Genomic DNA, 72,089 nt, shown 5'->3' with positions numbered 1-72,089 from the left:
TGAACTTGACACAAATTGGTCAAATTTGGTAATTCCTTACTCATTGATGACTCTAGCATTCTTAGAAAGAGATTACAATCATTTTCCTCTTTTTTTGAATATAGCTCTGATGGGTTGATGAGCTTTAGAGATATGTGCTGTTTAGATTTAACTCAAATAAAGCTCAAGTTGGTAGAGCTGTTTCTTTCTAGGATTGGGATAGCGACATCATTATGCATTTAATGCACAAGCCACTTGCCCTCACCTTAGATCTCTTCCTTATATTGGAAGAGTAACTTTTGTTGAAAGGGAATTTTCCACTTTGAGGCTATCAATTGCAATTTCCTTTCACTTAGTGTCTTTTTGCATATGCTATGTTTCCTATCAGGATGAAACTAAACAAGTGGCTTTTGAGTTTTTTCTTCTTCCAGTTTCAATTCTTAATTTAGCAAGAAATAAAAGGTTAAAGGACATGTAAATAGAAAAAAGAGCAATTAATGAGAAAATTAGACGAGAGCATTTAATTGGAAGTTTTAAAAAAAGTTGATATGCTTAAATGCTAACAACTAAAGTCCATGAACCCAATTGAAAAAAAATGTAAAGTTGATGTATCGATAGTGGAATTATCTCTTAAAAAAACCCTATAAATACACCTTTTGGGTGTTATTGGCTACCATTTTTTGTGCAAAAACCTTAAATTATTCTTTCCTCTTTCTAAAAGAAAATAATAAGTAACTTTCTAAAAAAAAATCCCACACCATTTTTCTTTTCCTTTTCCTTTCATTTCCTTTTCTTCTTCTTATTTTCTCCCTTTTTTTCTCTCTTTAACAACCTAAAACCTTCATTATCTCATTCGAATCTGACCCTATCATGATCAATAATGCCCTTAATGTTCCTCCTCTCTATCTATAAAAATAAAAATCAATGACAATAGCATAGAAAATTGACCTAGTCACTTTTTTCTCTCTCCAATCAATAACTAGTAAAAACAATAAGGCAATAATAATGTCGAAGAAGATGAAATACGGAACATCAAAATTTTTCCAGCCTTGATATCATCCTCTTGCCAGTTGAGCTTCATTCCTATGGAAAAAAAAAATAGAAGGTTAATTAAGAGCTAGTCCTGTTATTGTGCATACCCTACAACCAATTGATTGGTTTCACTTAACACTAACACTATATATATATATACATACATACATATACACACACACACACTGTGTGTGTGCGCGTGCGCGTGTGTGTGTGTGTGCGTGTGCGCGTGAATATAAAAGTTTCATTAATGAATTTAGATTAAAGATGAAGTTTTTAGAACAAAAATTATTTATAAATAAAATTATAAAGTTGTTATAACATTGAGGGTTTTTATTGCATTAAAGTCAATGCTTCATTAAAACTAGATATTAATTACAACTATTAAGGCCAATACATATTATGTTTCGTTCTTTATAAAAGATAACAATTATTCTTATATGCCAAGTTATAAGGGACACATGAAACTAATATGTAGGTGCTTGTTTAACGATAAGTTCAATAAATTGACTTGTATAAGGATTTCATATAAAATGTTACTTTTATTTATGAAAAGACTCATGTGCAGTTGTGAAATGTTCTTATACTTGAGATAATCAAGTTATTTTATATAGGGACTGCTATATTGTGATCTTGATTACACATTGCTTTAATTAAAGGTATCAAATGAGCAGATATTGAATATAACAAAAAAAATATGAATGTATTTGAGTGATCAAAAAAGGATTCATCATTATAGAAAAATTACAGAAAATGTTCCATTTGTTATCGAATAACATTTTATGAAATCCTTGCACAATGTGGAATGAGATTTAAAAGAATGACAATATTCTCTAACAAATATAGAACATACTTATAAATGTAAGAATATAAAACAAAGATATATCTAAAAAAGAAAACAAAGCCTGAAATTGGAAGAAATCTTACTTAAACTTGTATCAAAGCAAATACATAAGGTATGGATTTGGATATAAGTAATACAAAGATAAAGAAAATGAGGGTTTTTCCCTTAGAGATATTGGTTTTCTCCACTAAAGAGTTGTTTAAAGAAAATTGTATGCCTTCAACAAAAGAGAAAGCTATCTATATATTGGAAAAAATGATAGCAAATTTGAAATTTTACAAAGTCTTGTAATTATTTTGCGTTTGGAAGTTTGTATGATGTAACTGTCTATCTTGTCTTCCAACACTAAAAGTTTTTTTTGTTGTATTTGCAAGTGGAGGAGAACGTGTCTTCTTGTGCCGATATAAATCTTTAGATTAAGAGTATGAAAGGCCAGGAGAAGACGGGCCGAGATGGACCTACCATAAAGGCTTGTGAAGATAAGCCCAATAAAAACAAAACAAAATTAAAAATGAGCCATAAATATTTTTGGCCTTAAAATCTCTTTTTTTACACAAACATACACATATGTACAGAAATGCCTAGGGTTTTTGTATAGGAGGGAGCATACCAAAACAATTATCTTCATTTTCATCTTCTAGGCTAATTATGGATTCTGAAGATGAAGAGGAAATGAAGTCATTTGATTTGAAGTCATTTTATAGGAGCTGCTTCATAATTTCAAAATACTCTTATTTGGATTTTGTTGCAGCAAGAAGGGTTGAAGCATGAGAGTTTTGGGCTAAGAACTTAGATTAAGGGTTTAAGTCCTTAATCTCATCTTTTTTATCTTCTTTTAACCATTGTAAGGCTACAGGTTTGGAAGTCTTGGATTCTGCTGCAAAAGAGTTCTATCATTTGACTTTAAATCTTCTTATGAGAATGAGGGGATCCATGTTGAGTATTGTAATCAAAGTACCTTAAGCAGATCCAAGGAACAAAGAATTTTGAGCAAAAAAGAAGAAGTGCTGAAAATATTTTTTTCACTTTCTATGGATTTGTAATTTTATTTGAAGATGGTGTAACCATTTTCAACCATAGGATGGGGTTGAAGAAGGTCATATAACGCACCAAAATAGTCCCACCATTAACGAAACCAGTTTGGTAATTTTGAAGTGTTCATGGAGTTGTTAAAGTAGAATAGATAAGAATGACTACCCTTGAAGTTTTGGAGAATAAATGTATTAAAAGCATGCTTGGTAATCCTAATAGGTGTAGGAGCGGTAATGGTTATGTAGTGTCACTTGAAAACTTACTAGAAAAGAAATTTCTTTGTGAAAAGCTTGTTTCTAGTCAGAAGGGTAAAGGATTTTTTGGATAATGCAAGTAAAAGATGCGGGTTCAAGATGATTTTATTGAAGTTTGAAGTGTTTAAATCCGACTGATCTTGTTATTTCAAGGACTTCCATATAATATGGCTAGTTTTGTAAAATCCCATGGTTTAAAATTCTAGTCTGAAGAAAAAATCTATAAAGGTGTTATTGATGGATTAGGATGAAAATATCCATCTTCAATAGACAAAACATTTTGGAAAATTGTTTTTTTTTGTAATATATTCAGATTTTTCTTTTGAAATGTTTTTGTTTTGAGATAAATCAATTTGAGAGTTTTGTAAAGATTAAAGCAAGGGTTTTTGAGAGGAAGATCTTTTTTAGTTTTGGAAATCGGTTAATAAGAGTTACCTTCCTTAAATGATTTATGGCTTATAGTTTGTAAAGCCAGAAGTAGTTATGAAGAATTTGAAAAAGAATCTACCTATGTTGGTACCTAAAAAGAATGATTTGTTTCTTTTTTTTCTTCGGTAACCATATCAATCCATGATTTGATTGGTTTTGCAAAAGAAATTGCTAAAGAAAGGAGTTTTGAATGGTATAAGGGGTTTTGAAGATTCAAGTTTTTATTATGGGGTTTTGCCTTTATCTCTAGATTTTGGTGGTATCAAAACCTGTTTTGAAAAAATCAGGTATAAAATTAGTATTTCCTTTTATATATTCTATATCAAAATAAAAATACTAAGCATAGCTTGTCATTAGGAAAAAATTTGTTTCGATGCAATGTTTTGAACATCTTTTTTTTTAAACCACTTTAGATGATTTGTAATCAATACACAAAAGAAAATTTTGGTTTAGTAAATCAATTTGAAATTTTGTAATGCACATGACAATCGAAAGAATTTGTTTTTTGATGGTTGAATAATTCTGACAATCATTTCAACGTGCAAATGTAAATTGAAGAATATGTTTTTTGAAATTTTGAACTTGCTTAAGGATACCACCATAACATAACTCTAAAGCATCTGTTTCAACTATTTTAGGAGCTAGGGAATTGGCTATATGGAAGTAAGGGATTTATTATACCTATTTCTTGATCTTTTTAACAATGCTAGAATGTTCATTAGACCATGGTATGATATTTTTTCTTAACCTATCATGCAATGGTTTGGCTAGATGGCTAATGTTTTAATAGAAGTCTAAGACAAAGTTAAGACTCCATAAAAATCTTTACATCTAGTTTTTATCAAGGATTTTGTTAAGAAATTAACTAGCAAAGGTGAGAGATCTCTCTATAAGTGTGATTGTGCCTTGGAAATGATAGTGACAAAGAAAATAAATATGAGTTTGGAAAAAAGAATTCTTAGTTTTTAAAACAACTAATCCATTTTTCTTTGCAAGATAAAAGAACGTTTGTAAATGTTTAAAATGTTTTGAAGAGTTTGAAAAAATAAGAACATCATCAATGTAAATTATGCAAAATCTTGAATATGGATTAAAAATATAATTCAAGATTCTTTGAAAATTCTAAGAAAGAATTTTTAAATCCAAATGGCATTACATTTCATTCATATTAACCAAAAAGAATTGTAAATGCAGTTTTATAATGATCTTTTGGATGAATCTTTATTTGCTAAAAACCTGATTTCATATAAAATTTTAAAAATACAAATGTAGAATGTAATTTTTACAATAAATCTTTCTTGTTTGGAATATGATATATAATCTATTTCAAAGCTTTATTCAAAAGTTTGTAGTGTATGACGAGTCATGGTGTGCCTCTTCTATTTTAAATTTTTTATCCACATAAAAAGTCACACATGACCAAGGCGATCTAGATTTTTGTATAAAACATTTATATTGTAAATCTTGGATTTCAAGTCTAAAATGATATTCTAGCTCTCTATTCATCTGGATAAGTCTAGCTTTTATAGGTATTTGGTTTTCCATTAAAATTGTCATCATAGGGTAGATCAACCACATGCTATTTTCTTTTCCAAAAAGTATTTGGTAAATTAGAATAAATCTTTGATTTTATTTTGTTTTGGAAATCTAAAGTTCCCTTTTGTAATATAGGATTTTGTAATTGTTGTTCTATTTAAAAAAAAAAATATATCTTGTTTGAGATGCATGAACTGAGTTTTCTTTTCAGAAATCAAAGCGTTTATTTGATGAATATAAATAGAATATGCTTTGATTATATTAAGATTTCTAGTTTTTGGTTTTTCTAGTAAAGGAAAAACAAGTTTTAAATCATTAATTTTTGAAGTAATATTTCCATGGCTAGTTTTATAAGGAGTGATCATATCACTGAAAATAGTGCCCAGAATAATAATATGATTAATATCATTTGTAACAACAAAAAAAGTTTTTAAGATAAAAACCATTGTTTAAAATGGATGCTTAAGTTTTATTTTTTATTACTAATTTAGTATTGTTTGTTGTAGAAAGTTTTTTAGAAGTACTTTGTAAGAATCATTTTGGAACTATTTCTTCTTTGATACAATTTAAATATGCACCTATATCAAATAAGACAATAGTATCTATTTGAAAAAACCAAGGAAATTCTTATGAAATGCTTTTTTTGAAGTAATTTGAGTTAAAATATGGAGAAAAACTTCAAGAACATACTCAATGTTTGTCAATGTATGAACTTTTAGGTCATGTTCTATATCATAATTAGACTCTGATTCCCTATTAGAATCTAATTCATTTCCTAATTTTGTAAAAAAAAAAACTGTAATATGGCAAAATCTTTTTGTTGTGCTTGTTTAAGGTTGCTAAACTCAGTTTTGATTTTAGATTGTAATTCTGGGATAATAGCTAGAGGTTTAAATAATTTTTTTGTTGAGGATTTTTGTAAGATCATAAGTATTTGTATTAGTTATAGGTAGAATGGAATGACTTTGAACAAGTTATGGTGGTTCTAGTTTATCAAAAGTATTTAAGAGTTTGTTTAGGTAAGTTTTTTATAGTTGGGGATCATCAAGATGTTTAATCGCTTTAAGGATGAATTCTTGATCTCTGGTAAGGACATTGATTTGTCTGGAAATATGGTCAAAAAAATCTTCTAAGTCATAACTATATGTTACCAACTTATCAATTAATAGAGGTTCTTAGAAGTGTGTTAAGGGTTTGTTTCAGTTTCAAAGACTTCAAGTAAAAGAGATTGAATATGATGAATAACTTCTTCTTCTAATTGAAGTTCATGTAGTTTGGTGTTTACATGATAAAAATTGAAAGTATGACCTTTTTAGCCATATTTGTGACAAGGAATGGTTTTGAGGTTAAATCTAGGTTTGGATTGAGAAATTTTTGTTGGTTTTTTATAGGAGATTTTGTAGTAAGGTTTAGATTTGGTATGAAAACATTTTTTGTATTTATTAGTTAATTGTTTATGAGGTGGTTTAGAAGGTTTTGGGTGCGTCTTGGAACAAGTACCATCACATGTTGACTTTTCAATGGATAAGTAAAACCATTAACAAAGACTTTTTAACTCCTGTTTGGTTCGTTTTATTTCTCACTTAAGATGTTTTTGGAGTTTAAGATCTTGACAGATCTTGAGACCTTTCTTTTGGGTGAAGCTAAAAAGTTCACCATATATTAGTTGGTCATAGTGGATAGTTTTGTTGCTAGAGGTGTCTTTGATTTTGTTTCTAACTCTCTCTCCTAGAAGGGTAGGTAATCTAGCAAGAAATTTTTCTTTCCAGAAAGGATTGTTAGAGTTTTCTTAGAGCATAAAACGAGTGAGAAATGTGTTTTTGTACCATTAAAAGTCACTAAGTTTTTTGCACTTAATATTTGAAAGAACAACATTTTTATCCTTTAGATGTGATGGATCACCTATGAAATGTAGAGAAATAGTTAGCATCAGGGTTGATACTATATCTTGGATGGTGTTGCCAGATGGGTTAAGGATTGGTGTTTGGTCTTTATATGTTTGAATGTATTATAGAATCTCCAATCATTGGGCATTAATAAGATAGTAATCCCACCATTCTTTTAGTTGACCAAAAAAATCATACAATTAAAACTTCATTTATGGCTTCGTCTAATAACCAATATGAGTTTTGTAAGCATTGATAACTATGATCATTTGTTGTAAGGTATTTTAGATGTTGTATTCTGTCATTCCATCAATGTTCCATTCATATAGAGAAGAGGCATTGAACTTATGTTGGTTAATAATGCCTAGTTCATTTTTGCATTCCTATATCTAGTGTAATAGGAGTTGTTCTAGGTGTATGGTTTCTCCAATAAAGTTTGTTTATTTCATAAATCTCTTATTGAAAGGCTTTTTCTTCAGCAAAAGTTTGAGTTTTGTCATGTTGTATGGTGTTTACATGGCTTATAGAGGTTTAAGGGTGGTTACTGATTTGGGGTGTGTTAGGGGCAATTAAGGTGGAAGAGGAAACTTCAAGGTGGTTGAGATTTTTCATACAAATTCGCATGTTACTCGTGAAATTGTAATCGTAGTTTTGTTTTTATTTATTTTCATATTTTTCTTACTTCTTGAGTCATATACACATATTTGGATACATTGCTAAAGTTGTTATATTTGGTGTTGATTTAAGTTCTGTAAGAATCAAAGAAAGGTGAGATGATAGGAAAAAGGCGTAACGAGCATATTTGAGTGAAAAGAATATATTTAAGTGAAACACAAGAAGAGTGTAAACACTTGAGAGAGTGAGTGAGGAATACATATTTCTTATCAACTAACCAATTTTTAGATTAAAAAATGTCAAAGGCAAGTAACAACATGTCACCACAAAGAGGAGACAATAAAATTGTAACTCAGTTACGCATTATAAATCAACAGATGGATTCATTGACCAATAAATTTGGAGATAGGTTGGAGAGAAAACATGTTAATAATCATGGTAGGGTTCAAATTAGGTCTGAGCGAAGAGAATTAATGCAAGGAGGGTTGTTAGGCGAGTTGATACTAATATGGATGAGTTTATAGTTAATAATGTGAATATAAGTGATGTTGATTTTGAAAATATGTTCGTAGGACATTGGGAACCTTTTTGACAATAGCATAATTGTTAGTTTATAAGGAAAATATATGGTGATAATTTTGGATAGAGGGTAATTATAGGTATCGGGACCATAATGCTGAGTTAGGTGGAAATTTAGGTATAATTAAGCTGAAAATACTAGCTTTTCAAGAAAAGCCTGATCAATAAGTTTATTTAGAATGAAAGAAGAAGGTAGAATGGATTTTTTAGTGTCATAATTATTCAAAGCCCAAGAAAGTCAAGCTTGTTGCTTTTATTGATTATGGCATTGTGTGGTGAGGTCAGTTAGTGACAAACCATATGAAGAATTATGAGAGGCAAGTTGATACTTGAGATGAGATGAAATCCCTTATAAGGTGGAGATTTATACGTAGCCACTACTATAGAGAATTGTATCGAAGGTTGCAGAGTTTGAGTTAAGGTATAAAGAGTGTTGATGAGTGCTTCAAGAAGATGAAACTTGTTGATGAGTGCTTTAAGAAGATAAAACTCGCTATGATTCGAGCTAATGTTGAGGAGAGTAGGAAGGTTATTATGGCTAGATTCATGAATGCCTTAATCATGATATATCTCATATCGTGTAGTTGGAGGAGATGGTGCATATGACCATGAAAATGGAGAAACAACTTAAATAAAATAGTACTATTTGGCAAAGCCAACCATTAGGTCCTTCGAAACCTTGGAAAGCCAATTGAAAGGCTAACACTAGAGGTGGTCCATCATATTAGAATGAGGGCAAGATTGAATACCCTAAAGAGAAGAAAGACACCTTGGCTTTTGTTAAAGGTAACAATGTTACTCCTACTTCTCGTATCTGTGACATTAAATGCTTTTGTTATTTGGGTTTTAGTCATGTTACTTCACAGTGTCCAAATAAAAGAGTCATGGTTATGAAAGCTAATAATGAGGTTGAGATCGATGAGGAGGATGAAGATGAGAAGATGCCACCATTGGAGGATGTTAATGATGTTTGTGTTAAGAATATGATTGAGGTAGATGCACTTGTGATAAGGAGAGCACTGAATATGCATTTCAATATGGCTATTTGGAAGGTTAAACAGAGAACATATTCCATACGAGATGTCATGTTCATAATAAGGTATGTAACTTAATTATAGATGGTGGTAGTTACATTAATGTAGTTAGTACTGAATTGGTGAGAAAGTTGAATTTGCACATTACCAGACATCACATACCTTATAAATTATAGTGGTTGAATGATGGTGGTGAAGTGAAAGTGAATAAGTAGGTTTTAATTGTTATTTCTATTGGTAAATATTGTGACGAGGTATTATATGATGTTGTGCCAATACAAGCCAATAACTTGTTGTTTGGTAGACCATGACAGTATGATAAAATGGTTATGCATGATGTGATGACAAATATGTATTCCTTTAAAATGAATGGAAGACCTATAACTCTTGTATATTTGACACCTATGCAAATATATGAGGAGCAAATGAAATTGAAGAAAAAGAATATGGTTGAAAAAGAGAGCTTGTATATCAAGGGATTTTCTTTGTTAACAAGATTCTTCTTGATTTTGATGATGATGTTATTCTTCAGTTTGGTACTGATTTGTTAACCTTATAAGATGTTTTTCATGATATAGATTTAAGGTTGAATTTTTTTAAAGAAGGAGAGGATAATATGAACCAAGTCAGGTCCGAATTTGGCCTTAAAATGTCTACTGACCTGTTTTGCGAGATCAGACATATCTCTCAAACTATGGATCAGTGTGAGCTGGAATTTTACAGGGAAATACTATACACATGGAAATATATTTTAGAAAATTTTCAGATCAAATTGAGTTCAAAAACATATTATTTCAAAGGGTCAAAGTTACTAGACAAATCTTGTCAAACCTACCACTCTGGACCTTTGTGTACTGTTAAGGACATATCTGAAGCTACAAGTGGATTTTTTCTGCTATTCAAGAATGGATGAAAACTATACATCTCAAGCTTTCCAACTATATATAGTAGGCCCAGTAACTCATCCAAATCAAAATGAGAATAACATGTTTGAAATATGACTAAAAATCTATCAAGAATGTGCAAAAATTAGAGATGCAGGCTACATAGAGAAGTTTTGCTCTGAAGACTTTCTTTTTATTATCCTATTTTATTTATTTATTTCTTTATTAATAATTATTTTTAATTTGGGTTTGTTTTGGTCTATTAGATATTATTTAAGAGTTCATTTCATTATTGGACTTATGTTAGTTAATTACTAGTTTAGACCCATTATCATGCAACCCAAAAGCAGTCTATTAGGGTTAATGTAAAACCCAACAAAAAGATAGTGTTAGACTAGCCTATGCTAGTAAAGAACTAAAGGAAATAAACCGGCTTGCTTTAGGTGGAAAGCAGGGGAGGAAACCGGTCTATCTTAAGTGGGAGTTGTGGGGTGGTAACCAACTCTAAGATAACCTAAAAGGAGGATAGGAACAACCATGATTAGCACCCAAACAACCCCATCTTAATTAATAGGAGTATAAATGCAGGAGAGGAAAAAAAGGTGACTTTTCTTCTCCCCCAAAACAGGTTGCAGTTGGTTGGAACAACTCTCTTTTTCTCAAAGAAAAACCCAATAAACCCAACTGCATACACCTCCCTTGAAAGTTGGAGAAGAAGGGAGAGTTAGAGAAAAACAGAGGTGGTCAAAGCCATGGAAGAAGAAGGAGCCTAGACCTCTCCCAGAACCGGCAGCAGCCATTGCTTCAACACACACTCCTTTCCAAGAAGAAAACCAAATCAAACCAGCCTGCATGCAAACCCTCTTGAGTGTAAAGTGAGTAGAGAGTTGGGAAAAAGAATAGAAACCCAAAAACATGAAAGAAGAAAGAGCCTAGAAGACCCGCTGAAACAAGCAGAAGAAGAAAAGAAGAAAACCAATAGAAGAGAGGAAGGAAAAACTATTAAAACCTTTCTTAAAGCTACTTAAAATTGTAAGGTATGAACATCATCACTTTTTTACTTGTTCTTGAAACTCCAGGACCAAAGGGAAAAAGAAAACCCTAAGGAAATGGCCTAGGATTTCCACACCTATGATTAAGGAGAACTAGATTAAAAAGATGGATGAAAATAGGGCTAAATAAGGGGACCTAACAAAGAAAATAAATAATTTTAAATACGCAAACCTAGAAGGAGGGCCGACCATAGTGAAGGCTGGATAGAATACGAATTAATGTGACGAAATGCATAGATTATTACCTTGTTAGAGTCTTAGATCACGCTGGAACCAAAACAACATTTATGCTTGTGTTAATGATGTGATTTCTGCAATATGATTGAAGAAATTGTGTGAAAATGTGTTGGAATAATATTATATGTAGAAATGTGTTATCATTAAACCTTAGAAGCATGCCAAAGCTGAAACAAGAGTTACGCCATATTAATAATTTGATTTTGTTTGTGTGATGAATGAACATGTATGATTATAAACCAAGTAGATGATATGCATTGAGAAATGTTATTGTGGATATACTTGTGATAAGACATGTTGAATTGCATGTACTCATTAGGGAAGTAAAAGGCAGCAATGCTTCGGTTTAAGGGAAAAATCATGAAGAAACCTTACATGATGAACATCATTAGAATGACATGAAATAGTATGAAAATAGAACTTTTAGGTATTCTTGAATTGTTATAAATTGTATTGTTGAATTGAGATATTTCAATTAAGAACTTGAAGTAGATGTTCTTGACAAAGGTTAGGCCACGACCTTGGAATGATAGTTAGGGAGGACCTTGTAAGAATATATATGTTGTGATTATAGGGTTCTTGAAAATATGTAGGAAATGAAAGTTTCTTTGAAAATAAAGTAATGATAATTTGTGATGCATGAAAACACTTGGTGTGCTTGTCAAATTTATCTCTCATGTAATTAAAATTCTAACAGTCTTACTAGCCAACTTCTAGTTGAAATTACAACTTAAAAACAATGTAATTTGGAGTTGGTGTCTTTATAAAGGTTGTAGGTATGAATGTTATTTTTTACATGGAACTAGTCTCGACTTATTTGGAGTTGTATAACTCTTGATATGAGAAAAATACTAAGTAAAGGTCCAGACCAACATAGTATTAGACAAATTTTGGGTGCTACTATAAATGTTAATTTTAAGCCTTAGAACAATGTAATTTAGAGCCAGTGTCTTTATAAACATTGTAGGTATGGATGTTATCTTTCACATAGAACTAGTCTCGACTTATTTTTAGTTGTATAACTCCAGATATAAGAAGAACATTAAGTAAGGGTCCAAACTAACATAGTACTAGACAAATTTCTTATGGTACTGTAATGAGTGAGTTTAGATATGTAGATAGTAAAACTAAGTGTTGTGTCCTCATGAAAGCTATAGCCCTATGTATTATCTTTCCATAGAGACTAACCATGCTCCAAAAAGAGTTATAAAACTTTAGTTACGATTAAAACATCAAATAGTGTGCAGGGTTGGGTGGACTAAACCAACTAGGACTAATCAAGCTTTAATCTTTACTTGGAATTTGTTGTTGATTAAAGGTTCTAACACTTGGAATGATATAGTGAAAAATTAATGAAATGAACACTGAATGTGTGATATTATCATGGAATAGAAACATTACATGTTTCCCTTGCTTCATAAACTTTGAAAGTGAATTTGGTTGTGGTTTATGTCCAAAACTAGGTTGAAGTATGGTCTTTAGAAGGAAAACTTGGTATTGACCATGTGCATGAATTTAGGGAAAAAAATGTCAGAATGACTTAGTTTTTGTTGATGATTTTCAGTGTTAAAATAACTTAATTTTTACTAATGATTTTCAATATTAAAATAACTCAATTTTATTGATAATTGTCAATGATTTCCTGTATAAAGAGAGGATTTAGCTTTTGTTAATGATTTTCAATGTTAAAATAATCCAGTTTTGTTAACCATTTCAGTATCATAAAAATATTATCATTATTATTATTATTATTATTTGTAGATTCTGTTGTTTTTCCTCATTTGATTAGTTTTTTCTATTTGCTTTTAGAGTCTAAGACGCAATGCCATTACCCTTTTTTTCACCACTGATTTTTATGTTTTTTCTTATGGCTCCACCCTTTTTTCATCTAAGGTCTCCTTTCTTGCCGGTCTTCACTCCGTATGTCGGCCCAGAAGAAGGAGCTAGAACTTTATCCCTTTGGGCGAATCATTACCCTTGATTTTGGAAAAACAATCTTTTCCGCCCGGCCTTCTTTGTACCCTATACTATCTGGGCTGTCCTTGTTGTATGTTGACAGCAAGATGAAAGGGGGAGAAGGTGTGCTTCATGTTGAAAAATCAGCGAGTTCAATAGGTTTTGGGGCGTATTTGCAGCTGTAGCTGAAGGGCAATGGGGAGAGGGAGAGGAGCGTGTGTGGCTTGTCTAGTGTATATAGGACAGAAGGTATGTGAGAAGAGGAAGGCCTGTCATATCTTAGCTTTGAGAGGAAAGGCTGTCTTGTTCAGGTTTGAAAGCAAACAACGAAGAAGAATGCAAGGGGAAGTGGAGATGCGACAAGCCCAGGCTGAAACGGCAGCCAAGGCCAAGGCCAAGGCGCCGGGTCACCTGAATTCCAGGTAAATTCGCCCAAGTAGCTTCTCAAAATGACGTGGCTCGCTACTCCCTGTGTTTTTTTGAACGTGCCTCTGAATCAACGACGTTTCCGTCGGCGGCGTCTCCTTTCTTTGTTTCCCTGGTTTGGTCCTCCCATTTTCCTCTCCATCATTTTTCATTCTTTGTTTAAGTGCGCTTTTAAGATTATAAAGAGAAAGAACCATGGACGGGTGTATTGGAAAATAGGGTTAGGAATGAAGGGTGTAGATTTTGTACAAGGAGATTATCAGGTAGCTTGTCAGAAGTTCCACGATCAGTCTCTATGTCAGCAATAGTACTTTGGTGCATCGTAACCTTGCAGGAGAAGCTTCTTGCAACATTGCATTCGCTCGTGGCCCTAAAGTAAAAAGAATTGGAAGCTTGTGATGATCCATCCAAGTATGAATAAGCAGGGCAGGGCACGCATCGCTTGCTGTTTGCTTGTTCACTAACTGTCGTGTGTCCTCGACGTTTTACTGCCATTCACATGCAATATGTTCACCATTGGCATTTTGAAGATATACAATTTTCCTTCTACTGATGAGCGATGACGAAGGAAGGTTACAGAAATGAATCAATACTATTGCACTTAGCCAAGTATTAGCATTGGCCGCATCTTCTTTGGTCAGATGTCAGTAATTGCTTCTGAAATTTGAGCAAATAACAGAAAAATGTATTTATTAATTCCGAATTGCCTTAAAAAATGCGTTGGGAAAAGTCTCACTGGGATATATTGCCAGATACCAACTGTTTAAATTACAAAGTATTTGCATATCGGTTAAGAGCATCGAATTCCATGCAGAAAGAATAATAGTGAGAAGAGGGAGACCGACATCAGCAGATCAGTACTGCTGGCAACCATCACAACCTATCCTCTACTTTCGAAGTAAATGAAGGCCACGTTTATTTGCTCCCCCAAGACGGGAATTTAGCTCATCCACATCATCCTGGACGTGATCCAGAGCGCCGACTTGCCTGCAATTATCACAGAACGATCACAATTACAGACGGAGTATTTCTATCTCAAACAACATGATTTCTTAAACAAAGCATTTTGACTTTGTTTTTTACAATCAGGAACCACTACTCGGATATTCACAATGAGAGAGCGATGAAAGAGAATACCAAACATTTGCACCAAATTAATCAACAAATGCTGCTGTGTATCATATAAAAAAAGTCACCTGTCAAATTCAGTCCCCATGTCAACAGCCATTTTCTTCAACTCTCCTATAACGTTACTCAAATCAGACAGTGCATCATCTTGCTTTGACTTCTCAAACTGTTCCAGAACAATCCCAAACAGTAAAAGATGGGTACATTGAAGAAGCATAAACTCATGGCAGACTTGTACATTGATAGAATTGAAACCCAAAATGATTAAATTGACTGTCTGTGATAATGGAGGATAGGTAAACTCAAATAGCTATACAATGAGAAACCAAAAACCAGAATGAACAAATTACTTGGTGGTTGGAGTCGTACAAGACTACAAGTCTGTCCTTATGATCTAACTTGGAGACAGGGAAAAGTATGGACACGCTTACCAATATATACAAATCCTAACCCAAAGTGGAAACACTAAATTGATCTAGAATGGAAGAAATAGTGCAGTGAATCTCATGTTTGAAAGAATTGGACAAAGGTCTCTGTCTCCTCCACCAGATGGAAAGAAGGAAACAAGAAAGAACATGTATATAAAGTTCACAGTACCAAGAAAGCTTCATCCATTATCATTTTTTATTTTTTTTGTTGAAATTTTCTGTCCTGTGGCCACAACAGTGTACCTTTTTATTTGCTATGAATCATGAGCACATCACAAAATAAAAACAAACCTCAACTTTCTGAAATGCGTTGGCTGTCTCCGGAAGGGGTGTTTTCGTGCTTGACCGTTCCTTGGGTGCAAGATTCAAACCCAAATTCTCCCTCTGCTCCAAGTGGTTACCCCTCCTTCGAGGTGAAGCATCTGCAAAGTATCAAACCACAGATAAAGTATCATGTTATGCTCTACATGTCAAAGGGCATCCCCTCTCCAGCACTGTTCTTCCTCGGGGGCTTTTTCATCTTTACATTAGCTTTTACGTAGCAAATAAAAAATGAATAGTTAAAAGTAAAGAAAAAACAGAAATGAACACATGTCAAATACAAAGAAAAATAAGGTGGAACCACCCAACCATTTTCAGCATATGAACGATGATAGGTGGTAATTCATAAACTAATATAATATAATTTTTTATGAGAAAAATTGACAAATAAGTGAATCCCAACCCATAGGGAAAGAAACTAACCTCTTGTGATAACAGGGCCCCTAATTGCACGATTCTTCTTCGGCTTCCAAGTTTTAGAGAACATGCCCCCAAGACTTCCCAAAAGCTTCTCACCCTGAAAACAGAAACAACAATGAAAATGTCCCTTTTACTCAATAACATCAACAAGAGAACACTATAAATTAGAAATGAAAATCAAGAAGAAAAATTAGGTGATCACAAAGGCACAAGAACTAATATTCTAGGCCGAAAGTCTTAGCACATTTCAACAAAGGTTTTTTCCTGTGCAGCTGTGATTGAGTGGTGGCAGGGGATATGGTCCAAGAGTTTGAGCCGAGTGGATAAGAGGCAATAGCGGATGATAGTTTTCACCTGTTAGATTTCTTCAAAATACTCCTTTTACTCCCCGTAACTAAACTCACAAAGCTCAATCTAAAGAAAGAACTGCTGTGAACTTTGAAAGGAATAATTGAAATCATAAAACACAGAGCAATAGACCCTTGCAGCTTGATTAATCGATAAAGACCCAAGCAGCACGTAAATGATGATCATATTATATAGCAAACTCATCAAACAGGATGTTGCTTCCAAAATTATCCAACTAAACATGCAATAGAAAAATTTTGAGCATCATTTCATGGATTAATGTTAACAACCGCTATATGCAAGCCCATTTCATTAGGTGAGAAAATCTAAGCAGGATACATTAAATTCATCAACCATAAAGTCAGATTTTAAACAGCCATACCCGACTAAGATCATGATCTATCTCAACCGCAACACTGTGGGTCTTGGTGATTTGCTCACCCTGTTGATGCAAGGTGATCAAAGTTGTCGTTGCACCCTCTCTCATTTCTTCAGCAATCTTCAAGCAGCCATTTACTGCTTTTGTAGTCTCCTCAGCCTTGTAAACAGCATAATTCTCCAATTCTTGAACTGGTTGATTCTCTAGTCCTCCCAAGTCAAGGAAATCATTTTTGTACTTATGCCTTGAGGATAAAGCAAGGGAATATGTAGATGAAGAAGACGACCCTCTTTCTTCATCATTATCTAAAGGATTGGTGCGAAAATTGGGTGAAGTTAGATTGGGTTCAGAAGAAGTTTTCCTTGATGGTTTAAGGGATTTCTTGGTGCCCACCGCATTCTCAGATTCAAAATGGTTTGACCGAGAAGGAGCAGGACATTCAGGGTCAGCTTTGTTATGCTCAGAAATCTTCAAGGGAGATTTCTTTGAACCAAACATTCTGTGAATGAGTGTAATGAAGAGTTTAATAAGGCCGATGGTAAGAAATCAATTAAGATTCCTGCATAAAATGAAGAAACAAAATACATTTGAGATTGTGATAGCTGTAATATTACGGCATACTATAAACGGATTCCTGAAACTCCAGCACAGTTAAATTTTGAGTTCTAAGGGGTTTTGTAAGAGAAAGAAAAAGACATTAGTTGAAAATAATAAAGATAGTAAGAGCATAAACCAGCAGAATATATAGGTTTGCATAGAACAAAAAAACCATTGGAGATTAAACGCTATCACAATTTATGCAGGTAATAGAACCAAAGCGAATGAATGTTCGAACAGTAAATAAAATAATTTGTTGTCTCCTCCTCATTAATAAAGATTTATTCGCTGTTTAACATTCATTAAGAACCAAAATAACTTGAGTTTTCCGTGCCAGCACCAAGCATCCATGCAGAAACATTAAACACACGGAACGACATCAACGAAACAAAAAGGGTATAGCAAGAAAAAGAAAAGAATTGACGGATGATGACAAATCAAGAAGTGCGAGAAAAAACATTAAACACATATAAATTAAAAACAGTGATGATCAAGAAGAAAAGAGAAGATGAGAGAGTCTGCAGGATAAATAAATAAGATTTTACCGTATTATCGATAGAAAGATTAATGCAGGAGCAGGTAGCAGGACGATGGAAATCCAAAGCATCTCTTCTTGTTTTTATAAAGAGAGCAATTTCAACGCGGGGGAACAACAAAGTAAGAGAAGGTGAACTGCAGAAGAAGAAACGGTCTGGTCTACTATGGGACACGGTCTTATTTTAGTTTATTATTATCATTATTATTATTATTAAAAAAAAACTATCTGCATGTAGATTTTTTTAATTATTTTAATTTTTGAGAAATTATGGTTTATAAGCAACTTAATTTTTAAATTTAAAGAAAAGTATAAATTATCATTGTATATAATAAAACACAAAAACTTATACACTATAAATACTTTTTTTTTTAATAAACATAGCTTTTAAAGTCAAATCAAGATCTAACCTAGTTTTTTAATTCATTTGTTTAATTACTTTTTGCAAGTGAAAAACAATTAGCCATGCCTTTTGGAAACGGTAAAATAAACTGTAAATTGAAGATGTACAAAGAACCCTAATTTATAAATTTTTGTTTAAAACTTGTTGGGTAAGACAACATTAAGTTTTTCCTTAACAAAACAATAAAATCTTTTGTTGCATGAGACATATATGCAAGGTATGTATAAAAATGATAAAAATAAAAGGAAAAAAATTTATCATCTAGTTTTATAAAAACCAGAAATCTTATCTAGTTTTTTAAGAGATTTTTGAATAATTAGCTAATTTTGATAAGAGAAAGTGAAAATCATTCTAAAACGTTATATTTAAGGGGGTGTTTGTTTGATGAAAAGTGGTTTTCTAGAAATCACTTTCTAAATTTTCCTGTGTCTATTTGTCATTAGAAAAATTAGTTAACGGAAAACACTTTCCAGTCAAAAGAAAATTTAGCTTGGTCTCTAGAAAAGTGTTTTCGTTTTATTTTGAAGCGGAAAACACTTTCCGGAAGTTGTGAAAAATTTAGAAATGTCATATTATTTGCTGATTATATCAAATTTAATCCTCAAACTTTTGATTGCTATATATATTTTGTTTTGAATATTTTTTTTTCAATTCATCCATTAGAATTTAATTTTTATATTAACTTTGGTCCTCATTTTTATAATTGTTATTTGCTTTTTCCTTATCATTTTTTAATTGAAATGTTTTACTTATCAAATTTGGTCCTCATTCTTTTGATTGTTACTTATTTTATTTGAAATAATTTATGAAATGGTAATTATTATTATTATTTTAATTTCTTTATCTTTTAATTTTTTTATTTGTTAGATTTGATCTCTATTATTTTGATTATTATTTATTTTATTTGAGATCATTTATGAAATTATATTTTTTTTCAATTTCATTCTCATTCAAATTTTTAATTTGTAAGATTTGTTCCTCATTATTTTAATAAACTTGAAAAAAATAAAACACTAATAAATTATTTTCCAGCTCATTTTTCATGACATAACCAAATTGATGTGCATCATAGAGATTATAATCCATCTCGTAAAGCTGAACCTAATCTACAAGAAGATTCAGATGGTCCAATAACAAGAGCGAAAGCGAAACAATTGCAAAGGGCCTTGATAAGTCAAATTGAAATGATTGAAGCTGCTTCGGAGTTAAAAGCTAGCAATCTGTTCGGAATTGGTTCAAAGGTTCTTATTTGCCTACAATTGAAACTTGGACGTGGAAAAAGCCCTTAATGGTTCTTTTGATGTTGGGCTACTTGAGTTTGGATTGATAATGCAAATAAGTGAAGAAATTGATGTTGTTTACAGTCAGAATAGTAGATGAATTTGAACTCGATTTTGAAGTCATCCATTGCACGTGAAGACAAGACTAATATAGGTGGATTTCAAGTTCAGAACGTGATTTTTCTAGATTTTCCAACCATGATTGCATTGAATTTTTTAACAAGAAGGTATAGCCGTTTTAAATTTGGTCTGTTTATGTTTCAATTAAGGTCATAAAACGTGTGCTAGTTAAATTTATCTAGTTACTTTGTCAATGTCTAATTTTTGAACTTGACTTCTGTCATATTGAATTTTTCTAACAATGGAGCGATGTTTCAATTATAAATATAGTATCAGAATATGTAATAAAAACTTTTGGCCAAGATTCAAAACTTAATTTAGAGAATTAAAAATTGTTCTTTCAAATTGATTTTGTGAAGAACCCTACATGACTTATCACTCTTCAATCACAAAGAGTGTGGCGTCCAGATCGACTTATCAAAGTATCATTCTAGTCTATCCTTCATCTTATTTACCTTAAAATCACTATAATCCAGCCTAAACACCAAAAAAAAGACAGCACAACCAGACCCATCCTTCATCCATTTTCGTTAGATTCATTGTTGTCAATTTTCGAATCATTCACGGCACATCACAAACACTGGAAAGTGTTTACCAACTTATTTTTCATTACACTAACAAATATCGAAAAATAATTCATTTCCCAGAATTCACTTTTCAAAAAGAAACTACTTTCCAGCAAACAAACAAGGCCTAAGTAAGTTGCTTTGTGCTTTTTTTTAATGAAATGCTAAAAATATACTTAAACTAAATGCTTATATTTATTATTGGAGATAAAATGTTTCTAATACCTAAGACAATGATTCAGGATCCATGCCTAACAACAAGGCTCATTCTCACTTTTAGGATGTGAGTGTGAGATTCTGAAGAGTGGTAATTGGTAAATTGGGCTTTGGCCAATTTTCTTTTAATTATTAAAGCTGTATTGTAAAGAACAAAATTTCATTTACATATTTTTAAAAGAAAACAAGGTTATGTTTTGAGAAAATTACCCTCAGCATCCTATAATTTTATCGAAATCGCACTTGCCTATCGAGTTTTGAAAAATTATAGTTTACATTTTAGGTTAATAAAAAAAATTGAATTTGACAAAATGATCAAGTTACCCTCATATATATTAAATTGAAAAATCAACCATACAACACATTTGATCTTCTCTCTTTTCAATTGACAATTTCTCTCCTTTCCACACATCATTTTCTATTTCCTTCTAAACAAAAATCAAACATAAAATTAAGAGAAATAGATAAGATATTGTCATTCATCACCATCTGATGAGATTATCTTAGTTGGATGTTGTTTTATTAACAAATTTGGATCAAGGGAGAATAACAAGGGTTTTTTCATATGGGTATGCTTTAGGGTTATTGATAGAGCCATTAGGGTGTCTGCAAATATTGATTTTTTTTTTCAATGTTTGTTTCTTGATTGGTTGTCTGCAAGTTTTCAATTTCAAAAGAAATGAAGGAAAAAGATAAGGGAGTGTTTAGAAGTGTTAGAGAGGTTGCTTTTCAAAGTACTTTTCGTTTAGAAATGCATTAAAATAATATTTTTTATTTTTATTAAAATTTATATTTGACATCAACACATCAAAATTATTCAAAAGCACTCAATTCCAAATGAGATCTAAGTCAACATGGTGAAGCCATTAGAGTGTCTACAACTATGGATTTGATTTTTTTTTAATGTTTGTTTATTATTTGGTTATTTGTAACTTATCAATTTTAAGAGAAATGAAGGAAGAGGCTAAGTCAAAATACAACTATGAATTTGAATTTTATTTAATGTTTGTTTCTTGATTGGTTGTTTGCGGGTTTTCAATTTCTCAACTTTATTTCCAAGTAAACACATAAAACAATGGCACCCACCAAATCTAGTTACAATTCTATGTTTTTTTCTTTGTTTTTTAATTGATTATTGTTATATATTATGTCACTATCTGGATTTTGACAATGAGAAAATGATGAAGGTGCTGGTTAGGTTTTTTTTTTAATTTGATAGCAAAGTTATAATATTTAATATAAGGGCATTTTTTCATTAAATAAAATATAATGATAATCTTGTAAATAAAAAAAAAAAGTTGACTTTTTTTACTAGGATGTTAAGTGTTAACACACATATAAAGTTTAAAATGTAAACTGTAATTTTTCAAAACTTAGTAAGTAAATATAATTTCAACCAAAATTAGGATATTAGAAGTAATTTTCTCTTATGCTTATTGTTTTTTTGGTATCAAAGCTCAACTTCTCGAGGACATGACCTTTTTAAGGATTATACCATACACGAGTTGATTATTTAGTGAAAACATGATTTTTATTTACATATTTTTCTTAGAATACAAAGTTATTACTTTTAGATGACAAAACTCAACTTCTCATGGACAAAATCCTTTTATGGATTATATCATCCACAGGTTGGTTCTTTGATAAAAAAAAATTATTTTTACAATTTTTTTTGGTGAAAAAACAAGATTATTGTTTATTATTCTTAACAAAAACTAAATATTTCTTAGATACAACCCTTTTAAGGATTATACCATCCACGGGTTGATTTGATGGAGAATAAAGTTATGCACACATCTTTTAGATAACAAAATCATACCCGATGAAATTCGACGTCTTATAATGAAAAAGTTCATATAAGCACAAGTTATGCAATAATCCTATAAGTGTCCATACATAAGCAATTACAAATTAAAAATATTTTGATTCAACCAATCAATATGACTTTCAATGCCCAAAATCAAACATATATCATAAATTACTCAACAATATAAATAATGGCCAACGGCCATTACTCATTCTCAAATCAAAATTCATCACGTATGCTGAAAATTATTCTAACAATAAGTAAATCACACATCGGGTTCAAAACTGACCTTTACAAATTGCTAGGGTCGACTAAAACTGGATCAAGGTGGCCAGAATGAAATGAGGCAATATTGGCATGTGAATTGCACATATGGAGATCTAGATAGGTTGTGATGTATTATGGTATGCTCCTATGAGGTAAGGCAATGCATGGACATGTGGGATCACTACTCCTCTTCCTTTTCTTCCTCTTAACATTGATGGTATAGATTATCTTTATCAAAGATAAGAGATCAACGGTTGAAAAGATTCATTGTATTGTAGATTTTCTAGGTTGTCTTTCTATTATGTTGTTATTGCTACTATTGCTTCTATTGTTAGTTCAATGGATATTAATGTCTAAGAGAAAGGTAGTAGGTTAATAGCGCTAGAAAAGAGTTGTCCTATGACCACTGCTTGATTGTCCTTTTTTATAATCTTTCTGTCTAAAATGGCCACTGGATTAACTCTTCCACAATAATCCATTATTGGTAGAGATGAAGACACTACTGTATTATTGCCCACTTTCTTTTTAAGTAAAGACACATGAAAAACAGGATGCATAAGAGATCTTTTTAGCAACTGTAATTTATAGGCTAATAGTCCAATCCTTTATATAATTTTGTATAGACCATAAAACCTAGAATTCAACTTTATAGTCTTTCTCAATGCAACACTAGTCTACCTGTAAGGTTGAATTTTAAACTATATCAAATCCACTACCCTAAATTCTCATTTAATTCTTTCTTTGTCTTCAATATATTTTATTATATCACCTCTAGTTGTCTTTGCAACCATTGATCAATCTTATTCCTTCTCTGAACTACCTCTTTAACGGCAACCATTATTGTATTTTCTTGTGTGATTAAATTCTCTTCTTGGTGAAGGGTATCCATATAAAACTTGAAATGGACTCGTTTTTATAATAGAATAAAAGTTGAAATTGTACCACCATTAGACCAGAGATAACCAATGATGTCATTGTTTGGATTGTACATAATCATACATTTTAAATAGTTTTTTAATACACTGATCAACCCTTATTGTTTGGCTATTAGACTACAGATGGCAAGATAAACTCATTAGTAGGTCCACCCTAACATTTTAAACAACTCCCTCCGGAATAAGCTAGTAAAAACCTTATTCCTATTTATGATAATAATTGTTGGCCATTCATGAAATTTATAGAAATGATCTAGGAATATCTGAGCTATTTCTTAGACTATAAATAGGTGTGTTGGTGTAATGAAGTGTCCATACTTGGTGAATCTATCAATGATCACCAAGATTGCATCCTATTGATTTTGGCAGTCTTTCTATGAAATCTATAGTTATGTTTATCCATGTTCCTTCTAGTATTGGTAAAGGTTGAATTAATCTAGAATAGGTTATTCTCTCTATCTTGGCATGCTTGTAAGAATTAATTTAGAATAAGTATCACACACTTCCAATAACCTTTTAACTAGTGTTTTTATTTAAGCATTGACTTAAGCCTTTTGTAAGAATTATATATTCTTGCATATTCCTGAATGTATGAATCATATACAAGACTAACCAACCATTCTCTTAAATTCCCTTCCTTGCTAGTGACTATAATATTCTTATATCTCAAAATTCCTTTTGTAAAAGTATAATCTAGCTAACAACTTGTATTTAGCATTTTTTAGCAATAATCTCTTGTAACTGAGGATCATTCCTACAAGTTTTACTAACCTTTTTTACACCATGATGATACCATTATAGAAAGTTACAAAGATTTTAGAGTCCTTTTTATTTACTTTACCTTTAGATGTTAAACTTTTTTTTTTCATTTCTAGTTCTTCTAAATAAAGCATTTATTACCATATTTTCCTTGTTTTTTTTATACTAAATTTGATAATTTAGCACGAACAATTTAGTTAAACCTTTTTTTTATATAGGAGTATGAACCTTTTATTCTAAAAAATATTTTAAACTCTTATGACTAGTTTTGGTGATGACAATCATTGATGCTTTAGACTCAATACCTTATTAAAAAAGACAAATGGCCTTTCATTATGGCTCAAGTTGCACTTAATTCTATTCAAATCAGTCTTAAACATAGAAATTATGTTAAAATTTGATAATGTTAACACCAGAACTTTACATAATGCTTCTTTTAGCTTTTCAAAAGCCTCTTAATCCCTATCAGTCTAACTAAAATTTTATTTCCTTAATTAAAATCAAGGGCTTGTTAATGATCCCAAATCCCTTGATTAACTTTTTATAATAGCCTATTAATCCTAGCAAGCCTTTAAACTCTAACTGAATATGGAATGGGTCACTTATTCACCACTTTTTTCTTTCTTGGATTGTTAGCTACACATTTTGATGAAATTATATGCCTCAAATACCCAACCTATTGCTCAAAAAAAGAACATTTTTATTGTTGTGCAAACAGTTGATTATCCTTCAATATTTTTAATACTACCTTTAAATAATTTATATGTAGATTTAAAGTATAACTATATATCAGAATATCATTAAAGAATACCAATATAAACGTTTTAAAAATTATGGTTTGAAATGTGGTTAGTGCACCACTTAAGCCAAAGGGCATTTACCTTAAACTTATAGTGCCTATAATGAGTTTTAAAAGTTATTTTCTCTAAATTCTATTTATACATTCTAACCTAGTGATATCTAAACCTTATATCTAATTTTGAAAAAGTATTAAGAGCCATGTAATTCATCCACCAAGTCATTAATTAGTGGAATGAGAAATTTATTCTTGACAATCAAGTTATTAAGTTGTCTATATCAACACAAAACCTTCAGGTTTTATCCATCTTTTTAACCAACAACATAGGAGAAGCAAATAGGTTGTAACTATGTTAAATAATTTCATTCTATAATATTTTTTCATGAACTTTTATATATCTTCCTTGTGAATAAATAAGCTTTTGTAAGGTCTAATATTGACTAACTTAAATCCAAGTATTAGAGGAATCCTGAGATCATGTTTCTTGTAGGTGAAAGGGTTTTGGTTTTGTAAATACTTCCTTATATTCTTATAACAAAGCTTTCACTTTTGAGTTCTATACAATATGTTTTAGTTCTTCAAATACCTCTATGAAAAAAGAATTATCCAATAAAACCATATACTTCTTGTTTCAAGCTCTTGAGTGCTTTTGATTCTATAATCGTTTGCAGTCTTACTTCTTTCATAAATCTTTTTTAATTTAATCATTCTTCCACCCTTTTTGAATCCCAACTTCATTTTAATAAAGTCAAAACATGATTGGTGAGTAAATCCTTAACCAATCAACTCCTAATACCATATCATATCTATCAAAGAACCAATTAAACCCAAATGCTTAAGTTATTATGTGAGATCTCAAGATATAATTTATATTATTCTTTAACACACTCCCTCAAGTGAAAGTCCTTTGGGCTTGAAACTTACACAGACCCATATTATACCTTGTGCTTAATTTTTATCAAATAAATAAGGATGGTGAGATTCGAACTCGTGACCGTTTTGTCATCAAGGTTGTGATACCATAAGAATATTTGAAACTGTCATACATTCTGGTGGTGAGTGTTCTTGTATTTATATACATTTGTTTGTATAATGTATTACAAGAGAATAATTGTTTATAAGAGAAAAGGAAAGGATTAGCTACATAAGCAGGATTAGCTAAATGAGCTCTTATGATTATGGATCGACAAAATGCATATATGGAAAGTCCTAGATTAAAGTTAATGATCTTCAACAATCTTATCTAACAGTTTAAGCTTTTAGGTTAAAATGGTTCTATGACATGGTATCAGAGCTACAATCGTGACTTAAATAGTGAATGCATAAAGCAAAGAGGGGGAACTCCAATATGCCAAATACTTATGTTTTGTCTAGTTTTGAAACCTAAACAACAGAAAACAAGATCTTTCATTAATTGAAGCTGAAAAGGTATTATGAAATGACAAGAAGCAAGAGATCTTTCAACTGAAATGCAAACTCTATAGTATACAAACAATTTGTCACATGGACAAACATCACAAACCTAGACTATAATGAACTATGCATTCAGAAGTTAACAGAAGGGGAACAATATCAAAGTTTGCTGTCAACAAAATGGCAATGATTAAACTTACATATAAAAAGGAGAAAAGATTATCAATTTCATACAAGCAAGAACGATCAAAACCCAAATAAAAAATGTAACAAAAATAAGAAATAACCCATCCTTAAAACCCAGAATCAGATATGCATTAAAAAAAATGGTAGTTCTTTTGTTAATTCACAAAAATCAGCCTTTTTCCATTGTCAAGACTCCCCTCTCTCCACACCATTAACAATCGAATCACCTTTGCTATTTTTTTGGGATCAAAACCTAGCTATCACAACTAGCTACCTTTCTCACTCACCTTTGCAGCCTACTTACTCTTGGCCACCACCAAGATCGAATACCATTTATCACTACAAGCTCCACTTTTCTCTTATCCTTTCCAGTCGAGACACTTCATCTCCTCAACCCAAATAGAACATCTTCATAACCCATCATAGAATTATGAATCTCACCACCCTATTTATTTGATAAAAATTAAGCACAAAGTAATGTGAGCCTGTACAAGTTTCAAGCCTAAAGAGCTTTCAATTGAAGGGATATGTTAGAGAATAATATAAATCATATCTTAGGACCTCACGTAACAACTTAAGCTATTGGGTTGAGATGGTTCTTTGACATGGTATCAGAGCCTTGATGATCAAGCGATCACGAGTTCAAATCTCATCATCCTCATTTATATGATAATAATTAAGCACAAGGTAGTGTGGGCCCATGCAAGTTTCAAGCCCAAATGATTTTAACTTGAGGGGGTGTGTTAGAAAATAATATAAATCACATCTTGGTATCAGAGCCTCAATTAGATTAACATCTCATGATTCTTAATGGCCTTCAATTCTTCTGATTCCTCTCTCACCCTTCCTCCCTTCAACACCATGATTCATATGGTTACAATCAAGCTCTCCTTCTTCAACTATCTCTTATAGAAGAGTCAACTTCTTCCCCTTCTTAAAAGTCAAGGTCTGTTGGGTCATGTGGATGGCACCCTTGTGTCACCACCCCTATTCGACCCCCTACCTCTTCGACACCAAGCAACAATCATCTGGCATGGAAAGCAACTATCTAAGACCTTCTCAATCTCCTTCTCTCCTCCCTCATAAAGGAGTCAATGGCTGAAGCTGTCGGCCTCTCCACATCCTGTGAGGTATGGACCACCGTGGAAAACTCCTTCAGCCACCGCTCTAAGGACCGTGAAATTCATCTAAAAAATGATCTATAATTGATCAAGCGTGACACCCATCCAGTCAGTACCTATGCCCATGCATTCAAAGCTTTATATGATCAGCTTCATGCAATAGGTCGCCCAATTGATGAAAAAATAAAGCTCACTAGTTTTTTCATGGTCTCGAGCTTGATTTCTCTAATTTCTTAACTGGCCATATGGAACAAACCCTTCTCCCCTACTTCTCTGACCTCGTCTCTAAAGTAGAGAGTTTTGAAATTTTTCAAATTTCTCTAGAGACTTTGGCGTCCTTAGTTGCAACATTCATTGCCAACAAGACCTCTTCTCATCGTAAAGGTAGCTCCTTTCGCCACAAATGTGGTCGTGGATATGGGTCCAATAGTGACTCTCCCGGACATGAACAGAGTCATGCCCACACCAAACAAGGTCGTCGTCCACCATGCTGTCAGATCTGCCGTTTGGAAGGACACTATGCAGACTGATGTAAGCAGTGATATGATAGGTACGAACCCACAACATACCTTGCAAAATCTGACTGGTTCGTGGACATAGAGGCTTCGGCTCACATGACTCCAGACCACTCAAATTTAGAGCAAACCACAACCTACACGAGTAACGATTGTGTAATTATAGGGAATGGTACGTCCTTACCCATTACCAACATGGGAAATCTTTCCCCTTCCTCAAATCTTCAATTGTTAAATGTTTTAGTTATTTCTCACCTTACTAAAAATCTTTTATCCATTAGTAAATTAACAAATGATTTTTCTTTATCAGTTACCTTTGCTAATAATTTTTTCAGTGTTCAGAATTACCAAACGGGAAAGGTGGGGGCAACCGGTAAACGTGATGGAAGCTTATATGTGCTAGAGCGCAGAAATTCTGCATTTATTTTTGTCCTTATAAATCTCTTCATGCTTGATATGATTTATGGCATGCACACCTTGGACATGTGAATCATTTTGTTTTTTCTTTATTAAATAAAAAAGGACAACTTTATCTTACTTCCTTATTGCCATCTCCTAAGTTATGTGATACATGCCAACTTGCGAAAAACCATCATTTGCCTTATTTTCATAATGAACATAGGTCGCAAAATGTGTTATATCTAATTCATTGTGATATACGGGTCTTTCACCCGTAAAATCTAATTTGGGTCATAACTACTATGTTTTATTTATTGATGATTATTCTCGCCTTACTTGGCTTTATCCTTTAAAATTGAAACCTGACTTCTATGCTACCTTTATTCAATTTCAAAAATTTATTGAAAATCAATATTCTTCTCGCATCAAAATTTTTCAAAGTGATAGTGGCACAGAATTTACTAGCAACTGCTTTAAAACTCATCTTCATACCTTGGGCATTCATCATTAACTATCTTGCCCATACACTCCTGCCCAAAATGGTCGCACTAAAAGAAAACATCGTAATGTGACTGAAACTGGTTTGGCGTTGCTTTTCATTCTCACACTTCTCCTCGCTTCTGGGTTGACGCCTTTAACACTGCAGCTTACATCATCAACTGATTGCCCACACCACTTCTCGGAGGTAAATCCCCTTTTGAACTTCTATATGGTTCTCCTCCCAATTATGAAAACTTTTATCCTTTTGGTTGTCATGTTTATCCATGTTTACGTGATTATATGCCTAATCAATTTTCCCCTCGAAGTATTCGTTGCATTTTAATGGGATACAGGACTTTTTATAAAGGGTTTCATTGTTTTGACCCCTCTATATCTAGGATATATATCACTCGACATGCTCAGTTTGATGAAAATTACCTTTCCTTTTTAGATAACTCTCAAGCTCAGCCCATATCTTCCCTCTAATTTTCCAATTTTCTTAAGCTCCAACCCTGTTTCTCATAAGAGGGCCAAACATGTTGAGTTAGATTACCACTTTCTTCATGTACTTGTTATCGCTGGCAAACTTCGCACACAGTATGTTCCTTCTCACTTACAAGTCGTTGATATCTTAACCAAAAGTATGCCTAAACCTCACTTTTAATTTTTTCGATTTAAGCTCCACATCAATCCCAACCCGACATTCTGCTTGCGAGGGATGTTAACGATCATCAGCTTTAATCTAGGACTTTCCTTATATGCATTCTGTTGATCCACAATTATAGGAGCTCATTTAGCTAATCCCGCTAATTTAGCTAATCCTTTCCTTTTCTCTTGTAAACAATTATTCTCTTGTAATACATTTGTAGGCCACAAGTGCCACCTTAACATAGTGGCTTCCTTACAAGATGGTGTGTATATTGCATGTGCCAAACATTTTTTCTCCTGATCCTTTTATTCCATTTCAATTTAATCCCATACTTTATATAGTTTTTTATTTGATCTCTAATTCTTTAATAACTCATCAACCTAGTCTCATATTTCATCGTAGTTGAGTCTAATTAAGTCCCAATTAAAGCCCAACTAAGGAGAAAATAAGGGATGAGAAAAGAAATAGGCATATTGTCAACTAAGTTACCTTATTGTGGTCATGTCCATGACCTGGATCATGAATTTCACAGATTAACCCAAGTTGACTTAGGTCAAAGTAATATAGAATTTTTAAAGAATTTTTTTCCCCAATCTTTTATAACTTTTTAATTTAGTCCTAGATTTCATCCAACCCAAGGCCAATTAAGACCCAAATAATGTCTAACTGGGAGAAAATAAGGGAAGGGAACAAGAAAAAAAGATTATCCAATTAGGTTAGCTCATTATGGTCGTATCCATTGTCGTAGGGCGACGTCGGGCTAGCGCGCTGAAATGGTATTTTTAGGAAGGAGAGGGTTTTAGATTTAATCATAAATTTATGATTAAGGTTCAGGAGTTGTCACCTAGTATTATAGTTACTAGGAACCCTATGGTCTATGAGAGTTTGGGTAAAGAACTGGTTGTGTAAAGGGAAGATGCATCACCCCTAGTGCACCATACCTAAAGTAAGCTGCATTGTTATTTGATTGTTTTTCTAGGTCAAATTTTTATTTGTTGGTCTCGTCTACAGTTCAAGGTAGATTTCTCTTCGTGAGAAAGTCTCTATCTTATTGGTTTAAATCATACTATTCTAAAATCTGAATTTTAGCATCGCATTTATTTTGCATCTTTAATACCTAAAGATGTACTATACTATGTAGTTTTACACCCTCAAATATTAAAGTCTACATCTAAACCCTAATATAAAATGAACAAAATGATTGATGAAGAGTTTTTGAAATTTTGGTGGAATCCTAATAGATAATTATAAACTAGATATGATATCTATTTTTTATATTTTTTAAAATATGAGACAACTACTTTTTTATTTTTTTTATATAAAAACATGCTTGGAAAAACTTTAGGATTTAGCTGTATGCATGAAAAACAAAATATTTTTTTTATTTTTTGTTTGTTTTTTGCAAGAGGAAACTAATTAAAAAAAGTTTAGATATTTTTTTGGATTTAAAAAAAAATTAGAAACATTTTCTAGAAAACCGAGTATTTTAATACCAAATCTATATCTTACAGTGTAAATATACAACATGATATTATGCAAAATTGGTAGAAAAACATGCGAGAAAATCATAATTTTTCTTAAAAGACTTTTGGTTTATTTTTTGAAATTTTCTGTTTTTTTATTATATAATATTATAATATTAATATTATATTATTATTAAATACATGGGTTGGGCCGGTCCATCTATATGGAGTGAGCCCAGTCTGGTTGGGCTGAATTGGCCCAAAAGTGTTAGACCGATTTTGGACCAAAAAGGGGTTATGTCGATGTCGACCTAAAAAAGGTTGGGTCGATGTCAGCCTAACATATCTGTCCTCTTTTTTTGGGTTTGGACTGGACCTGGCCTAGCCATTTGGGCTGGGCTGACACTGGTCCAACCCAAACTCAAGGGGGGTTAATTATTCCCCCTTACATGTAGAACGAATTATTGTTCTGCATACAGGAGACAACGGTGGGGGGTGAAAAAGGAGGAGGAGAAGGAGAAGAAGGAGCTCACTTGACTCAGGGGTCATGATTGTTGTCATTGGTATGGTTGAGGACGGTGGAAGGGTTAATGGCTCACGGCAGTGCTAAGGTAGTGTCTGGGTTCTTAGGGGCAGGAAGAAGAAGTATGCGTTGGAAAGGGAGAAGGAAAGATTAGCAGCGGTGGTTCCTGTCTCCAGTGAAGGGATGGGTTAGCAGACAAGGTTGAGTCGCCTCCGATCACGGCGTAGGGGAAGGTTGTGGTGGTTGAACATGCAGTGGAGAGAGAAATGAGGAAGAAATTGACAGCTAAAAAATTAGAGGGGCTGATTTGTTGCCAACTTTAGACCCAAATATCCTCCTCCTCAAGCCATAAAATCCACCCTTATTTAAAGGGGTGGAAGAGGGACATTTTCTCTTTATTGGTGTCAAATATTGACCCTTGATTCTACCTAGAATGATCTCAATCATTGGTTCAAAGTTGTCATTATAAACTATCAAAATTGGTTGTTAAAGGCTGGTCAAGTTCGCCACTTTAGGGCAGTGCCTCAGTGACTATAGGGACATTTGGCTGGCGTGACCTACTTTAAGGCGTGGTAAAATGTTAGACCATCATGGTGGTATATGGTTTGTCCGGTTTGATTGAGAGATGAAGCATTAAATGCCCTTTAAAAGTATCCACTAAGGCAGTTTTTTCGGGTCAAAAGAAGAAGACAATGAACAGTAACCAGACACGTCGCCTATTTTTTATTATTATTAAAAAAGTGCTCTGTTTTGGACCTTAAATTAGAGATTTTGGCCAAAATTCAATTTGGTCCTATGTCTTTTAATTACTTTCAATTTCACCCCTAATTAACCTTAAACTTTTTATTTAATGCAATTTTGCCCTTTCCGAATTACAATATCAGCCCTAAATTTCAGTGCATATTTGATATTAGTCCATGGTCTTAGATTTATGAAATTTGATCTTCAATTGACCATTAAACTTTTAATTTTCTTTAATTTCACCCTTGATTTCAATCAATTAAGTCCTCATAGTTCAGCGCCTTTTGCAACATGGTTATTGGCTGCGAATTCCTTCAATTTAACCCCTAATTGACCCAAAAACTTTGATTTTCTTGTAATTTGCCCTTAATTTCAATCAATTGAATTGACAAAAATTAAATTTGATCTCTTAAAATTTCAATCTTCTGAATTAAACCTAAATTGGGCTCCTAAACTTAGTTTTTCATTAATTAAGCCCCTAATAAAATTAATTTAACCAATTTAAAGTATAATTATGTCCTTGCACCTAATTAAATCCTTCAATTGGACCCAAATTAATTCTCAAACATAATTAACATTAATTTGGCCATTGATTAAATTAAATTAGCCTATTAAAAATTTAACCATATCCTTGGACTTAATTTTTATGCATATTCGTCCAATAATCATTTAATTTGACCTTCAGTCTACAATGTTTCTTCAGTCTTTGGTATAATCGAGTATAATTAGACTTCAAATTTCATCCAAAATTACAACTTGATTTTCCTATATGTTTAAAATCCACCCCAACCTGCTTTCCAAGTTGCAAGTCTTTATTTTATATTTTTATTTTTATTTTGAAAGAAAAAAAGGTGAATTTAGGGAATAACTCAAAAATGGGCTATGACATCCATTATTCAGATCGTAAATTTTATGAGTTAACTTGGGTCAATACAATATGTCATCGTCTTTTTATTTTATTCCCTAATTTATTTTCCTTGGATAGTCCATTGTTTCACATTTAAGCTTGATAGGGTTTCATAAAGATTAAAACAACAGCAACATAAAAAAAACATTTTATATTCAAGTCACCATTTAAATAGGGTGACTAATTTATCTCTTAGCATGTTGAGTCGAAAAAGCCAAACAAAATCTTTTTTTTTTTTTGCATTTATTAGCATATATGATAGTCAATTAATTTTATCTAACAAAAGGTCAAGCTTTCAATTCACATTTCAAATTTTTCATCGTATGCAGAAACAATTAATGGCGCTCATATGTATTTTTTACACGATAATTGACTTTTGACTTAACTCACAATGCAACCCGAGAATCCAACCTAGTAAGTACTAAGTAGATTAGGTGTCTTTCTTCCCTTAAATTTACCTTATAGATACTATAAATTAAAAACCCTAAAAATTAGGGCTCTTAATTGATTTTTATCAAAAATCAATTCGGTCTTTTTTCTTCTAATTGTGGCACATGCATTTCTAATTGACTCGAAATCCTTTTAATCCTTGCAATTTCAGCCTTAGAAATTCTTATTTGATCCTTTTATTTGAGTGTATTTTAAAAGAGTCTGCGGTTTTCAATTTGTTTAATTTCAGCCTTAATTGACCACCAAACTTTCAATTCCTTTCAATTTGACCCTTGATTTGGTCAATTTTAGCCCCTACAATTACGCATCTTTTTCAGTTTGGTTTTTTATTTTGGACTTCTTCAATCATGTCTCTAATTGCCCATCAAACTTTAATATTATTACAATTAAGCCCCTGATTCGTCCACTTTAAACCTCTAAAAAATGACTTTAAGTCCCTAAACTTCAAAAACTTATTTTCCTTGCAATTAAGTCCTTGATAAAATTAATTAAGCCTTGCAAAATTCACATTGAGTCCTTAATCATCTAAATTTGCATTTATTTACCCCAAATAAGAATATTTTCACAAATTGGGACCTTTATCAATCAAAATTGGATTGTTAATTTTGTATATTTTGGTCCTCCAGCTTTTTCATTTGTCATCTTGGTCTTCTACCACCAACCTTAGGCAATCTTCTAAGCTTTTTTCATGTATATCTTTATTTATTTATTTATACATGGTAAAAAATAGGTAACAACAGATGCCCTCTATTTACAATTCTTATGAAGCAAAATCTCGTCAATGTATTGCATAGTGAGCTTGTAAAGAAATAGTGTATGTCTAACTTGATGGGTGACCTACCCATCCAAAGACTTTGTTTTTTTAACAGAGAATGGTCTTATTATCATGGGTGACCTATTCCTTTTGAATTTTTTTAAAAAAATTGGTTTATTCTCAAATGCGACCTCCTATTTTGAAATTCCAAAAAGAATTTCAGCAAGTGTTCATGCTTCCTTGAAATTGGTCTATTTTTATAGGTGACATGTCCATTTTAAAATTCAAAGGTTTTGATTTATTTTCATGGATGACTTACCCTTTTTAAACTCCAAAAAGAATTTCAATAAACGTTTATACTTCCTTAAAATTGATCTATTTTCATGGACAACCTACCCATTTTGAAATTCAAAAGCTTTGGTATATTTTCACGGGCGATTTACCCTTTTTAAATTTCAAAAAGAATTTTAGCAAGCATTCATGCTTTCTTGAAATTGATCTATTTTCACAGGTAACCTGCTCATTTTAAAACTAAAAAATTAGTCTATTTTTATGAGTGACTTACCCTTTTTAAATTTCAAATACTAGAATGTACATCGGATCCTTCCAAAACTTTTCTAAAATAAAATTTCAAAACAAAAATACCCTCTAAAGATAAACTCTTAAAATGAGTGTCTTGTCTTACCGTCTTAGTTAGTCACACCCTATGAGTGAGATGTCTTTGTCATTTCTCGGCTTTCATTCACCCATGCAGATTTCACTGCATTTCCTCTTGATTGGTGGATCCTACACCAACACTATTTCAAAGTTGAGGTTAAATCATATGCAATGCATGCTTTTTAAGGTATAACCCCCCTTTTTTTCTTCACAATCTTTTTTATTATTATTATCGAGGGTTGTAATTTCTTAAGTGGTCTCTCTTGTTGGCTCACCTTCCCAGTTTACTCAAGCAAGTTCGTGAGCTGTTTAGAGTCTTCACAAAAACTTGAGATTTTTTCAAAGTCATGTCAAATAACAAAGTTCATCCTACTCCCATGATTTGTATTAGTTTTTGAAGAAATATATCATGGTAATTGGTTTAGGAGATGACCCATTTAACATTGGGTTTAAAAAGGATCAAATACTTGTTTAGAGTCATTATCCAGGTTACCTGTTTATCACTCTAACTCGGGTTGACCTAGGTTTTTTCTTATTTCTTTTTTTTTATCCAATTTTGTTCTTCCAAAATTTATATTTTCAAGTTGACGTGATCGTTTTTTTATTATTATTTCAACCATTTATTATTGTTGCCTGTTTTTTATAGTCTAGTTAAAATAGAAGTAGCTTATTAGACATAGTTAGGGTTATAACCGAAGTCGTTAGTGATGATGTTCCAAAATCCAATATGCTCATGAATGAGGTTATTTAGTGTTTGGACAATGGCTAATCACACATTCAGATCAATATTTTTTTTATTTAAAGCTCGCGAAGTAAATGATTAGTGGAATAAGGCTTAACACCTGTAAAACAGTCTCTTTTGGTGGGTGGGGTCTAGGGACCCTCCAATTATAAAAGTCAGTGATTTTTAGTAAGAGATTGTAATAAATAAAAAAATAAGTTTAAATTCTAAGAACTAGTGTGCTTATTCTAGTTTTTGTATGGTAAAATGCTCTGAGAATAAAAGTATGAAACTTAAAGAGCATAAATTGTTAACCCTTTACTTGAGTGCTTAAGTGGTATATATAGCCACTGAACCTTGTCATGTTACTTGAATAGAAAAGTTGGGGAACCATTTCCTTCTAATAGCATTAATGAGGGATAATTATCCCTTACATAATATTAACAAGAGATAAATATCTCTTACACAATATTAATAAGGGATAGATATCATTTACACAATATTAATGTTAATGGAAATATAGTAGGTCCTTTAAAGACTTTTATACACTTATGGCTGTAAAGAAATGATATTCTTGACTTTTAATATTTTATGTTAAAAGCTATAAAAATAAACAAACAAGGCCTCATAATAATCATAAAGCTCATACCCACTTGGACTTGGAATAATGCCAAGCCCAAAAGTGATGGGTCTCACAACTTGTTAAACTCATGTTTGTTAAGCCCAGGGGATAAATATTTCTTACACAATATTAATGAGAGATAGATATCATTTACACAATATTAATGTTGATGGAAATATGGTAGGCCCTTTAAAGACTTTTATACACTTGTAGGTGTAGAGAGATGATATTCTTGACTTTTAATATATTTTATGTTAAAAGCTATAAAAATAAACAAACAAGGCCTCATAATAATCATAAAGCCCATACCTACTTGGACTTGGAATAATGCCAAGCCCAAGGGTGATGGGTCTGACAACTTGTTAAACCCATGTTTGTTTAGGCTTTGCGCATAACTAATCCCAATGATGTTTAGGTCTAGTAGCTTATCATACCCACGCCTGTTTGGGAGCACGTAGCTGAACTTAAAGATATTGGATCTAATAGCTCGCCAAACCCATATATATTTGAGCTCAGCACATAGCTAAACCCAAGGATGTTGAGCATAGGTACTCACCAGGCTCATATTTGTTTAGGCTTAGTGTGTAGCTGACCTAAGGATATTGGGTTTGGCATCTTGCAAGACTCATGCATACTTTGGCTCAACACGTAGTTGAACCTAATAATGTTGGGTCAGCTACTCGCTAAACATAAGTTTATTTGGGCTTAACATGTAGCTGAACTCAATGATGTTGGGTTTTAGCAGCTCGTCGGATCCATATGCATTTAGGCTCAGCACATATTTGAACCCAAGGATATTAGGTTTGGCAGCTCGCCAAACTTACATTTATTTGGGCTCAACGCGTAGCTAAACTAAAAAACATTGGGTTTAGAAGCTCGCTAGACTCATAAGTTCCTAGGCTTAGCACACAGCTGAACCCAAGAATATTGGGTCTGACAGCTTACCAGACTCATATTTGTTTGGGCATAGTCCATAGTTAAACCTACAGATATAGGATCTAGCTACTCATTAGACTTATATGTACTCGGGTTTAGCTTGTAGCTGAATCTAAAGATGTTGGGTCTGACAGCTTATCAGACACAAGTCTGTTTGGGCTCAGCACGTAGCTAATCTTAATGACATTAAGTCTGACAGCTTGCCAGAACCTAATGTACTTAGGCTCAGCTTGTAGCTAAACCCAATGATGTTGGGTCTGGAATTTCATCAGATCCATATGTACTTAGACTCGCCACGTAACTGAATCCAAAGTTGTTGGCCCTAGAAGCAAGCCAAACTCACGTCATCTAGGCCTAGGATTCTGCCAAGCCTAGATACGATGGGTTATTACCTTGCATTTACCCCTTTTAAACATGGACTTAGGCTATAAAAATAAAATGCATTGATCCATCAATGTTTTTTTATTTCTTTAAAACATGCTTGCATCATGTAAACATCATTTTTTACATGAAGAAAATGCAGACCTAGTATTTTCTAATTAAGATGTTTGGAAGTGTAACTGACCTGAATTTGCACAAATAAGCATGTCATTTTAACTACTATTTACTAATATCTATTTACTAATATATGAACATCCATTTAAAAAAAATCTTAAGACACCAGTAAGTCAATTTAGAAATGCATTCAAGTATATGACATCTTCTCCAACTAGACTCCAAAGTTTTGGGTTCATGAATATGAAATACTTAAAATCTATTTGAGGGCGTAAACGACTATGAATAGCAATGAATAGCAATGTTCAATCCAAACATTAAAAAAATAACTTATTTTTCATGAAAAAAAATTTCAAAAAATTAAAAAATTATGTTTTGCAAAATAGATATAGACTTGATATGCATTTTTAATTAAAGTTTGTTATATTTAATTTAAATTTTGATTTACAATGTATAAAGTCCTTAATTTTAAATGATCACCGTATGCAAAAGTATGTCTCTTTACATATGATCCATTGACCACTTTATTATGCATAATATTTTTAATTTTTGTTTGAAAAAAGTACCCTGACTTTTTTATAACTTAGTTATTTTTTCACTATTTCTTCATTTTTTTAGAAATAGGTTTATATCCTAGATCAATATGATTTTTCATTTTGAATGAAAAAAAATCCACCCTCGTATATAATATCACTCATATGACATGTAAATCCATCATATTTCATAATTTTTTTTCCTTTCCAAGTACAACTTCTTCTTCTCTACTATACAAATTGATGTTTTGATTTCCCCATTAAAACCCTCTTGTCCCATTAAAACATCCCCCTCCTCGTGCACTAATCAATCGTAGCCTTTCTACCAAAAACATTAACATTTGATTTCTTATTTTTTTAATGGTGAAATTAACAAACAAAAAAAATTAAAGGAGAAAGTGTTTATCATGGAACATTATTTATTAAAATAATATTTTTTTTCTAATATATATATATTCAATTTCAATTTTATCATGCAATATTATATTTATTGAGGATTGGACTTCATAATTTTTTTCAATTTACTTTCTATAAGGTTATTTTAAACTCATGACTCGAACCACGAGCTTGACATATTAATTCAGTTAACTCGAGTTTTTTTTTTCTTTTTCTAATTGATTTTTTTGTTTTTAATTTCATCCTTCAATATTGGGTTAATTGAGAATTAAACTTTATGATTTATTTCGTTCTGCTTTCTCTGAAATTATCTTTATCTCATGACTCGGGTCATAAGTTTAGCGAGTTAATTCTGGTTGACTTGAATTGTTTTTTTTATTATTATTCTTTTAATCAATTTTATTTTTCAATTTTATATTTCAACACTGGGTTGATTGAAAATTAAGATTTATAATTTATTTCAATCTTTTTTCTATTGGGATATCTCAGTCTTATAACTCAGATCATGAATTTGACAAGTTAACCTAAGTTGACTCAGGTCATTTTCTCGAGTCCTTTTATAATTTATTTTTTTTCAGTTTTATTATTCAACATTAAATTTATTAAAAATTAAGCTTAGTAATTTGTTTTAATTTACTTTATATGAAATTATCATTAACAAAAAAAAAAAAACTAAAAGAGAAGGGGTTTTTATTATACTCCTATTCACATAACACTATTTTTAAGAATAATTATTTTTCTTTTATTTTTTGTGTAGAGCAATTTGAATAAAAAGAATTGTAATCGTTTATGCATTTTGCTCTCCAGATTTTCACTCTGCGAAGGAGAGGAAAAAGAGAAGGAAGGTGGTGGCTTGAGGTTTTTTTAAAAAAATAAAATTATGGCAATTTTGTAATTATAAAATCTTAACATTGTAAAAGGATTTTTAATTATTAATTAGAATATAATAGTAATTTTATAGATATTTTGAACTATTTTGTTGAATTTTTCAGGTTCGAGTTAGTGGGGATGTAAAGTGCCTTATAACTCATGTGATGTAGACTGTAGAATCTAAAAAAAGGAAACATGGGGAAAAACAAAAGGAGAGAATCAGTAAATTGGATTTTTAGGGAAATTTAATGCATAGGATGGAACTTTGGTTTCTAAACAGGAAACAGGAATACAAAAGAGAAGTAAAATGTTGTATAATTTATAAATTATAACATGTAAATTGTGATATTTTAGTGAAGCAGAAATCTTGCCAAAATCTCTTTGAAGAGAATATACGAACAATAAGTCTTCAAATCAAACCAGGTTTCGTTTTGGCAGAGCTGGAGAAATAATTAGGCTAAAGAGTCATTCACATGGTTTGGCTTTTTTGCTTTATTTATTATTATTATTTGAAAAGAAAAGAAAAAAACAGACAGAAAGACTGCATCCGCACCAGATCTCAATTAAAATATTGCCATCCAAATAATTGGGGCATTCTCCAAAGGAATATTCATATAATTGACACTTAATAAAAACACCACAAAGCCAGCAACTAAACCAGGTCTGGCAATTCTATTCACAGAAAGAATCGCAATCAAAGGAACCAATCTCTAAATCAACCATTCACTGTAGAAAATTGAGCCAACTTGTATGCTGAATCGTCCACTATCCATCAATTCAATTCTTTCGGGAATTCTTTCTATCATATTCTGACATGCAAGGGATTTTATAACCTCATGACACATATTAAAGAAACCAAAATCCGAAATGAAAACTGAGCAATTTTATTAGTTTGCGATTTGATGTTTGAGATATATTTTTCCGACCTTAAACTTGAAAAAAAGACAAACAATCGCCAGAAGAATACAGAAATTAAGCAAAATTTTAAGAAGAACAAGCACTACCAAGACAATGCTCTTCTTATTGACAATCCAGGCGTGAATTTCCAAAATCTTTGCTGTATATGAGAACGCATGAGGACAATTTTTGAATAAATCTTGAGCATAAATTAAGAACACTATGCTAAAAAGCATATTCACCAGAGGATGAAAAAAGCATTTGGAAAGACAAATGTGGAGAATCACAGGTACCTTGTGAAATTGACCACTCAGTGCGTTAACTTGTGGGGAAAAATGTATGACAAATCCTAGAGAAATGCCAACCAATTCGTACAAAATAATAGGAAAAATGATTAGTGAATCATCATTGCAGTAACACTGGATTCTGAAGACTTCGGACCACGACATCCATTTACCTCCTTTTTCTAAACAATCCTTATTTCACCAATAGAAAGTAGAAACCAAATACCAAAGCCTTAAGCAAGAACACAACTAAAATTTTCAACTATGTAAACATTATTACTAAACCAGACTGCACATATTCTCTCCATTTGCTAAAAAAAGAAAGAAGACAGGGAACCTAATGCAGCCTAGGGATTTAAGCATGGAGCAAATTTATAATTTCAGCAAATTTCTTGGGAAGAGGAATGTGAGAGAAAACAGCCTAAAGTCTACAAAGGGACAAGAAGAGAGACATTCAAGCTGCATGCCTTAACTTGATGGGATAAAGCAGAGGAAGACTCCTTGTGGGAGTTGGTTTAAGTTTTTAATGCTGTTTTAGTTCCAGCAGAGTTCGCATTAGAGTTAATAGGGTCAGGGGCTATTCTACAATTTTACAGAATTGCTGGAATTCCAGTAACAGAGTCTACTATTTTATTTTCCTATTTGGTTAATTTATTTAGTCCTTAAATAAGTGGACTTGTTTATGTTTCTTATATTGGAATCCTTATGTTTTCCTATATACGAATTCAAGTCCCATTAACATTAGGAGTGATTCAAGCATTATATATATGCTTGTAGTTTTACAATTTATGTAAGAGAGAATTATCTATTCAATAAAGTGCAGCTTTTGCTAAATAATGTAAGAGTGCAAGGCTTTAAATCTAGGAGTGAGTCCTAAACCTTTTAGTGTGAGATTCAAGAGGAGCAGCTTTCTTCAATCCATTGGTTTTGGCTATTGCTTTTCCAAACGGTGATTGAGATCAAAAGCAGTTTTTTCATGTCCCTTTTGGGAGGCTTTTGACTTCTTCTGCTGGCGACAGAGACTATGAAAAAGAATGATAATAGAAAATCATTTGCAACAAAAATTGGTTATTTCTTGAACTTAATTAATGAATTTGTTGCAACATCAAGTTTGAATTTAAAGAGACTTTCTAATAGAAAAAAAATCACAGATGAAAAAATAGATTAAGAGGATGCAATTATAGTGGATTCTGAGAATATAAAAAATCTACAGGAAAAAAACGAAAGAAATAAGTTGACAAATACCTTGACGATCATACAGATTAATTGGCGATTTGGAACAACAAGAGGGTGAAAATGAAGAGACTAGAAGTTTATTTTCTGTTTTTCTTCATTTTCTTACTTTCAGATCTGTTTTTCAATTGCTAAATCCCTGCAATCTTATATTCTACAGCCTAACCTAGTGAACAGCCAACTAAGAACATTCCCCTAGATTTGTACTGCATCAAAATGATTCCTAGCCATTGAGGAAATGTAGTGTGCCTTCCAGGAAGATTAGATTTCTTATGTAGGTATCTCTTTCCTAGTTGAACTAGAAATATTGATGTTTCTTTTTCAAGAATAAAAGTTTAATCATGATTAGGACTAACTCAAGCATTGTGTATGGGTGTGTGCAGGTGTGTGGGTGCGAGCACGTGCTTGTAATCAGTAAGAGGAACTTCTATTGATGCTTTCAATCAAGAAATGATTCCTAGAATCAACTAGTATGAGGCTTGTAGCTTTCTACCCTGTTCTCTTTCTGTTGCTTAATTTCAGACCTGTGTTTACAACTTATAAGTCTCATAAGGACCACATTCTACAAACCTAGCCCTAAAAACAACCAATTTTATAAACTTCCCCTAGAATTGCAGCATAAGAATCCTAATGTCTCTCCAGACATTCGATAAAGTATTCAGGACCACATCATATTTCTCAAAAATGAAATCAATGGCCTATATTAAATGATCTAACAGCATTTTATTTGAGACGATTTGCATCCTCCTACATTCCCATTACATGGTCACTGGTAAGCAAGGGCCAAGTATATAGCTTAGATGAAAATCAATCAGGGAAGTACGCAGCGTGTGGAGAATTAGCGAAGAAGGTAGAAAATCAATTAATCAATTATCAAAGTGAAAGACATTGTACCCTGTCAGGAAGATTCCTAGGCATGGGTAGTGCAGTAACATATCTCTGAAGACAGGATTTGTGGGCATTTGCAGCTGCATCTGAGGTCGATGAGCTCTCAGTCCCATCAGTTCGATCACGGCCATGGAACTTTGCAAAGCGATTGATAACAGAAAACCTCTCTAGATCTTGGCATTCCACTCTCAGGTTCGAAACTGATGCTCTTTTCTCCAATCTGCATCATCAATGGGCAAATAATAAAACCAATGAGTATATCTCTGAAACAAATATGTTCTATCATTAGAATTATCAAGCAAAAAGGATGATGCCAGAGATGAAAGAAAGACAGGGCGGTGAAACAAACTTTAATCATGCCCTGTATAAAATCAACATTAAGCAAGCAAACTCTAAATCTGCATGATCAAGTTCCAACAGACTCAATTGTTCTCATTTTAATGACCAATATGCACCTCTCAGAAACTTGTTTCTAGGGATAACATTCTAGACCAGTTGAGCAAATCATCTCTTTTTTTTTTATTTAGTACATGATTCTCATGCCAGTCTTCTCAATAAAAAGCCATCATCTTCCTTGCAGAGAAATCAAAAATATATTAGGAGATCTCACCATTCGTGAAATTCAATATGATGTTCAAATCCAATAGGTAGGCACATAGAGGAAGAAGGATGCGTTAAAACACATTGGATACTAGGATTGAAATCAGAAATATCATAGACAAACAAAAATGAGAATAAGTTAGCAAGTGATCAAATATTACCACCAAACACACTAACATTTACCTCAACAAATCATTCTCCAGCTTCCTCGTTCTGCTGATAAGGTCTTCCATGACTTTTGAGAAGTATTGATCACTAATCTTCTCTGATGATTTTATCTTCTCAGGCAGGCTTGGGAGAGAAAAGAAAAATAAATAATTTCTTTTTCATAATCATATGGATTCAATGATATTTCCAACTAAAAACATTTAAACTTACTTCCAGTAAAAAGTATGTTTATAAAATAAAATAGCCAGTACCTTATTATGGACCACAAAAATGAGGTTCTATAGTGAGAATTTAGAGACAGCCCAATCCTTCAGCATTTTTTGCATGAAGTGGCTGCTCTTAAAACTCAAGCTGCACCCTTACAGTTGCAAGACCAAGATATTTACTACTGTAGCAAATAACTAGAAAAATATTGGATAATATAAAAGCAATTCTTACAGGTCTCCGCTGTTAGAAGGCACAGGAGTATCGCTTCCAGTACAAGAGAATGTGCTGCATGCATCTCCTAGTGTTGACCTAGCAACAAAGTACGCAGCAGTCTCGTAATGTAAAATAGCATCTGCAGAAAGAATCAATGCCAGAGGCGGGTGGAGGAGTATCTGCATAAGTTGTGTAGTCAATAGAAGCCTTCTCTTTGATCTATGGACTGGCAGTCCATCATCTACCATTTCAAGTTCGTCTTCCACCTGTTGAAATGCATACATTTGAACACGAAGAAACTGTAAAACACCCAAAAGGAAAAAAAAAAATAACAGATGAATATAACTGGTAAGCTGCTTTAGCTATGAGCACACCTTCTCAGTCAATCTATTCACTGCCACTGCCCACTCCACTTCTGCTGCGCTGCAAAGAACAAACTCTACACATGTTATAATCACCAGGGAAAACAAAATATAAAATAAATCAAACAATCAGCCCTGCAAATAATATGAAAAGTGCATTGGTTTCATTAACAGAGATAGACAAGGCACTTATAGTTTACGCCAACCACCTGAGATTCTGAAACCTTTGAGAACCCAATGTCACTTCCTTATGCCAAGGTACAAGCTTGGATATGGTACTTTTACGCTTCTTTGATCTCATAACCACCACATTCTCGTCAGCAGAATCAGGCTGCAATGACTGAGAGAAATTCTCATAAGCTATTGATGAACTGTTAGAACTTTTTTGGAAAACACCAAACTGATTAGCAGCAGCAACAATTCCTTGCTCAAGCGAACTATGAGCATGCGATGAATCAGGTCTTCCAGCGATGAAAGGCAGTTCTGAGGCCTTCATGGTGACATCTTTGCATGCATCCTGCATTGGTAATATCTGTTCATTTTTAAAGATTCCATAATTATCAAACCAGGATGGACCCATCTGATTACTCATCTGAGAATGCTCATCTCTGACAGAAACTGTAGAATTGCTAGTGGCAAAATTCTGAAAATCATTCCGACCAAATGCAAGCATATCCTTTGAAGGAGCGTTTATGTCCTGATTATCAGCTGTTTTTTCTGAAAGGCTTAGCATTTTGGAATCTCCAGGGGGAAACGAAGTATGATTTGCTGATGCATCTCTGGCCATATTATTGTGTTCATAAATCTGCTGACTTCCCTGAGTAACTACCAGATGAGCATTCACAAAACCACCAGGACTTTTAAATCTCTTCAAACTCCTATTAGCATGATCGGCTTCTTCATTTCTCATTCCCTGCCTTTGATGCAGCAGGGAGTAACTCTGATGCAAAATATTATTGGGTTTCAAAAATCGGCCAAAAGCTTCAATTTGTTTCTGTGTACTGGTCAGATTTGAAGCAGGCTCAGTAAGATGATTCACAGCAGATTCTTTCTCATGTGAAGCACACTTTGTCTTCTGGGCCCAATTATTCTCAGGTGGAACTTGCTGCAAGTGGTCTTCTTTTGCTGGTTGCTCTTTCCCAACACAACCATGTGAATTCATAGAACATTCATCAGATTCAGCTTGACTGTTCCCTCCAGTTTGCATGGTTTGATCTTCTAGTTTCTGTGGCTGAGAAAAAGTTATGCCTGAATGCTTGTGTGATTGAAGATTCGGTTTAAACATATCAGATGGAGTCTGAAATGGCTGAGCACCAAATGGTCGTAGCTGTTTTGGAACACTTGTCCACACAGGAGGTTGGATTTTTGAAGAAACACCATCATGTGATGAAGAACAATGCTGAGGAACCGGTGCAGCTTCCAGCACAGGGAATTGTTGAGCAGAATTTCTTCCATGGTTTTGGTTGTCATCATTTGGCTGGGGCATCTCAGCAGAAGAGGAAAAATCATCATGTGTAGTATGCCTGGATGTGTCAGGTACTGATGGTTGTGCTGATTGATTAGTTTGACCTCTCTCAAAAGATTCATCTGTCTGTTTTGGTTGAGAAGAAAACCTATCAAAAGATTCATTAACAGATTCACAGGCAGTTGTTTGTCCACCTGTATCAGGCATGTCCTGATTTGGAAGATGATTTTTTGAATAAGGGAAACCAGGGGAAAAGGCAGCAGAAAACTTTCCTAGGGCACTACTGCCAGTATGCACTGAGGTGCCAGAAATAGTATTCCTCAAATGTCCATGAGATGTATCGCATGAAAAAGGTAAAGACAGAACAGAGGATGCACGTGCCAATAATGTATGACCCTTCTCCCCAGTATTTGAAATGACTTGATTTGAACTGAGAGAACCAATCACTTGTGAGGGGCTCTGAGAAGGAAAGGCACGCTCTGGAATGAGCAACTGTCGGGATGGAGAAGCTAGAGGAATGGCCTGTGGGTTCCCTATTGCAGATTTTGAATGCTCCAATTCAGAAATCGAATTAGTCTTCCATGTACCAGCACCATGACCCATTACCTCAAAAATGGGAACTTCTTTATCAACATTATGAGAATCTTGGAAAGAGTTTTCATTTTCCTGATTTTTTAAAGCAGCAGTTGTGCTGGGTGGTATAGAATCCATAAAGTTCCAGCCACTTGGACTATTTAGTGGTTGGTCATTGGAGCTATATGATGGCATGCTCCGTTGATTTGTCCAAAAACTTGGAACACCCTTTGTTTTTGACCCTGCATCAGAAGAATGGGTAGCTTTTCCATGAAAATGACTGCCTTCAAAAGCTGCTTTTTGCATCAGGTTCCTATCTGACCACTTGTTTCCGTCTTCTGGAAACTGCTGAATATGTCTACGAGGAGAAAGAGACTGCAACCTCTCCCTGTGTTCATGTGAAGTATTGACTCCAGATTGCTGAGCCCCTGGGATATTATTATAGCTTGTACCTGTATTGATTTCATGAGACAGACCGGAGGGTCGAGACTTCAAGGAAGATGCTGACTGCAAGCTATTATCAGCCCAATTTGACTGTTGTTTGCTACTAGCAATCACAGAGGGAGTCTGCTGATTCTCAGCTGGAGGTTCACTGTTTCTAAAATTCAGACAACTCCACTCTTCTTGTAGGCCTGCATCGCCACTAGAAGTTTCTGCTACAGCAGATTGCATTAGAGCACTCCAACTCCCACTTTGCACAGACGGCAACGAACTGAAAAAGTCTGTGCCATCTGACATATTGTAACCTCCAGAACCCATGTTGGCACCCCTGCCAAAGGTATCCCACAAATTATCATCTGGACCAAACAAAATCTGTGCCTCAGTTGGATCTAGGGTAGCTACATTCTGGGAAGGAGCAACCTGTAACGCTGTTTCCTCTTGTGATGCTTCTGATGGACCAGCCAAGTATTGCCTCGTGCAAATTTCCTGCACAGGCCCATTGCTTTTCAGGGGATTCAGTTGCTGCAGGCTTTCCAAATTAAATCCAGTATTTATACCCTGGCCATCAGAAGAAGCAATCATATTTTTCCCCTGATATCCCTGTCTGGAAACCAAAGTTCCATCCTGCATGCTAACCTGCTCTGGAAATCCAGTAAACTGATTGCTTGTTAAGGAATTACTGCTGCCTAATATCCGCTGCATCGAGGGCTTATCCATTGGGACAGGAGAATACTGACTTTGAGTTACTCTTGTTGCAGAGATAGGGACACCATAAAGAGATTGATCGACCTGCTGTGGAACCGTACCCGTCAAGCGTGGCATTCCCTGGCCCTGCTCAGGGGAAAATACATGCCCTCTGATGGATCCTTGCATAACAGGAGATAAACCTCGCTGCTGCCAGGTTGTGTTAGCTGCCATAAGCTCAGGCTGCCATGAATAATTAGATGTTTCACGAATAGGAATGCCATTGATCAAAGCCTGTGAGGGATTGGCAGCTGCCTGTTTTGCAAAAGCAGAAACCTGATTGATTGAATTCATCTTCCTAGCTTCTTGTTGCTTCTGAAGTTGTTGCTGCCTCTGCATTTCTTGCATTTGCTTAAGCATGAGCTGTTGCTGTAATAGCTGCATGTCACTAATCCCAGACTGCTGTCTTGGCAAAGATTGCAGCATGCCAGGATGCTGGTCGCTAATTTGCTGCTGCTGACCTCCGAAAAAATCATAATTAACTGGAGACTCGTTAAAATCCATTCTGACCGAAATCTTCTAGTGAATTCAGGACCAAACATTCAAAGCTCAAAAACAAAGCAAATGAATGTACAAAAGAATACATAAACCAGCAGAAATGAAAAGGAAAAAAGAAAAACTCTCCCACCCTTTCTACCAACAACCTAATTAAACTTAAAAATCTCACATTTTATCAGAAAATTCACAAAAGATCAAACCTAAATAAATCGCAGGATAGCCTCTTTTTAGCAAGAAAAAAAAAACGAAACAAGCAGCAACACAGCTGCCTGCCCATTCCTAAACCACCAAAATAACAAAGCCTAGTGAGAAAATTAGGGTTTCTATAGAGAGAATTTGGACTCACGTTTTCAATTTGACGCCTCAATTTGAGCTCCAAACGAAACGATCCTCTATTCGCTTGAGATTTCTTTATTTTTAATTTAGGGTTTTGAATCGAATGGGAGATAGAGATGCATGTTGTGTTTGGTGTCCAGAGCTGAGAGCTAAGTAAAAGAGAGCGATTTTTTATTTTTATTTTTTTTAAGCAGGGAAAAAGAGAGAGTGAACATGTGGAATTTGTGGAGGAGTTTGGGTGGTCTTGCTAGTAAAATCAGCCATGTGGCAAAAGTATCAGATGGGCCCACATATGTTGACTGTGATTTGCCAATTTTGGTTTCGTGGACTTTACGATCCAATGTCTAGATTGGTCATTTCACCAACATTTGATCAAAGATATAGGTGTGAGAGTATCGACTTCTTTTCTTGTTTCTTTCCCTCCCATTTTCTTATGTATTTCGTTTTGTTGAGTCTTGGGTGTTCAAACTCGGAGGTTGTGATTTTGTTTGGTTTCGAAAATAAAAAAGGAGTAAATTACCCTTCCTATTCTATAATTTACTCGTTTTTTATTTAATTTATTATCATGATAAATTATTCATGCTGGATTTATGTGTGGTCTTACACTAGTCCCAAGTTAAAAATGTGTATGGAAGTGATTATTTTTTTAATAGTGTTTAGGATTTATTTTTTTTATTGAATCATGCAAAAGACTTCATTTTGGCTTATTTTATTTTTTTATTGAGTATTTATTTTTTGAATTTATGCAAAACAAAATATTACACTATGGAAAGGGTAATAAAAATACAAGTAAAAAAAAAAAAAAGAGGGTGATGGCATTGTCTTTAATGGCACACTTGCCTTGCTATTGTTTTAAAAACCCATTATAGCTTGCATCTTGCTTCTATCAACATGCAAAACCAGCTTAGATTGAAAAAAGCAAAAGGATTTTAATTTACAGTGTCACTTATGGCATCAAGAACAAGTAGTTATCACCTATTTATTTGGTCTAGTGTCACTAGTTATTTAGTTCAGGGTCACTAGAAAACTCAGGTGGACTGAGCTTACATGAAATTCTAGGGTAAGAGACTGGTTGTGGTTATAGAAGATTTCTAAATCAAGTATTCTTCCATTTTCTTCAACAAATCTAGATTCAATCTTCTTATTTTATAATACTGCTTTGATCATCTTTTACTTTAGACTAGTAGAACCTTTTTCAATATATTTTGGAGATCTAGAACTTTGATCAATTCGGTCAATTAGTTAGTACTTTGTCGCGTCTTTAGTGGAAGTAGATTTTGTATAGATTTTGAGGGAATGCAATCGATAAACCATACTCTGTCAAAGAGATTCAAAATCCAACTTGTATTCAACAGAGGTCATCTCTTTAAGAGTGACCATGTTATTAGCCCTAAGCCTTGCAGTTTAAGATGCTTTTTAGAGTTAAGCATATCTTAATGCAACAATGTTTATTTGTGGAACATACATCCTAAAAGCAGGTTTTATGTCCTTTTATGTGAGACATTGAGGTAAGCATTATCTAGTCTTAAAATGGTCTCTTGTTGTTCCAATGATTATTCTCGTGAAGGTAATATAAGGGCTTAGTAGGTAGTAGAATGGTATATGTACCAATTACTATCAGTCCAAACACTCAATAAAGAGTCGGATATTTTCACCTAACTTGAAGCTTCAATATGTATGCATTCCAAAGCAATATATCACAAATAAACTAGTGATGCATGAAGACATCCATCCATATCCAAGATACATGAATTAGCAGGATAAAACATGTTAAAGCATAAATAAATAAAAAAGAAATAAGTCAATTTAAATACATCAAATCAAATAAACCACATAAAACACATAAAGCCTAGTCTAAAACTATCAAAAACTGAAAATCCTTAGTGGAATCACTCTTCTGTCGCATGTGAGCAAGTGGTGTTGCGAGGTAAGCTGTACTTTATGATCTATATATGACTTAAAGGTATTGATGATTTTCTAAACAATGATTTGTCTATGGCTTAGACTAAAGATTTATTCTCATGAATAAATCTGACTTTTCAAATTCATTATAGACTCGTATATCTAAATAAATTATTGTGGAAAGAATCATGTTAGTGTCCTGACAGGGTTTACCTATCCGAAAAGGTGAAAGGGTTTTTCACAAATCGTATGTTGTGGTGAAAAATGCTCCTAATTAAAATTGAAGAATACCTGAAATTTGGGAATTTTCAAGTCAAATTTTGATATTTAAATGTAAGCCTACTTATTGGTCTAACATTTGTACTAGAATGTTAACCGTTAATTCTCATGAATTAAAATTTTTAGGGATTATTAAAATATTGGCTAAATTCTTATAGATTCAATAAACTGGTTATTAATCCAAAAATACATGCAAAGATATTTTTTGAATTTTTATGTGCATAAAACTGAATAAAAATACATTTTTGTATTTTTGAAATGAGATTTTTTTTTCCAGAGATTTTGGTAAAAAAACTCTTAATTTCAAAATTGATCACCTAAAACATGTAATGATAAAGACAGTTATTATCATAACTTTAAACTTGACCTAAAGGTCAGTCATGGACAAGACTCGGATCATAGATCAAGAGAGTCAACTCAGGTTAACCCAAATAACTTCTTTTTAAAAAAGTATATCAAAATGACGTAGTTTTGACCATTTGTTTTTTTTTTAATAAATGGATTTTTTATCGGGTTTTATCATTTGTCCAAAATCAACATGGGATTTTGATCGGGTTAAGCCATATTAATTTCCTTCCTATTTTTTTAAACTTAGACCAGTTTGGGTCCTAAATTAACTCGTCGAGCTAATCTAGATTTTATAACCAAAATTATATATTATTATTTGTCATAACCCAATTTTTGACCTTTTTATTTTAATTATTTTGCTTACTAAAAAAATGATGAAAAAACAAGTAAAAATAAAATAAATGAAGAATGAATTAAAATTTGGGTTAAGGACAACATGATTGGAAGTTTAAAGATTTGATAAACTCTTGACTAGTTTAATTAATTAAATTAAGGGCTTAATTGGAGAATTGATAAATCTTGAGACTTAATTGAGCTTGGAATTAATTTAATTAATCAAACAAGGGCTTAATTGGAGAATTGATAAGTTTTGAAACTTAATTGAGTTTGGAATTAATTTAATTAATCAAATCAAGGGTTTAATTGGAGAATTGATAAGTTTTATACTTAATTGAACTTGGATTTAGTTAAATTAATGAAATCAGGGACTTAATTGAAGAAATAGCAATGTTTGGAGTTAATTGGGGGCCAAATTACAACAGATTAAAGTTTAAGGATTATTTTGTAAAAAGCACCGAAATACAGGGGTCTAATTACAATTTATCCAGGGGTTTGTTACACAATTTCAGAACTTCAGTGACTAGATTGCAATTGGCCATTCCCATCACACAAACGGCGCCGTTTCTAGAAATCAGCCATCGCCTTCTTCGTCTCCTTCCACAGGAACGGTTTCTGCAGTAATGGCTTTGAAGCCGTTTCAATTGTAGAGATGCTTGGCATTCTGTGGCTATAAAGCCAGGGAAGATGAGAGAGGGCAGGGGGGAAGAGGAAGAAAAACTGGGGGAAAGGAACCGAGAGAGACGAAAAAAAGAGAGAAAAAACTAGGGAAAAACTAGAGAAGAAAACGTGACAGAAGCGGAGAGGAGCATTGGCCAGCTAACACACGAACACCAGCCTCGTCTCCGGTTGCACCACCCCTCTGAGCAGACGGACAGACGCACAGAACACAATCAGGGAGGAAAGACAGAGAGATCACAGAAGGGAGATTGAAGAGAAAACAGAGGTAAATAACGAACAGCAGTGAAAAACAAAAGGGGACGCTCTCGATTTCTTCGGTGGCAGCTCCAAAAACTCCATTTTTAGCAGCCACTGCTGTTATGGTTTGAGAAGGAACGAACAAACACTGAGGGGCTGACTGAAGAAAGCTTCAACAGGGAGAGGAATGAAAAAGATAATGAGGGGCCGACTGAAGGAAAGCTAAAACAGAGGAGAGGAAGTAGTGTTGGCCGATCTTCGTTTGCAAGCAGCGGATTCCAGGAACAGATGAAGAAGGAGAAGAGAGAGAGAGACCAGGAAAGAGAGGAATGACAGACAAAAAACCAGGAGGGAGAAGACATCGTCCGGCCAGAGCTAATCGGTCGTCACCTTCGTCTTCATCTTTACCCTGCAGCTGCTCCAGGTAAGCTCTCGGTTTCCCTCTCCTTTTGTATTTGTGTTTTAATTCACTAAGCTGTGCATGCAAATATAATTTGCTTGGCACTGTACATTTGTAATTTTAATTACTCTTGTGCTGTGCTGAGCGTGTGTGAGGTTTTCTTGACCATCACTGGTTTGGGCCACACTGGCAGGTCGGGCTGCTGGGTCTAATTTAACCCAAAAAAATAGAAAAAAATAAAAAAATAAAAAATATGTATGTATAAATAAAAATAATATAAATTTATTGATTTATTCATTGACAAAAGAGTCAGGAATAAAAATACTGGTTTAAATTTACATTATTTTTATTTATTTTATTTTATTTTATTTAGCTAGAAAAACAAATATGCATGTGTAAAAATAAATTTATTTTATGTGAATATTCATAGGCGCCAGAGTCAGGAATATTATAAACAAATTATCATAGCATAAACTAATAAACATTTAGCAATTTAAGACAAAACTTGCAATGCAGTCTGCTTCAGGCAGAACGTTTAAGATGTAATAATATCTTCCCTTTTACGTAACCAATCCCGAGCCATAGAATCTATGTTGACTAGTTAGGGTTCCTAGTGACCATAATATTAAGCGGTGACTCCTTAAACAAGACATTTTCCCCTAAAAGAACAAGATGCCAGATATCTGTTCTTTTTCCATAAATAATAATTATTTTTAGGGCCGCCGCGATGTCTGGTACGACAGAATGACGACTCCACTAAGGACCTTAGGATTAAGCTTTGTCTTTTATCTTATTATTACAATTTTGTTTGTTGTGTTTATTTGTTTATTTTTCCTGTATTTACTGCTTTAGCATGTATCCTTGTTTATGTTGTCATGCATCACTTTGAGAGCACACATTTTACAACCTAGGATAAGTGGGGGAGTAACGGTACCCCAATGGCTTTAGCCTGGGTAAGACTCGTGAAACCATCTAACTCTCGCTTGATTGTTTACTTGGAAGTGATTGATATGTCAAACTGATATTACTCAGGGCCTCTATTTTCACATTACTTGTAAGCCTCATATCGACTTTTCATGGACGATCACTGAGTATGCGAGAGACCCTTTGAAACTAGATAATGACCAGCTCATTGATGTACTCAACAAATAAGATCTTCCTACTAGGTTGTCACCTCGTGAAGGGCAAGTTTGCATTTCATACGTATTTTTTTAATCAATTTTTTTTGCATAAATTGCATGATTTACATTTAGTAGGTTGAAATATAGGTTCCCCATTGAAACCCATCTATAAGACTCGTTCAAGAAAAAGGATAAATGAAAAACGAAGAAAAAGCCCAGTTGGAAGCCCAACATAAAAAAAGGTAGACAATTTTAAAGAAGAAGTCGCAAGGCTTACTAGTCTACTCGAGCAGGTCTTGAGAGATAAATCTGGAAAAGCAACACTTATAACTCAACCTGAAGATATGCATGTAACTCATTTTGATCCACAGAATTTGGGGGCAAATAGGGTGTCATCTGAATTTCAACAAGCCATGCATTTTCAACTAGTATACCCCATGAGAATGTTGTTTACCATTGATTCTACAAAGAAAGAATCTCAAAATGACAAGATGGTGAAAGAAGAGGGTTTGGAAAAATGGATTGTTTTAGAATAGAGGATAAGGATAGTTGAGGAAAACAATTTGTGTGACCTGGTGAAAGCTGTCAATATGTGTTTGGTACCTAACGTAGTCATTTTTAAGAAGTTTAGGGTGCCAGAATTTATTAAATATACGGGAATCCAATGCTCTATAACTCATCTCAAGGCATATTGCAACAAAATGGCTGAGGTGGTTGATGATGAGAAATTGTTGATTCATTTCTTTCAAGACAACTTAAGTGGCGTTGCCCTCACTAGATATATGCGATTGGATAATACCAAGGTTAAAAAATGAAAGGATTTAGTTGATGCCTTCATGAGGCAATATAAGTTCAATATAGACGTGAGCCCTGATCGGTTAAGTTTGCAAGCTATGAAGAAGAACAACAAGGAGTTCATAAGAGAATACGCCTGAAGATGGCGTGAGGTAGCTGCACAAGTTAACCCTTCCATGTTGGAAAATGAGATGATCAGTTTATTTTCCAACACCTTTAAAGCTCCGTACTTTGAATACTTGGTTAGAAGCTCTGCACAATATTTTACTGACCTGGTTGTTATAGCTGAGAGGATTGAAAAAGCCATTGAATTAGGTAAAATTGATGATCCGACTGAAAAGAACGGTTTCACCGAAAAAGGAAAGGATACTGAAGGAGGTTGCCAAGGCACTTACCGTTTCTATAGTTAATTTCTTCGCACCGACTCCCAAAAATCAACTATTTTGAAGATAAAACTATGATGATAGTAGGTCGAGAATGGTCTGCATGTGACTGCAACTAAGTGTTGAAAAGATACCCTTGTCGAGGAGAATGAATGATTGAAAGATTTTGAAAATTCTAATGAATGATCACTAAATGTTTAGCCCCTTTTGGGTTATCATACCAGTATTTATGTTGGCATAAGTTCTTTGTTGTTAAACTTTTTTTCCAAAATTTCAATGAAATAATGAGTTTCTCATTCAAATACTGGCATGATAACACAAAAGGGGCTAAACATTTAGTGATCATTCATTGGAATTTTCGAAATCTTTCAATCATTCATTCTCCTCAACAAAAACATCTTTTCAACACTTAGTTGCAATCACATGCAGACCATTCTCGATCTACTATCACCATAGTTTTATCTTCAAAATAATTGATTTTTGGGAGTCGGTACAAAGAAATTAACTATAGAAACGGTAAGTGCCTTGGCAACCCCTTTCAGTGTCCTTTCTTTTTTCGGTGAAATATAACTAGAATTATATATTATTATTAATTTCAACACTAAATATAAATTAAAGTAAAAAAATAATTTATTTTTTAAAATAAATTAATTTTATAATAATACATATTTAAAGTAAAATAAACTTTTATATATTTAATTTAATTTAATTTAATTTTATTCATTGTCAACTAAACATATCTATTTTATATTTCAATACCAAACACAATTCTTTATATATATCTTTACTCTTAGTATCTTTTATCCCGAAAGCAATCAAACACTACAATTTATAATTAAATTAGATTATTAAAAAAAACTTAATCTTCATTAATACACATGTAAATGCAAAAATATCCTTAATCATAAAAAATAAAATAAAAACCCACCAGCACAACCAAACTTGTAAACACGAGCCCATACTTTTTTTGTTTAACGATTTCGAATACCAATAATAATATTATACCGATCGCTTTGCTTCTGTAGGCTGCAAAATTAAAAAATTGGATTCCTGTTCATCTCTCACCAGATCATATAAAACCCTAGGGTTTGCTTTGATCGTCTCGATCCGTATCTCTTCACTGTTAAGTTCGGTTTTCTCTCTCTTTTTTCTCTTAAAATTAGTTTCAAGAATGCTTGTGTTAATGTGCGTTTTATCTCAGTATCTAAATTTGTTTAGTTCAATATAACAAGATGATGTATTTTCTAATTATTGTTGTTGTTCTTATTATTTTGTGTGAGAATCAGTTGTGGTAGCAACCGTTGTTTACTAATAGTATTATTGTTTAAATTACAAAAGTGAAAGAATGATATATGTATATATTACTTTAATTCTTATTTATTCATATTTTTTTTTTCTGAACCAGGTGTGGTGCAATCTGTTCTGTAGCAGCATACATTTGGAAGATATCTTTATTGGAGAAACAGTAGTGCCATAGTGTACTCTGATTTTTAGTTGATTACAGCATCTGGTGGTGGGTTTAAAGTTTTGGTAAATTTGTCTTAGTTTTCTTATTGATGCTCAAACTTGTTTTGGTTGATATGTTGTTATATGATTTATAGGTCTCTCCTGTTTGTCGTAGAGGTTATAGAATGTGAAAGAAAGGAAGGGTGTTGGAGAATGGATGATACAGACATTGAAATGTGGTTTCCTAGTTGGAATAACAAGAACCCAACTGAGTCTCATCTCTTTATTATTTCTTGCTTTCTTGCTGCTTTAGTTGGTATCTCGACTATTGCTTACACTGCTTTCCAATGGAGAAGAAACATTAATCTAAGTTGGATGAAAGCCATAGCAAGGTCAAAGAAAAACCCTAAAGCAAGGCACAAGGTTCCTCTTGCTCCCCATACTTGGGTTCTTGAATCTGTTTCTCGAGGGAAGAACTTAACTTGCTGTGTTTGCTTAAACTCCCTGTCTCCTTCTCAAACGCTTGGCCCTATGGTGTCGTCAGACAGTTTTGTTCACCATTGTAGCATTTGTGGTGCAGCAGCTCACCTTCATTGTTCTTCAAGCGCACACAAGGATTGCAAGGGTGTATCCATGGTTGGATATGAGCATATGATGCACCAGTGGGCTGTTCGATGGACAGAGATAACAGATCAACCTGATGAAACTTCCTTTTGTAGTTACTGTGAAGAGCCGTGTAGTGGGTCTTTTCTTGGTGGATCTCCGATATGGTGTTGCTTGTGGTGTCAACGACTTGTTCATGTTGACTGTCACAGTAGCATGTCTAATGAAACTGGTGATATTTGTGATTTAGGCCCATTCAGAAGGCTGATTTTATCACCTCTATATGTTAAGGAATTGAATACATCAGGTGGATTTTTGAGTTCAATCACACATGGAGCAAATGAGATTGCATCTTCAGTGCGTGCAAGCATTAGAAGTCAGAGTAAGAAGTACAAACATGTTAATGAATCGACTGTTGATACAGGTAATAGTGGTAGTACTTGTGACATGTCTACAGAAAGCACAGCTGATACCCATCCTGCATTAAATGGATCTCATGCTCTCGATGAAGGCTGTAATGGTAGCTTGAATGTGGGGAGCCCTCGCCATGATGGTGGCATAGATAAGTTAGAGTTAAAAACTAGCTTTAGAAGAAGTGGGTCGATTAATCAGAAGGATGAATCCCAGATATTAAGTATGAAACAGAGGTATGAAATAACAGACTTGCCTCCTGATGCAAGGCCCTTGTTAGTTTTCATCAACAAGAAAAGTGGTGCTCAGCGTGGAGATTCTCTCAGGCAACGCCTGAACTTTCTTCTGAATCCTGTTCAGGTGCGAAGTCTTCTGCAATGCATAATCTTTAAATTATCACCATTTTTCTTTGTACTCTATTCATTGAATTGCTTTATTTGTGTCCTTCAACAAGGGCCCTGTATATGTGAAGTAATTAAACTGTAATAAGCTTTTAATGTTTTTCAAACATATGGTGATGGCTTCAGCGAAAAGTTGTGTGATGATGATATATTTTCAAGTCAAAGGGATTTCGACACCAGTGATTTTCAGATGGATTAGATGCTGTTTGTTATGGTTTTATTTATGTTTTATCATGAAATCTTCTATCTTCATTCTAGTCTCTTTCTTTCTTTTATCAAAGAAATTGTGTACATGCTAATCCATAAAATGGCATATCAAATATAATATTAGGATTACATTATACACAATTTTCTCATATCAGATAGAGGAATTACCCATCTATGTTACAATTATCGTATCAGATCAAAGATGGTAGTGAAGAAATATTCTTATAAGACTAATATAAACAATTTCCTGTTTTGACTAGGCGATGTTAAGACAACATATAATTTTAGATTTTGTTACCATATAAAAAAGCTTCTTTGAGTGCTGTCAAGGCCAGATATCTCTAAGTCAGTTTCTGGTGTTTGCATGGTTATTAAAACACAGTTGAATCCAAACCTAAAAAAATGTATCTTCTAATGGTACTTGTTTCAGTTTTCTTCAATCAAGTTTTGTTAAACAATGAATTGCACAAATGTTCTTTAGAAACAATGCATATGGGATTCTTTCTGGGAGTTTTCAAGATTTTAATGGAACCAAAAATGCTATGCACTTCATATGAAAATCATCTTCAGACTCTACTTTAGCACCTCCAGATTTTTCTGTTAATAACCAAATCCTCTTATTTTCCCATTCCCATTTCCTCAGTAGAAGTATAGCATCCCAAGTTTTTTTGTGGCAACTAATGCAGGACAACTTTGGGGGTTGTTCTGGATATGAGTTTCAGGAGCTGTTCAGTGCTGTGAACATTGTTTTAAAAGATTTTAGGCTGAATCTTTGATGGGTAATTGTTGTAGGGTTGATTAGTTATGTGTGAGAAGTTGTTTAGGGAATATTGATGAGTGTTTTAAGGTTTAGATTGATGGGGGTTTCTTGTTGGAAATTGTAGAAACTTTTTCTAGGAGTCACTCCTAGAGGTCTGAGAAAGCCTAAGCTTCATTCCTAGGTTCTTAGGAGTCACACCTAATGGAGATTGAGTCACACAATCAAAAGCAAATTGTTGGAATTTTATTCATAAACTTTAATGAAAATATTGAAAGACTACATGCTTATTTATTGAGTTTTAGCAGTCCAAATCCAAAAAGGACTTGGATTCCTAAACCTCCACCATAATCCTATTCAGAATAGGAAAACCTATTAACTGAATAATAAATTAAAATACTAAATAGAAATAAAGCCTAGACCTAGACAACTTTTCCAGATTTTCCAGCAAATTTAAAATTACATACATACCCTTATTTACAGAAAGACAAATTTTGCTCCCCCCCCCTCTCTTATTGATATGTCTTGGATGTTTAGATATTTGAAATTAATATCAGTATCTGGTTATTGATGTCAAGTCTGTTCCCTTCTTCACTTGCGAAACAGTAAATAATTTCCATCTGGTGCTTGGTTTTGATAATAATGGAAACTGCAACTTTCTTGGAATAGACATCTTGTTACTTCCGAATAACCAAGTGATTGTATTTATCATCTATCACTAAATTTCTCCCATGACTCAATGGCATTTCATGCAAAGAAGTTTCTAAACTGTCTGTGGCTTTGCAGAAGCACATGTTCTGCATTCAATTTATTAACAGTTGATGGTCAATCAACTTTTACCGTTGGACAACTTTTTTATTTTCAGTTCTTTTTTATTTTTCTTGTTGTAGCATACTTTCCAATGATGCTCATGAGGGTCGTTGGGGATGATATTTCACGCAGGTATTTGAATTGAGCTCAACACATGGACCAGAGATTGGCCTTTATTTATTCAAAAAGGTGCCTCACTTCAGAATTCTTGTATGTGGAGGGGATGGTACTGTTTGCTGGGTTCTGAGTACCATAGAGAAGCAAAATTTTGTTTCTCCTCCACCAGTAGCTATTCTTCCAGCTGGAACTGGAAATGATCTGGCTAGAGTACTATCCTGGGGAGGTGGTTTGGGCTCAGTGGAGAGACAAGGAGGCCTTTGCACATTGTTACACCACATAGAACATGCTGCAGTGACCATCCTTGATCGGTGGAAAGTAACAATTGTAAAAAATCAAGGAAAGCAACTTCAACCACCAAAATATATGAACAACTATTTAGGTACTTCAAAGCATATGTTATGAAATTACCTATCTAAATAATCTGATAGAAACAAATGTTTGCCAAATAAAACCTTCATTTATGAATGTCTGTCGCATTTATAGGTCGTTTGGATTTGTAGAACAGATCATACAATTGGACTACATATTGAATCTCAAGATCTCACCTTAAATCTAGCTCTGATCTTCAAATTTATGCTATTCAAGCATTATATGGTTGGCGTTAGCTGAGTTTACTGGGTCAACTGATGAAAAGTACAAGACCTGACATTTCTTATCCAAGCATTCTTGTTAGTTCCTAGTGCCTGAACCGTAAAGATCAACCCTTAGGCATTTTCCCATATAGTTTTTCAGAAAGGTCTAATCAATGAGACATGCTTTGGATGGAGAACTAATGTATTATGCAATTAGATATGAATGCTTAATGCATTGTTCTTTAGGTTCCATGACAGCAAAGTGGATGATTTTTCTGTCACAAATGGTGTTGTGTACTGCATTTTCTTATTGTGAAACAATTGTTTTCAGGAGTTGGGTGTGATGCAAAGGTTGCTTTGGAAATTCACAATCTACGAGAGGAGAATCCTGAGAAGTTTTATAACCAGGTAATGGCAACTTTGGTTAGGATGAATATAAACTGTTTTATAAAGCTAGTTAATACGATATCACTGTCATCAAATCAAGGATGTTAGGGTAAATTAAGAACAGCTTTACAAAAACAGCTAACCAGACATACTGCCTTCAAACTCAAGGTCGAGGTTTGAGTTTCCTATTTAATAGAGTATATTAGATGTGAAATTTAATACCATCATTACTAATTATGATTGTGGACCTTCCCGCTCAAGAAAATTTTAGCTGTTAGTTAAATTGGCCAAGGATTCTTTATAAAATATGAGATGGGAAAGCAATAAATTATTTTCCTCTGCTATTAGTTAATTTAAATACAGAGCAGTAGATTCCCTATTTCACGAGAACTCAAAAATTAGCTAGCTATAGGGTTTGTGCATTCTGTGTACATTTAACATGTATTCTCCAGACCTGTTATGGAAGCTTTCTTACTAACCATATATACATACGTACTCTATTGGAGCCCTATGGAATTTGGATTTTTGAATCACCTTTACTTGCATTGGCAAATGGTAATGGTGGATAAAAGTCACCATGTTGTAACCATCCATTCTACCTTAATTCAACTAATTACTTGCACTATAATAGCAATGAGTAGAATAAACCCAACATAACTAGATGGATGAAGCAGAGATTGTATGGAATATAGATGATACCGCTTTGAAAAAAAGAACAAAAAGTGATCTTAGTGATAATGATAATGTTGCTTGTATTCTTTGTCTTAGTGATCATATTGGAGGTGCGAACATAAATTAGTAACTCAGGAGGTTTTTGTGTTGAATAATGGTGCTTGCATTCTTTGTCTTAGTGATCATATTTAGCTTGGTAACTGGTTTTCAAGCTTTATTGGCTGAAAATGTTATGATGTAACTGCAGTTCATGAACAAAGTTCTGTATGCAAGAGAGGGAGCTAAGAGTATAATGGATAGAACATTTGCTGACTTCCCATGGCAAGTGAGAGTGGAAGTGGATGGTGTGGATATAGAGGTCCCTGAGGTGAATATCTCCCTCATTTTACAATCTGGATGATAGAAATACTTTGGACATTTTCTGGTGACTTTTTTTGCCCCTGTTGAATGTACTGTGATTTCCTGTGCTGTAAAAAAATTATAAGTTGCATGATTGTTGCACAATAGAATAACATGAATTATACTTACAGCACATGAACCTTTACTCATATCCATCTTTTGGTTTTGCTAATTATGGACAAATAAAATTGTTTGTTGTAGAATAGCATGATAAAAAGGCAACATTGCATGACTTTTTTCCATGCTTCATTGCCTGAATATTGTTTAGCTTCTCAGATTTGTGTTGGTCTAGATCCAATTTATCAGTGATATTTTTTTTTTATAAACTTTCTATTGCTGCTCAACCAAACCCCGGGTTGTTTTTATGATTCATTTTTAAGTAGTATAGTATAACAATGAAAGAATGTCTGGAATCTCCTTTATGGTAACTGAAGGTGACAGTTTATTCACTTTGACTTCTAGGAACTATATGATTTTGTTCAACAACATTGCAGGACGCGGAGGGTGTACTAGTTGCCAACATTGGAAGCTATATGGGTGGTGTAGACCTATGGCAAAATGAGGACGAAACTTATGATAACTTTGATCCACAGTCTATGCATGATAAGATACTAGAGGTTGTGAGCATATCCGGGACGTGGCACCTTGGAAAGCTTCAGGTGTGCATTGAAAATAGTGAAATACTATGTTTGAGCATACATGCATTTGTGTGTATTGCAGAAGAGGGATCAATTTACTCATGTACATCTTGACTTTGTTTAATACTTTATTAAAATAGACCATTCATATCAAATTTCAAGTCAAGACATTTAATTTTTTTTTTCTATATTGTGATTGCTCCATTCATAATTATTTTAAATTGAAAACCCAATATTTTTGGAGTTAGCATGGATGAACAGCTTATAAACAGTCAGTTCACTTGAAATTGTCCATGTGAATAGAAATACCAATTCGTGGTTTATAAAAAAACAGATTACAAAAAAAGTTGTCAATCCATGTAAACATTTTTACTAGTGTAAATTTACCCCTTCACTTTGTGTGTTAATGCTCATCTGTAATTGGAAGTTTCTAGAGTTAGTTTCAAGAATTGTAGCATTTGCTTGTTTTTATTGACAACTTGATTCACACCAGAGCATAAGAATAATACTTATTATAGGCTTTAGAACATATTGAAGTGCATGATCAAAAAGAAAAAAAAAGTACATATTGAAGATCACGCATTTGATTTAAATCCATCAATAACATCTGCTTTTGTGATATTGTAGCCAGAGGCAGATCAGGTGCCTTGCTTACCTTTTTTGACATTTTGGTCTCCCAAACAGATTCAATATTCTTGACATCTCTATAGAGAACATGACTTTTAGTTCAACTTGGGATATACCCTCTTAATTTGTATTTTTATACTTTGAAGTCCAACGCTGAAATCTATTTTGTGTGGGACAGGTGGGGCTTTCTCGTGCTCGAAGGCTTGCACAGGGACAGTCAATTAAGATACAGCTCCTTGCAGCATTGCCTGTACAAATTGACGGGGAACCTTGGTTTCAGCAGCCATGTACCTTACATGTATCTCATCATGGACAGGTCCTCTCTCCCTCCTCCCCACTCCTCTGGCTTAATAATGGAGATATATGGCAACATAATACAGAACTTCATAATAAGAAAACTCCTCTAATCATTGTCTATAAATAATGTCTTGATGCATTGCAGACACAGTTCTCAGCAACGTGATGATGATGGAATGTATGTATATTGTCTTGATCTGTATGATATCTGTTCTACACCAAATCTCAGCAATATAACAATAATGGTAAACATTTGTTTTGGGATAAAATATCACAAATTTAGAGTTGTGACTTTTAACTTTAAGTCATAATCCAAAAGCTGTTTTTTATAAATCAAGAAAAAATGAATTAAAATGACTCAAAGTTAAAGTATAATCCACAAGTTAAAAGTTAAAAATTTTAACTTTTGATTAAAGCAAAATTTTGACCCAATTTTGTTCGAACTTTGATTCAAGTTAAATGTCATTTCCAACCAAGCATACTTATGACTTCTCTGCAAGTCAAAAGTGTAAAAACAACTTAAATCAATTTGCAAAAGTCATACCAACAACCTTAATTAATTGGGTAACTAGATATTTCATATGTGAAGGAAGTAAAAGAGACAGAAATTTTCAAATGCTCAGCTGCCTGTTTCAGATGAATTTGAGCAACCAAATTGCACACCATTTATTGTGGTGCATCATATAATTATATCAAGTTAGAAGATTGGTGATCCAACTTGAACCATTTTTTTCTGAAAATCTCATCGATTAGCATTCTTACAAAGAATCTCTACCTGTTTCATGCTCGTTACCTGTTCATGGACAAAGAATCTCATCATATAATTGTGTCCACTGTTTAGCTGGAAAACATTATTTTAGAGTTCCAAACCAGCATTTTTTTTGGTATCACCTGTTCATGGACAAAGAATCTCATCATATAATTGTGTCCACTGTTTAGCTGGAAAACATAATTTTAGAGTTCCAAACCAGCATTTTTTTTTATTTGATGAAGTTTTAAAGCTTAGATGTTAGTGTTCAGTTTGATCTATATTCACCTGTTTAGCTGGAAAACATTATTTTAGAGTTCCAAACCAGCATTTTTTTTTATTTGATGAAGTTTTAAAGCTCAGATGTTAGTGTTCAGTTTGATCTATATTCACCTGTTTAGCTGGAAAACATTATTTTAGAGTTCCAAACCAGCATTTTTTTTTTATTTGATGAAGTTTTAAAGCTCAGATGTTAGTGTTCAGTTTGATTTATATTCTCCTGTTTATGTGAATGCTTCAGTAGCCATTGTGCCTTGGGCAGTTTGTTTGCCATTCAACTCCTTGGATGTTCGTGCTGCCACATTTTTGAAGCAGACAATTTCTTAAAGCATCTCAACTTAATTGATTAGATATTTCTGTACTTTCTTTGTGGTGTAGAATAAGCTGGAACAGAAAAAGTGATTACAAATTTTCTATATTTAACTGGTTTGGCCTTCTATGGGATGATTTAAATTGCTGCAGAAGATATTTGTGCATGACCGTATCAAGAACCTAATTGTTTCCTGGTCATGGTTGGTTGGTTATTTATATGATTCCTCTTGTTTGACAGGCTTTCATGTTGAAGAGAGCAGCCGAGGAACCTCTTGGTCATGCAGCTGCCATAATAACAGATGTGCTTGAGAATGCGGAAACAAACCATGTGATTAATGCGTCCCAGAAGCGGGCTCTTCTGCAAGAAATGGCACTTAGGCTGTCATAAGGGATGCATCTCTATTTACTTGCATCCATCGTGGTTTAGTTGCAGCCTTGGTTAAGGTTCCAAGTGTTCTATATCTTCAAATATGTCGTATGTTTGTTGTTGAACTTGCCGCTTCTAGCTGAAGCAAGTCTGTAAATGAACTTAGTTTAAAGTTGATAGATAGTGTATGATGCCCCATGGGAAAAAATTAATAGAAAGGGGGAGTTTTTATATTTTTCTTCATAGAAAATATAAAGATATGCCTAAGAAAGACTGGATCAGCATCCATTGTTTTTATACATCTCAGTTTCAAGTTGAATCAACTCGTTTCCTTCTAATATGAATCTTTTTCGATTGGGAAGGTGGTTTATCGGATAGGTTAATTGGCGACTTCTGGCTTGCCTAGGCCAGAAAGCACTCACCACAAAATTCTATATGATGAAAAGAAACATTCACAATCACGAACGAATTTCATGCTACAGCTTTTGCGTAAAATGTCATTTAAGGTCTGAACGGCATATGTACATTATTAGCTGTTGCCGTAGCTCCATCAGATAAAAAAATCCCAATAATCTAGGCGGGTCCTTGGACAATGTGATTAACCCTTGCTAGTCTGCTTTGTTCTTGACAGCCCTTCTTTAACCTTCTGCCATAGCCTGCTCACAAGACTCCTGCTGGCTGACTTTGTACCGGTAGTGCTGGCCTTTCTGTCAAAGGATACATGGGCTAACTTTCGATACGTAATTCCCTTTGGTGATTTTGAATTTTGTCTGTAAATTCTATCTAAGCGCTGACTATAGAATGGGGATTTCAGAAACGACGACAGATTCGGCGAGCCATTATAGCCTTGCATGGCCTGGTTTAGCTGGTTGGTCACTGCTCTGAGCTCATACGAGTCGTAGAGGGTGCTGCCACTGACATGGGGGCTTACTCTGAAAATTGGTTTTAAGGTTTGTAAGTGGACGTGGGTTGGCGGGATGATTGGTGGCTCCTCCACTAGGATGTCCCTGGAATCCGGCAACTTTATTTCCTTTAAAGCTTCTCCCATCTTTTGAGAGATTTGGTTATGGTGTTTTGGCTTTTTTTTTTTTTTTTTTTTTTTTTTTTTTTTTTTTTTTTTTTTTTTTCAACTTTATTTCCTTTAAAGCTTCTCCCATCTTTTGAGAGATTTGGTTATGGTGTTTTGGCTTTTAATCGGGCATGAGATTGTCCTGGAGTGTGCATTGGAAGTAACGTGGCTTGGCTTGGCAAAGAATTTTCTTCGTTTCCAACGCCTTCAGTATGTTCTCACATGGATTTTGGAGTTTATCATCGTAAGGCAAGTGAGCATACGATACCGTATTCAATATTCGTTTAGTCATGACTAGAAAGGTTCTGCCACCATGTTTCTTTCCTTGTTCCCTTTTTTTCATCTGGTTTTTATTTGCTTTTTAGTTTTTTATTTATTTATTTTCAGGTATTTTCCAACTGTATTTTTTTTAAAATTCCGGTATAACCTTTTTACCTCCACTTCCCAAGTTTAATATCATCCATATACTATACATATTTACTTTACCTGGTTCATATATTGTTTTTTTTTTTTTTACCAACATTGTGAATTTTTATTCAAAGTTTTACGATTCATCCTTATTCCAATTCAATAAGTAATATTATTGTAAGGTCTTTTCAAACTTTGTTTGCCAAAAAATATTAATCCTAGATAGAACAACTTATCAGAAGGTTCTATTTAAAATGTCAGCCCAATCTAATGATCAGATTAACAATTATATCCTATATTGTAAAACTGGTACATATAAAATTTACACCAAAATAAAAAATTTCTTGTTTCATTCATACATAATTTCTACCTATAATTTGATGAAATTCTAAGGGTCGTTTCCTTATTCTACATATATTTCTCTTGTTTTTATTTTATTTTTCGCAACAGTGTCATCAATCCTTATTTTACATAATATTCTCTATTGTCTTCAATATAAATTTTATCTAGGGTTTAGACTCTTCCTTCCTTATAAAAATTCCATTCTCAAAATTTAAAAACATTCTTATTTTAAGAAATAATTTTAGATATTTTCTCCTAATCTCTAACTCTCTTTCCCAAGTTTCTTCTTCAATTTGGAAGCTTTGCCACAATACTATTATTAAGAGCACCTTTTTGTTTTGTAATCCATTCTCACTTTTATCCACTATTTTCACTGGTTTTACCTCAATAGCCAAATCGTCATTAATTTTCATGAGCACTTGTGGTGTAAATCGTGCAGGGTAGACATCTACCTTCTAAAATAATGATATATGAAAAACATTATGTATCCTAGCTAATGTTATAGACAATATTAATCGATAGGCTACCAGCCCCATCTTCTTAATAACCTCAAATGACCAGATATATATGGTTACTAGTTTACTTTTCATTCCAAATTGAACAATATTTTTCCAATGCATAACCTTTAAGAACCCTTAATTCCTAACTTGAAATTCTAGAGGTCATCTTCGATTAAGTCCTCCAAAATCTGAATCATCCTCTCAGATTGCTCATTTGTCTATGGATGAAAAGTTGTGCTCAAATTCAATTTTATACTTAAAGCCTTTTGTATATTAGGTTATAATCTCGAAGTAAATCGAGGATCTTTGTCCGACACCATAAAGACCAGTACTCCATGCAATTGGATCACCTCTTTCACATACATCTGAGCTAGCTTTTTTATAAAATCCTTCATTCCCATTGGCAGGAACAAGGAGGAGGACTTGATCAATCTGTCCACAATCGCCCATATGGCGTCATTTCCTTTCCTGTTCTTGGGTAACCCAAACATAAAATTCATGGAAATGTGCTCTCATTTCCATTCTGGAATGAAAAGAGATTATAATTCCCCAACAAACCTTTAATGCTTTACTTTTACTTGTTGACAAACTGCAAATTTGGAATGGAAAGAGGCTGTAATTCCCCAGCATGCCTTTAATGCTTTACCTTCACTTGTTGACAAACTAGATATTTAACTACATACTCTGTTATTTCACTCTTTATACCAGGCCACCAATAATAACTCTTCAGGTCTTTATACATTTTTGTACTCCTAAGATAAACAACTAGTTTGCATTCATGTGTTTCTTTTAAAACTTTATTTTTCAAAGCCTTATCATCAAGCAAATATCCTCATTCTCATAACTACCAGCCCATTTTCCAACATCTAAAAAATTAATTCCTGCCCTGACTTCAACCTATTCTTTATTTGTATTACTTATGTATCCCTATCTTGGGCTTTTCGAATCTTTTCTCTTAAATTTGGCCGCACAATCAACTTGACTAATAGAGATCTTTCTGATCCCACACTCAGATGTGCCCCTAGGTTGCCTAATTCCAAAAGTTCTCTATTACCTCCCACTAAGAGACCCTCAATAAACATCTGGTTAATTTAACTTAAAGCATATCTATCACATTTGCTTTCTATGGATAGTAGTAAATTATACAGTTATAATCCTTAATCAATTTTATCCATCTTTTTTATTACATGTTCAAACTTTTATGATCAATGTAAATCTACACTTGTACTCTCTATATATAATGCCTACATATCCTTAAAACCAACACTTATATTGCTAATTTCAAGTCATGCAGCAGATAATTCATTTCATGTGACTTTAATTGTCCGGATGCATAAACAATTACTTTTCCATATTGTATAAGAACACAATCCAAACCTTTAAGGGACACATCACTATATACCACAAAGCCCCCGTGCCTCTTTGAAAGAGCTAACACTAGGGCTGAAGTCAACCTTTTTTTAGCTTTTAAAAACTCTCTTTATATTCCTTTAACCATTTGAATTTGACCTCCTTTCACGTCAGCCGAGTCATTGGGGAGGTTATAGAGGAGAATCCTTCTATAAATCTCCTATAATATCCAGTTAATCCTAAAAAGTTATGAATTTTAGTCACGTGTGTATGTTTTTGCCACTTAAGTGTTGTGTCTTTGGATCTACACAAATGCCCTTTTATTATATCACATGGCTTAGAAATACCATTTTATTTAGCCAAAATTCACACTTATTGAACTTCCCACAATTTATTCCTCCTTAAGGTCTCCAACACCTCTTTTAAATAGTGTTTATGCTTTAATCGAGAGGAGGAATATATCAAAATATTGTTAATAAAAACCACAACAAACTTGTCCAAATATGACCAAAAAACTTGATGATATCCCATTAAATCCATGAAAATTATTAGGGCATTTGTTAACCTAAAAGGCATTACTAAAAATTCATAATGTTCTTAGCGGGTTCTAAAAGATGGTTTTTTGCATATTTGATTCCTTTATTCTTAACTGATGATATCCCAACCTTAAGTTTATTTTTGAAAACACACATGCCCCCTTTAATTTATGAAACAAATCATTTATTCTTGGAATGGGGTACTTATTCTTAACTATCACTTTGTTCTGCTGCCTATAATCTATACAAAGCCTAAATGTTAAATCATTCTTCTTAAAAAATAGTATTATGGCTCTTTATGATAAGACACTCAAACGAATAAAACCTTTATCAAGCAATTCTTCTAACTATACCTTTAATTTCACTAACCCCACAAGCACCATTCTATATGGTGTTTGCACTATAGGTACAATTCTAGGCAAGGTTTTAATAGAAACCTCAATCTTTTTTTTTTGTAGTAATTCGAGTAACTCCTTTGAAAACACATCAGGAAATTCTCTCACTGCATGCATATCTTTTAATTTTATCTCCTTTTTTTTTCCAGATTCTACGACACATGATAAGTAAGCCATATATCGATTTCTCATCAATCTCCTAGCAGTCATTACCAAGATTATATTAGTCGATATGCCATTTTTTCTTATCTAAAGACTATTTTTCTACCCTCATCACCTTGAAAAGTCATCGTCTTAGTAAAACAATCCATTTGGACTCTATACCTAACTAACAAATTCATTCCCAGTATTACATTGAAATCATGCAACTCTAAGGGTATTAAATTTACTTGCAACGTATAATCCTCAATATACCTAATCAGTATAACTTTTTTCAAAGGTGTACTAATCACCTACCCTTTTTCTATCTTAACATATTGTACATTTACTTTTCTCCATTTTTTAGCTATAAAAGAATGAGTAGCACCATCATCGATTAAAGTATAAATATGTTAAGATTCTAATAGTAGAGTACCTGTGACTATATTTGTGGACATCTCGAACATCCTCCTGCATCATATGGAAGACTCTACCTTGGGTCCCCTACTTTTGTCCTCGAGGTCAACCTCTATTGGCACTAGCTCTGGACCGGGTAGGTTTACTGTGTATCTACAGTCATAAACTGTTGCTGACTCTTCACTGGAAATCTTTTTCCTTAAGTCTGCCGGGCTATCCTCCAGGGACATTCCTTTCGATAGTGTCCTATCTCTCCACAATGGTAGCATACTACATCTAGGTAAGGGCAATCTCTCCACCCATGCCCCTGCCTATAAATATAACATTTTCTAGGTGTAGCCGAAAAATCCCTAAAGTGCTTATGTTTACACCTAACATATAAGGGGTAGGTGACTATCTTGGATCTCTCTATAGCCCTACCTGTTAAACTGTCTCCTAGGCGTACCTACTCTCTTGTGAATCCCTAGCATAGGTTCATCATATAAACCTCATTAATTGCTCAAAATCATCACACTCAAATACATAAATTCAAATCAATTTTTATCACAATTACAACTATTAATTCTATATAATTTCACAATATTCAAACATATCACAACAATCCCAATTCTTTTTTTTTCCTTTTATGGTCGGTCAGTACCCTAGAATTTCACCATGATTTTCACTTTATTTTAACAAATTTTCTTCGTTTCTCTCATCATTTTTTCATCATTTACAACCATTACTAACTAATGCTAAGTTTCCTCAATTCACTTGAAAACCCTTATCCTTAAAACTTAACAAATCTATCAAACTTTGTAAGAAATTGGTTAAGAACACTTGACATATCATACCTAGCAAGAATTTGAGCTTTCTATGCTCACCAAGCAAAGTTCTTCTCTTTTTTCTTTGTTATCCCCTTATCTCTTTCTTCTTCTCTCCCTCACTTGATTTCTTCTAAATTTTTTTATGTGTTTAAGATAGGGGAATCCAAAAATCTCAAGATTTCTTCTTACTTTTATGTTTTTTCCCAAGCTTTTTCTAAGGTTTTCCTCCAAATCTCAAGCCTTTTTCTCTTTAGACTCTTCTCAATTCTTCTCCCTCTCCTTTATTTTTTCTAGAATGGCCGGCCAAGACCATATATATTTATGTAACAATTCTATTTTCATCTCTTCCTTTAGACACTTCAACTTCCTTTGACATTTTTTCCCTAGTTTCAACATTTGTTTATACCAAATCTAACCTGGGTGAATTTGAATTTCCTTAAATTATATGCCACAATGTTTATTTCCTTGTTTCCTTTTTTCATCTAGTTTTTATTCACTTTTTAGTCTTTTTTTTTAATTTTTGGGTAATTTGCAATAGTATTTTTTAAAAATTCATGTACAACCTTTTCACTTCCAATTCTCAAGTCTACTATCATCCATATAGTGTACATATTTACTCTACTCAGTTCACATACTGTTTTCTTTACCAACATTGTGGATTTTTATTCAAATTTTTGTAGTTTGTCTCTATTCCAATTCAATGGGTAATATTATTGAAAGGTTTTCCCAAACTCTATTTGTCATAAAATGTCAATACTGAGAAGAACAAC

General features: G+C 33.4%; 3 protein-coding genes across 11 annotated transcripts; 1 reads left to right on the top strand and 2 right to left on the bottom strand.

Annotated features, from left to right (window-relative positions):
• Positions 1-14,448: 14,448 nt before the first annotated feature.
• Positions 14,449-18,078, bottom strand: LOC133678469 (SNAP25 homologous protein SNAP33-like). The gene is made up of 6 exons (XM_062100765.1): positions 17,942-18,078; positions 16,803-17,358; positions 16,076-16,169; positions 15,623-15,753; positions 14,972-15,069; positions 14,449-14,762 (listed from the first exon to the last, which is right to left on the bottom strand). The coding sequence occupies exons 2-6, from the start codon at positions 17,295-17,297 to the stop codon at positions 14,663-14,665; spliced, it is 918 nt and encodes a 305-aa protein (XP_061956749.1). The 5' UTR covers positions 17,298-17,358; positions 17,942-18,078; the 3' UTR covers positions 14,449-14,662.
• Positions 18,079-43,029: 24,951 nt separating this feature from the next.
• LOC133678070 (uncharacterized) lies at positions 43,030-49,041 on the bottom strand. 6 transcript variants are annotated; one of them, XM_062100251.1, is made up of 6 exons: positions 48,834-49,041; positions 44,976-48,508; positions 44,779-44,827; positions 44,423-44,670; positions 44,000-44,107; positions 43,030-43,436 (listed from the first exon to the last, which is right to left on the bottom strand). In XM_062100251.1, exons 2-6 carry the CDS (start codon positions 48,491-48,493, stop codon positions 43,202-43,204), a joined length of 4,158 nt encoding a protein of 1,385 aa, XP_061956235.1. In that variant the 5' UTR covers positions 48,494-48,508; positions 48,834-49,041; the 3' UTR covers positions 43,030-43,201. The 6 variants fall into 6 exon arrangements, with proteins under 6 accessions (XP_061956235.1, XP_061956234.1, XP_061956237.1 ...); XM_062100250.1 differs by having other exon boundaries at positions 44,976-48,505; XM_062100253.1 differs by having other exon boundaries at positions 44,976-48,471.
• A 7,206-nt stretch (positions 49,042-56,247) lies between these two features.
• Positions 56,248-65,589, top strand: LOC133678587 (diacylglycerol kinase 1). 4 transcript variants are annotated; one of them, XR_009836001.1, is made up of 10 exons: positions 56,249-56,432; positions 56,711-56,818; positions 56,907-58,125; positions 60,073-60,439; positions 60,964-61,040; positions 61,939-62,058; positions 62,585-62,749; positions 63,534-63,671; positions 63,798-63,897; positions 65,230-65,363. XR_009836001.1 is itself a non-coding variant. In XM_062100956.1 (9 exons), the coding sequence occupies exons 3-9, from the start codon at positions 56,965-56,967 to the stop codon at positions 65,377-65,379; spliced, it is 2,178 nt and encodes a 725-aa protein (XP_061956940.1). In that variant the 5' UTR covers positions 56,250-56,427; positions 56,711-56,818; positions 56,907-56,964; the 3' UTR covers positions 65,380-65,589. The 4 variants fall into 4 exon arrangements, 3 of the variants coding, with proteins under 3 accessions (XP_061956941.1, XP_061956940.1, XP_061956939.1); XM_062100956.1 differs by lacking the exon at positions 63,798-63,897 and having other exon boundaries at positions 56,250-56,427; positions 65,230-65,589; XM_062100955.1 differs by lacking the exon at positions 63,798-63,897 and having other exon boundaries at positions 56,250-56,432; positions 65,230-65,589.
• The last annotated feature ends 6,500 nt before the right edge of the window (positions 65,590-72,089 follow it).

This window comes from Populus nigra, chromosome 18, assembly GCF_951802175.1.
Source record: "Populus nigra chromosome 18, ddPopNigr1.1, whole genome shotgun sequence".
NCBI lineage: Eukaryota > Viridiplantae > Streptophyta > Magnoliopsida > Malpighiales > Salicaceae > Populus > Populus nigra.
This window is presented reverse-complemented; position numbering and strand designations above follow the sequence as displayed.

What these genes read in the sequence shown, in the direction of transcription:
- LOC133678070 (XM_062100251.1), bottom strand. Translation starts at nt 48,493, where the DNA reads ATGGATTTTAACGAGTCTCCAGTTAATTATGATTTTTTCGGAGGTCAG. An exon ending in CAAAGGTTTCAGAATCTCAG is followed by an intron (nt 44,828 to 44,975) that starts GTGGTTGGCGTA and finishes TGTTCTTTGCAG; the next exon opens with CGCAGCAGAAGTGGAGTGGG. An exon ending in TGAATAGATTGACTGAGAAG is followed by an intron (nt 44,671 to 44,778) that starts GTGTGCTCATAG and finishes GCATTTCAACAG; the next exon opens with GTGGAAGACGAACTTGAAAT.
- LOC133678587 (XM_062100956.1), top strand. Translation starts at nt 56,965, where the DNA reads ATGGATGATACAGACATTGAAATGTGGTTTCCTAGTTGGAATAACAAG. An exon ending in ATATATGAACAACTATTTAG is followed by an intron (nt 60,440 to 60,963) that starts GTACTTCAAAGC and finishes AATTGTTTTCAG; the next exon opens with GAGTTGGGTGTGATGCAAAG. An exon ending in CTGAGAAGTTTTATAACCAG is followed by an intron (nt 61,041 to 61,938) that starts GTAATGGCAACT and finishes ATGTAACTGCAG; the next exon opens with TTCATGAACAAAGTTCTGTA.
- LOC133678469 (XM_062100765.1), bottom strand. Translation starts at nt 17,297, where the DNA reads ATGTTTGGTTCAAAGAAATCTCCCTTGAAGATTTCTGAGCATAACAAA. An exon ending in TAGATCATGATCTTAGTCGG is followed by an intron (nt 16,170 to 16,802) that starts GTATGGCTGTTT and finishes TTCTGTTTTCAG; the next exon opens with GGTGAGAAGCTTTTGGGAAG. An exon ending in ATGGGGACTGAATTTGACAG is followed by an intron (nt 14,763 to 14,971) that starts GTGACTTTTTTT and finishes TGATAATTGCAG; the next exon opens with GCAAGTCGGCGCTCTGGATC.